Here is a 72,089-nt window from a genome sequence, read left to right on the forward strand (position 1 = left end):
AGTGCTGCAATGTCCACATTGAATCTACTGAGCTCGTTGTTAATGATGGCGGTCTTCCGAGAATCGTTGATTTGTGTAAGGTCTTCCGACAGGCCAGGACACATAGTTCTGACGTTCCAGCTTGCAAAGCGAAGGGCTGGTACCTTCTTTCCTTTTTTCATGTTGTTTGGTGCGGTGTATCATTCCACCGCTAGTGATAGCATCTAATCTAACAACCAACTGGAATATTTTACACTCTATATGAGTTATCATGCCTAATTTAACAATTAATCAGAATATTATAGCCTGTGTATTAGTAATGGCATTTAATCTAACAAGTAACTGGAACAATTTATGCTCTATATTTGTTGTCTTGCCCATTTGAGAATTAACGAGATTATATGCTGTGTAATGGTGACTGCATGTTGTTTAACAATTTGCTGGCATGTTTTACACTCTATATTAAACTGTCTATGTTGGAGGCTGTAGAGGGAAGATTTCCAGCGGAGATGAGGTCAGTGATAGTCCTGTGGATAGTAGCTTAATGTTCCGTGGTGGGGTCATGGTCCGGGGGAAATAGGAAGAAGTGTCTGGAAGTTGGCGCTGAGTCTCTGCAAGGTAGAGGTCGGTCCACTGGACAAGAACAGCTCCACCCTTATCTGCAGGTTTGGTGACAATGTCGGGGTTAGACCTGAGTGAACGGAGAGCAGCAAATTCAGAGCAGGGGCAGGTTAGAATGAGTGAGGGAGGCAGAGAAATTAAGATGGCCGACCTCTCGCTGACAGTTTTCAATGAAATATAAAGAGCAGGTAAGAGGCCAGAGGGAAGGGTCTAGGTAGAAGGAGCATGCTGAAGGCGGGTGAATGGATCTGCTCGGTGGGGGGGAGGATTCCTGGTCAAAGAAGTGAGCACGGAGGTGAAGGCAATGGAAGAAGAGCTCAATGTCAAGTGAAGCATGGAATTCATTGCGGTGGGGGTGTAAGGTGATTAAACTGAGTCCTTTGCTGAGTACTGAAAGTTCAGCGCCAGAGACGGGAAGGTCAGGGTATAGTGAATACATGGCAAGGGGTCAGATCAGAAGGAGTGGGGTCAGAGAGAAGTGAAAGGAAAGGAGGATTTGCAGGGACATTCGTCCCCATCAGCTGCTGTAACTTGCGTTCCTTAGCACATGAAAGGAAGAAAAAATTATTTTTGTTAAGGCATCGGATAAGACGAAGGATGAAATGAAACTGTGGAGTAAAACAGCTTTGAGATAAGGTGAGGCGGAGCTTCTGGAGAGAGAGGTCCAGTGTGTCCATGTGATGGTGCACGGCACTGAGTGTGGATCTCAGGTTGCGGCAAGGACAGCTGTCCGAGGAATGTTGTATTTCCCAGAGATGCTGGTGGATTCAAAAAACGAAGGATGAAACCTCAGTTGCAATCCACATGGATGAAGTCGGAGCCGGAGACAGGTACTGAGGAAGGAGATGTGGCTGTAAAACATGTTTTGGCAGACACGTTATCAACAGCAGGACGGAAATAGAAAGCAATGAAGGTGAACAAGGTAAAAGAGACAAACGAAAATCCCTTTGGAGAGAAGAGCAGAACTTCTTCAAGGTCGGCATTCCTGGAAGAGATGTGGCAGTGAATTAAACACTAAAATAAAAGCAAAATAAAGCAGATGCTGGAAATCTTAAATAATAACAAGAAATGCTGCAAATACTCAGCAGGTCTGACAGCATCTGTGGAGAGAAAAGAAGAGTTTACGTTTCAGGACAGTGACACTTCTTCAGAACTGGCAGATATTAGAAATGTTAGAGGTTTCAAGCAAGTAAAGAGGGGGTAGGGCAAGAGATAACAAAGGAGAAGGTGCTGATATGACAGGGTCAGAGAATAACTGTCGATATTGTCATGGAACAAAGGCAAACGCTATGTTAACGAAAGACAAAGCATGAGGACAGAGAGGGTTAGAATTGACTGCAAAGCAGAAAGTACTAAAAGCACTAACATTAAAAAAATTAAAAAGTAGGTAAGCACAGGAAAGAAACTGAAAAATCTGAAATAAATAACCAAATAAAGAAGGAAAAAAGAAAAATAAGAAAAAATATCTAAACACAAAAAGTGTGGTGGGGGGGCTGGGTGGTGGTCATGCTCTGAAATGATTTAACTCAATGTTCAGTCCCGCAGGCTGTTGTGTGCTTAATCGCTATATGAGATGTTGTTCCATGAGCTTGTGTTGATGTTCGCTGGAACACTGCAGCCATCTGAGGACAGAGATGTGAGCATGAAAGCAGGGGGTGGTGTGTTGAAATGGCCAGAAACCGGCAGCTCGGCATCATGCTTACGGACCGAGCGGAGGTGATCACCATGTCGAGCTGGTAGTGTGAATATGGGTCAACCAGCCTAGGATGTTGATTGGCATGCCGAGCTGGTACAGTGTGAATATGGATCAACCAGCCACGGATACTGATCACCATGCCGAGCTGGTACAGTGTGAATATGGGTCAACCAGCCCCGGATACTGATCACCATGCCGAGCTGGCACAGTGTGAATATGGGTCAACCAGCCCCGGATACTGATCACCATGCCGAGCTGGCACAGTGTGAATATGGGTCAACCAGCCCCGGATACTGATCACTCTGCCGAGCTGGTACAGTGTGAATATGGGTCAACCAGCCCCGGATTCTGATCACCATGATCAGCTGGCACAGTGTGAATATGGGTCAACCAGCCCCGGATACTGATCACTATGCCGAGCTGGTACACTGTGAATATGGGTCAAACAGCCCCGGATACTGAACAACATGCCTAGCTGGTACAGTGTGAACATGGGTCAACCAGCCCAGGATACCGATCGCCATGCTGAGCTGGTACAGTCCGAATATGGGTCAACCAACCCAGTTTATATATTGCCATGCTGAACTGGTACAGTGTGAATATAGGTCAACAATCCCAGGATACTGATCGCCATGCCGAACTGCTACAGTGAGAACATGGGTCTCCCAGCCCAGGACACGAATCACCATGCCGAGCTGGTACAGTGTGTATGTGGGACACCCAGCCCAGGATACTGATTTTCATGTCCAGCCAGTTCAGTCCGAAATAGGTCAACCAACCCAGTTTACAGATCGCCATGCCGAGCTGGTACAGTGTGCATATGGGTCAACCAGCCCAGGATACTGATCACTATGCCGAGCTGGTACAGTGTGAATATGGGTTACCAGCCCAGGATACTGATCGCCATGCGGAGCTGGTATAGTGCGAATAAGCATCAATCAGCCCAACACATCGCATTGATTTATGAACAAAGTTACCTCACCTCCTTTCCCTTTTTGCCTTTTTTATCCAGAATATCAGATGCATTGAGTTTCGTGTTCCCAGTCTTGGTCATTCTGCAACCTTGTCTCTGTCGTTGCTATCAAATCATATTCATTTATTTCTATTTGTGCGGTCAAATCAGCTATCTTGTTATAAATGCTGCGTCCATTCAGATAAAGAACTTATCTTAGACTTTTTACCATTGTTACTCATTTTGGTTCTAATTTCTGCTGCAGTATTCTGCTTATATTTTCTGCCCCTTCCTGTCACACTTTGATTACTGTTCGCCTCTTCACTACCCTGCATCTCTGATCTCGCGTTTCCTTTTGATTTTTTATAAACTTCCCTTCAATTGTACCCTCCCCCCTCTAATTAGTTCAAAGTCCTATCTACAACCCTAGTTATACGATTCGGCAGGTCACTGGTCCCAGCTTGGTTCAAATGAGGGTCGTCCCAAAGGAACACCTCTCTCCTTCCTCAGCACTGATGCCAGTGCCCCATGAATCGGAATCCATTTCTCCCACACCAATCTTTGAGCCACGCATTTACCTCCCTAATCTTATTTACCCTACACCAATTTGCACGTTGCTGAGGTCGCAATGCCGAGATTATTACCTTTGTGGTTCTGCTTTTTAATTTAGCCCCGAGCTGCTATCGTCCCTCAGCAGAACCTCTTTCCAAGTCCTACCTATGTCATTGGTACCTACGTGGACCACGGCAACTGGAACCTTCCACTCCCACTTCAAGTTCCTCTCTTGCCCAGAAGAGATCTCGTTAACCTTGGCACCAGGTAGGCAACACAGCCTTCCGGACTCCCTGTCTTTGCTGCAAAGAACAGTATCTATTCCCCAAACTATGCGATACTCTATTGCTATTACATTTTGTTTTCTGCCCTCACTTGAATGGCACTCTGACCCACGGTGCTGCGTCAGGGTTGAGGGAATTAAGTGTTGCAGATCACAGGGACATAGATCAGAGAGAGTAAAGGGGGCAGGTTTCATTTAATCACACCTGCTTCCATATTAACATAAAAGTTAACTCTTTTACTCTCTCCAATCCTCATTTTCCCTGGTTCTGTATTTGTTAAAAGTAGTTAATCTCGATCATTAAATATTTAACGTCATACATCGGTAGTGGCAAATTATTGGAGAGGATTCCGAGAGACAGGATTTATGATTATTTGGAAAAGCATAGTTAGATTAGTGACAGTCAGCTTGGCTTTGTGAGGGGCAGGTCATTGCTCACAAGCCTTATTGAATTCTTTGAAGATGTGACAAAACACGTTGATGAAGGAAGAGCAGTGGATGTGGTGTATATGGATTTTAGTAAGGCGTTTGATAAGGCTCCCCATGGTAGGCTCATTCAGAAAGTAAGGAGGCATGGGATTCGGGGAAAGTTGGCTGTCTGGATACAGAATTGGCTGGCCCATAGAAGACAGAGGGTGGTAGAAGATGGAAAGTATTCAGCCTGGAGCTCGGTGACCAGTGGTGTTCCGCAGAGATTTGCTCTGGGACCTCTGCTCTTTGTGATTTTTATAAATGACTTGGATGAGGAAGTGGAAGGCTGGGTTAGCAAGTTTGCCGATGATACGAAGATTACTGGAGTTTTGGATAGTGTAAAAGGCTGTTGTAGGTTGCAACGGGACATTCACCAGGATGCAGAGCTGGGCTGAGAAGTGCAGATGGAGTTCAACCTGAAAAAGTGTGAAGTGATTCATTTTGGAAGGTCGAATTTGAATGCAGAATGCAGGCTTAAAGACAGGATTCTTGGTAGTGTGGAGGAACAGAGGGATCTTGGGGTCCATGTCCATAGATCAGTCAACGTTGCCACCCAAGTTGATAGGGTTGTTAAGAAAGAGTATGGTGTGTTGACTTTCATTAACAGGGGGATTGAGTTTAAGACCTGAGAGGTTATGCTGCAGCTCTATAAAGCCCTTGTTAGACCACACTTGGAATATTGTGTTCAGTTCTGGTCGCCTCATTATAGGAAGGATGTGGAAGCTTTAGACAGGGTGCAGAGGAGATTTAGCAGGATGCTGCCTGGACTGGAGGGCATGTTTAACGAAGAAAGGTTGAGCGAGCTAGGGTTTTTCTCATTGGAGCGAAGAAGGATGAGAGGTGACTTGATAGAGTGTTACAAGATGATGAGAGGCATAGATAGAGTGGATAGCCAGAGACTTATTTCCAGGGCGGAAAGGGCAATCACCAGGGGGCATAATTTTAAGGTGATTGGAGGAAGGTTTCGGGGAGATTTCAGAGGTAGGTTCCTTACACAGAGAATGATGGGTGCGTGGAATGCATAGCCAGCGGTGGTAGTAGAATCAGATACGTTAGGGGCATTTAAGCGACTCTTAGATAGGTACGTGGATGATCGTAGTATGAAGGGTATGTAGGCAGTTTGATCCTGGAGTAGGTTAAAGGTTCGGCACAACATCGTGGGCCGAAGGGCCTGTACCGTGCTGTACTGTTCTATGTTCTATGTTCAATGTTCTATTTCTGAAGAAATCGCATGAACATGCAAACCTAGTTCTGTGTCTCTCTCCACAGATGATACCTGACCTGTGAAGTGTTTCCAAGCATTATATGTTTTCAATTCTAATAATGTCGCCCCCTGCTGGTGGATACGGGTGTTTCGGTAAGCCTCCCAATCAGAAAACTCACAATCTGCTGGAGAGTAGTGCATGGTGTAGTCTTCCCCTGACTGAGTAACAATTGCACTCCAGTGATGACTAACTGAAATATTAATCATTAAAGTGCAAAAACACATTAATTTCTGATCAGATTCTCCGACTGACCCGCCATACGCTCGGGGAGTGTAGCACATGAAAACCACATTGTATTGTATCTCGGAATTGGTGCATATTTAGCACTTGAACCATAATATAGGAATTAATATTGACAAAGGCACACATTCCAATTAAAACATGAAATAAATGTTTTTTAATTTTATGTTATTTCCATTGCACATCAACACTTACACGATAAACTGCAGTAATTTGTCCACATCGAGTATATCGCGGTGCAGGAAACAGTTACAATAAATGCAGATAAAAGAGACAGACCATTTATTTGTGGCCTGACGTGTTCTAAACCTTCTTTAATAAGATATGAATATAAGAAGCAGTTACAGAACGAACTTCGTATAAACTCTTTTTGAATAAGCAATGATTTTAATCTCTGTGGCAATGTTGGCAATTACATGCGGAGTATTATATCTCAGTATTTGTACAGACAGAGAAATGATCCGAAATCAATTCTCTTTTGTATTTTAATTAAACGGAACACACACACTTTCAGACAAAATGTGGAGAAAAGCCAAATCTAGTTAGTTCAACACCAAGTAATCTGGTGATTGATGAAGATAAAGTGATGTTTCAATCGTGAAGTGAAGCACATCCAGCATGTTCACACTGTTGGAAAAGTTCATGCCATTCTCTCAGAATATTTACACAGAATATTTTCCACCAGTCTGTGGTCCACCTTCAGACATCATTTGTCGGAGTTGAGGCTGACTTTTAGCTGAAAGGACAACAGACACGACTTGAGAGGGTTACAACAATGCAAACCATCAAACAAACACATCAAATACTGTATATGATCTCCTAGGAATATTCCTGTTTCTATAAGCCTCCTATTTCAAGATTAACTACACAGAATGTTCTCTCTGATACTTTAGAATTACTGACTGTTGAAAACACCACTGATTATCACATTACTATCAGAACCAGCCGGGACTGTACACATGGAACAAATCATACAGCATTGCTCTTACTGGGTTGATGTCGTCATAAAATGCTTAACCAGACAGTCACTGCCCATCGTTGGTGGAATGTCTGCTATTGTGTACCTATCACAGTGAACATCCTCATTGTCTTCAAGATTGGAGGGAACCAGTAAAGCTGGTTCAGTGTGGGTCTGAGAGCTGTATACTGTGGAGAGAAAGATGATAGATAAATGATTGGACTAAAAGCGAGTTCAGTGCAGGTCTGAGAGCTGTATACTGTGGGGAGAAGGATTATGTATTAATGATGGAACTGAAATCGAGTTCAGTTCGGGTCGTCTATCTAAGTGTCAATGAGGTGATGGGGACTGGAATTTGAATGTTTTTCAGCTCCATTCACCGTGTTGTTATTTTCCCGCTGGATGATAGCAGCTGAAGTGGATCTTCTGAGCCTGAATCAGGGTGTTCAGATTGAGCACTTGAAGGATTTCCAGTGGGAGTATTAATAAGAGAGATATTACAAAAGGAATAACATCAGGAAGTATTTTTTAAATTAAGTCAAGCATTAATTAGATAAATTTCATTTCATCACAACATGAATTTAAATCAACCAGCGGTCTATGAAAACACCGATTGGAATGAAAGTCAAAGTAGTGACAGAGAGCTGGTGACTGTGGGAGTTTAACTCACCGAGAGTGGAGAGATCACCGCTGGCACTTGTCAGTGTGAAGAGATCATCAGGACCACTTTCCAGCAACAAGTGACCATCCTGAGTGTCAATGGCTCCAGTCTGAACATCATCATAATCACCCGGAAGCAGTCCTGAGAGGAAATAATGATTTTCACAAAAATCACATGGTAAAACTGAATATTTAGAATGATATCATTAGACGTCAATCTACCCGGGCCTGCCAAGTTTGACTGTGATGTTCAGTTGTAGTGAGATTAGAGGCTGGAGAATGGTAGGACCATGTCGTGTCACGGTAGTTGAGTCTCCATAGACCCATGCTATTCTAATCGCAGCCATTAATCGATTGTAAGACAGGAGCACTGTAGGACATTGGATGGGAGGACTGACAACTGGTGTGTTTGTTAGATGGCAGCACTCAGAGCAAGGGTGGCGCTCAGGTTTTCTCATGCCACCCTGGAAGTGATCCTCCAGGCTGCAAGGTCAAGGAGGGAAGTGCTTTTCCCATTGGGATGGCTGAAGGAGGCCGGCTAGGCAGGCAGAGAGGGCCTGGCAGGAGACTGATGTGGAGGTGAGCAGACGTGAGGTGGTCCCATGTAGGAGGCTTCAGTGCAGGAACAGGATCAATGCCCGGATGTAGTATGGCAAGGTGAGTGCAGTGCCTAACATTAAGCTCACAGTCTTAAATGTCACAAAAGATGAAAATGTAATTGCAGGATGGGTGCCCCCACTCATTGGTTCAGATCCTCCTCCATCATAGTGCACAGCTCAGTGACCGCCTCCCTGGAGAGGCACAATCTTCAGTGACACTGCTGCTCTGTCATTTGCAGGAATCAGAGCCTCTGATGGTAAACCCTCTCTGGTGGGTAGCATCTTCTTCACTCAAGAAGCTGCTTGCGTGCGACTGTGCGCCCTATTCATCCACACTCTCTTCCAGCCTCATGATTCTTGTCACTCTCAAAGAGACCTCAAAACAGGAGTGGCTGACACCAATTGTAAATTGCTGCACTCACTGCTCAAGGTCTCCATTCTTTTTACTTTGTATAAGTATGTTGCCATTCGGAGTGGATGCTCATCCTGAATACCTCTGTTGTGATCGCCAAGATTGGTCAGCCTCCAGATTGCCAATATCGCGAGTCAGTATCGCTCTCCAGTACCACATGCTGTTCACAGCCAAAACTGACCTTCCCCTTGCTTACAGATGGTGAATCTGTGAAAACTGTTGTTTATTTAGATATACAGCACTGAAACAGGCCCTTCTGCCTATCAACCTGCAAGTCTTTTGGCTGTGAGAAGAAACCGGAGCACCCGGAGGAAATCCACGCAGACACAGGGAGAACTAGCAAACTCCACACAGGCAGTACCCAGAATTGAACCCGGAGTGCTGGGGTGTGAGGGTGCGGTGCTAACCACTGCGCCCCTGTGCCGCCCTTTTGACGCATCTTCACTAAATTGTTAATAGCGTGGTAAATTGCCATGCATTTCCTGTTTAAGAGGCTCAGTTACCTGCCCAGAGCCTTAAACTGCAGCCTCCACCCACCAGCTCTGCCGACACAGGGAACATCACCGAACAGTGTAAAGACGTCGAGCTTCCTTTGCACCGCTATCCAGCAGCATTTTCCCTTGCAGTCTGTGGTCACTGTGTGAGAAAATTCTGGCCTCCCTTTTAAAGTCACATGTATCCCATTGAATCACCTATCCAACATGCACACAAATTTCGCATTTCACCGCCCAGACAACAGTGTCAGAAAACATCATGAACTGAAAGTTTCATTCCATTATACGACTGGGTTAAATCGACATGATTTTGAGAAATCCAAATTATTTCTCAATTTTTAAAACTAAAATCAGTCAGCAAATCTCCATGTCTTCAGCAGCATCATTTTACAGCGAGTGAGTTCTGATATATTTCATTGTTAATTTTAGATAGCAGATTGCGTTATGGATTAAAAAACGTGATGGCAACAAGTAAAACTGCACCCACCCTCAATACTGGAGGAGTTCCCTTCAGGAATTTCTGATCCAGGATCCGTGTAACCCAAACTGTGACTGGTGTAATATTCAATCTGATTGAGGGACTCAATGGAATCAGCAACTGTTAAACACAAACATGGATGGTTATTGGAGAGATTAATTGTGACGTTCGAGTAAATAACATAATACCGTCCTCATCTGGAGACAATGTCCTGGGCTTTGTTTCTGACACGATTGTGGAACATTCATCACAAAGACTGCAGTGGTTCAAGAGCAACTAGGGATGGAGCATAAATGTTGGCTCATACAGACAGCAGTTAAAACAATAAACAGTACAGCTGGTGGGTTAGATTTCAGACATCAGAGCAGAGACAATAGTGTAAAACATAGTCGGTCAGCACAGTTTCTACATCTAGATCCTGTCCACCCTGCCCCGTCTCTTTCCCTTTCAGAGTCTCAAACGGCCGGTGGTGGCTCCAAAACCGAACCCCACCCCAGATAATGGGGCAGGAAAGAGAGCAAGGAGGCTAATAACGGATTTGTTCTAAGAGTCATAGAGTCAAAAAGCACAGAAATAGGCCCTTTGGCCCACCGCATCCATGCCGACCATAATGCCGATCTATCCTAATCCCACCTGCTTGCATTAATTCCATATCCCTTTATGCCTTGCTCATTCAATTGCCTGTCCAGATGCCTCTTAAATGTTGCTACTGTTACACCCTCCACCACCTCCGCAGGCAGTTCATTCCAGAAAGCCACTATTCTTTGAGTGAAAAATTTACCCATTTTATCTCCTTTCAACCTCCTCCCTCTCACCTTAAATCGATGCCCTCTGGTTTTTGTCACCATTAACATGGGAAACAGACTCTGGCTATCTACCTTATCTATGCCTCTCATAATTTTATATACCTCTGTCATGCCCCGTCACAGCCTCCTTCGCTCCAGGGAAAGCAGACCCAGCCTATCCAATCTCTCTTTATACCTCAAGCCCTCCAAACCAGGTAACATCCTTCTGAATCTTTTCTGCACCCTCTCGAGCTTAATCACATCTTTCCTGTCGTGCAGCGAACAGAACTGCACACAGTACAAACCAATGATATGTACAACTGTAAAATTACATCGCAACTCTTGTACTCAATGCCTCGGTTAATGTCGGCAAGCATGCCATACGCCTTCTTCACCAGCCTGCCTACCAGTGTTGCCACTTTCAGGGAACTATGTACATGCACACCAAGGTCTCTCTGCTCAACAACACTCCCCAGGGCACTGCCATTACCTATATATGGCCTGCCCTGGTTTAACTTCCCAAAATGCACCTCTTTGCAATTGTCTGCATTAATTTCCATTTGCCAATCTTTTCCTTGCCCACTTCTCCAGTTGATCTATATCCTGCTGTAACCTTAGACAACCTTCTTCACTGTCCACTATACCACCAATTTTTGTGTCATCTGCAAACTTACTAATCTTCCCCCGGACATTCTCATCCAAGTCATGAATATATATAACGAACAACAGAGGGTCCAGCACCGATCCTTGCGGCACACCCCTGGTCACCAGCCTCCAATCTGATAAACAAATCACTGCCACTACCCTCTGCCTCCAATCACCAAGCCAATTTTGTATTCAATTGGCTACCTCACCCTGGACCCCATGTGTTTGAACCTTCCCGATCAACCTACCATGCAGGACCTTGTCAAAGGCCTTGCTAAAGTCCATGCAGACAACGTCCATCGCCCTGCCCTCGTCAATCTCTTGGTCACCTCCTCAAAAACCTCAATCAAATTCATGAGACATGATTTCCCACGCACAAAGCCATGCTGACTGGCCCGAATGAGACCATGCCTTTCCAGATGCATATAAATCCTGTCTCTCAGAATCCCTTCCAATAACTTTCCCACCACTGATGTAAGGCTCACCAGCCTGCAGTTCGCTGGCATATTCCTGCTTCCGCTCTTAAATAAATGCACACATTAGCGATCCTCCTGTCTTCTGGTACCTCACCTGTGGCTAACGATGATACTAAAATTTCTGCCGGGGCCCCAGCAACATCCTGCCTTGCTTCCTATAGCATCCTAGGATACACCTGGTCAGACCCTGGAGATTTGTCCACCTTAATGAGCTTTGAAACCTCCAAAACCTTCTCCTTTTTAATGTTGATGCGCTTCAGGATATCGGTGTTTCCTCTCTTGAACTCACTACCTTCCATGACCTTCTGCATGGTAAACACAGACGAAACGTATTCATTTAAGACCTTGTCCATTTTCCGTAGCTCCATACATCAATTGCCACATTGATCCTTAAGGGGACCCACTCTCTCCCGAGTTACCATTTTATTCTCAATATACTTGTCGAATCTTTTACGATTCTCCTTTATCTAATCAGCCAGGGAAATCATCTTTGTGTGTTTTGTTGTAACCTGAGTGATTTATATCAATGGTCAAATTGCCCTCCAAATATATCTCAGGACAGAACTTATATAGGTTTGGCAGTGTTGCTGCCCCAGTATCAAGGTGCAGAGTTTGCAGATTTCATGTTAAACTTCAGAATACAAATTGTTAGAATAAGTATTTTCTAGAAACCACCAAGTTCAGGTCAGGAGTTCCTGATGAGAACGTGTTTCTGACCCAGAAATCCAGTCACATAGAGAAATAAAATTTGAGTCAATGTGACTGTCTCCTCCTGAGAGCAGTGACTATTTATGGTCTAGTTTAAATGGAATAAAAACTTTGCATACGAATATATTGTGTGATTGGTGGATGGTATTGTGCACTGGAACTCCTGTCTCCTCATCCCCAAAGAAACTGAATCCTGGTCAGGTACCAGAATCCAGTTGAGTGAAATGTAATAACTGAGGCCCACAGGAATGCTCTAGGCCTGGGTCATGGCCTGGACTACTTCAAAAGATAAATTGCAGCCCAAATTACAAACAAACAGAAATCACGTTATTTAAGCAGTAACGACGAGTGGGAATCTTCCCAAACCCATTGCTCTTCTTAGTTTACGCACAGATATAGGCACACTCGCACTGTGATAGGACTCCTTCACATGGGGATAGCGAGCGGATTTCTGACAGTGTTCAGTCAGTAAACTGACCATTAAAATGCGATGTTTAAGTGGAAGTGACATTTGTCTCGTGAAAATTCGGTATGAAATGAAAAGCACAGACCTGAACGTTGGACCTGATAGGAATCCTTGCCAGGTGGAACATTCCCAATCTCTTCATAAATTGCTTGGTACAAACCAGCCGGTGAACCCTTGCCGCTAGTGACAGAACCTGTCAGATGGAGGGTCGGGAGATTAAAGTTTAGTTGCAACCCACGAGCGTTTAACAGTAAATTATCTGCGAACACATCCAAATCGCAGATATAGTGACAGTAAAGAGACAATGCCAGGTATTGTGAATGTGGAGTAGTTTTGTTGTGCGTATTTTTGTTTATGTCTATGTGTCTATTTTTCCACATACTCATATGTTGACCTGCAGCAGACTGGGGAGAAACGTGTTCACTGAGGAAAAGTTCAATCAAGTTTGTTAGAAACGATCTCCCTCTGACAAAGCCATGCTGACTATCCCTGATTAATGCCTGCCTCTCCATGTAGAGATTAATCCTGTTCCTCCGGATGTTTTCCAATAGTCTTCCTTACTGCTGATGTTAGATTCACTGGCCAGCAATTACCTGGTATATCCCTGCTACCCCTCTTGAATAATGGTACCACATTCACTGTCCTTCAGTCCTCTGGTACATCTCCTGTGACCAGATAGGATTTGAAAATGTGTGCCAAATCCCCTGTTATCTCATCCCTTGTCTCACATAGCTGCCGGTTCACATCTCAACTGGGTCTGGAGATTTATCCAGTTTGAGCCCACTAAAATAGCTAATACTTCCTACCTTTCAATGCTAATTTGTTCAAGGACATCAGAATCACCCTCCCTGATCTTCTCACCGACATCGTCCCTCTTCATGGGGAACACAGATGAAAAGTAATCTTTTAAAACCTAATCTACGTCCTCTGGCTCCACACACAGATGGCCACTTTGGTCCCTAATCGGCCCTACTCCTCCTATTTCCCTTAATATACTTAAAACACGCCTTTCGGTGTCCATTATCTTGCTTGGCAGTGTTTTGCATGTCCCCTATTCGCTCTCCTAATTCATTTTGTAAGTATTCCCTACACTTTCTATCCTCCTCTAGGGCCTCCAGCGTTTTCAGCGCTCTGAATCTGCCATCAGCCTCCTTATCCGAATCTCTATATCCCTTGACATCCACTATATCCCTGGACTTGTTGGTCCGACCCTTCAACTTTATGGGAACATTTTGGCCCTGAGCTCTCACTACTTCCTTTTTGAAGGTAACAGACCATGGGATCCAGGGCAATTTGGCAAAGTGGATCAAAAGTTGGCTTAGTGGCAGGAGGCAGAGGGTGATGGTCGAAGGTTGCTATTGCGAGTGGAAGCCAGTGACCAGTGGTGTACTACTGGAATCGATGCTGGGACCCTTGCTAATACACTGTATCTCAATGATTTAGATGTAAATATAGGAGGTATGATCAGTAAGTTCTCAGATAACAGAAACATTGGTGGTGTCGTAAACAGTGAGGAGGAACGCATTATATTTCAGGACGAAATAGATGGGCTGGTAAGATGGGTGGGATAGTAGCAAATAGAATTTAATCCTGAGTACCGTGAGATGATGCATTTTGGGAGGACGTACAAGGCAAGGGAATATACAATGGATGGTAGAACCCGAGGGAGTTCAGAGTGTCTCAGGGACCTTGGTGGACTTGTTGTTAAATCACTGAAGTCACAGGGAGATACGGTGGTTCGGAAGGACATATGGGATACTTGCCTTTATTAGCCGAGGCATAGCATATATGAGCAGGAAGGTGATGATCAAGCTGTATAAAACGCTAGTTAGGCCACAGCTGGAGTACTGTTTACAGTTCCGGGCAACACACTATAGGAAGGATGTGATTGCACGGGAGAGGGTGCAGAGGAGATTCACCAGGATGTTGTAAGGGCTGGATTATTTCAGCTATGTCGAGAGGCTGGATAGGCTAGGGTTGTTTTCTTCAGAGCAGAAAAGGCTGAGGGGGTCCTGACTGAGGGATACAAAATTATGAAGGGCATTGATAGGACAGATAGGAAGAAACGGTTTCCATTAGCGGAGGGTTCCGTTACCGGGGGGGCATGGATTTAACATTAGGGGCAGAAAGTTTAAAGGGGATTTGAGGAAAAAAATATTCACCCAGACGATGGTTGGAGTCTGGAACACACTGCCTGAACAGATGGTAGAGGCAGGAACCCTCACAACATTTAAGGTGTTTAGATGAGCACGCAAAACACCATAGCATACAAGGCTAAGAGCCAAGTGCTGGAAAATGAGATCAGCATAGATAGGTGCTTGATTGTTGGCACAGACACCATGGGCTAGAGGGCCTGTTTATGTGCTGTATAACTCTATTACTCGATGACTCTATGACCTGATCTCGTGCTTTTTATCATTTGTAAACTACTGCTAGTCTAGTGAGGTTACAAAGCTTGATCTTATCCGCTTTAGGACTGTCTTGTTTCAGAGCCTGTTCTGGTTCGGTCCTTGGCAGAGATACCAGGCCTATGCTGTCCTAGCTACAGAATCTTTCTTCATAAGAGAGAGAGAGTGCTATTTCTATAAAAACTCTATATTATTATGAATCATCATGAAAAAACATGAATAGGATGGGAATAGAGGAGTATGGTCCTCGTAAGCGCAGAAGGTTGTAATTTAGACAGGCATCAAGATCGGCCCAGGCTTGCAGGGCTGAATGACCTGTTCCTGTGCTTTACTGTTCTTTGTTCTTTGTTGTTCCAAAAGTGTTTTTTATTAAGAGTCCCATTACTTATAATAAATCAGGAGTGAGTAGGATGGGTGAAATATGACTGGAAGCGTTGTTTTGGATGCAGAAGGTCCTATACAAGTATCACCTGTCAAAATAACAGACAGACCCGGTTAGACAGCTCGTGATTGGATGCCCACAGCCAGAATCTGAAGGGATGGAACTGCTGCCCAATGGATGAAGGAAGATTAACAGTCAAATAAATAGCTTGAATGCACAGCCCTAGAATGTCAATTAAACTTCCTGATCCATTGTTACAAGAAGTAAACTCTTCCAAAGTTTCATGTATTATGTGCTCTACTCTTCAGTGAATGTAGACACTTCAAATCACTCTCCCTTTTAAATGTCAGATTTTACTAATTCCGCAGCACATTGAATGGAGAAAGTCAGCAAAAAACAGAAAGAAATACAATGTATTTCCAAGAAGGCCACTTGACAGTCCACAGAAAGCTGCAGTGGACATAGAGTTTAGCAAGTATATGACACAATATCTGGGATTTTGTGTTGGATCCGCGGTAAGATATAAGCCTCACCTCTTCTGATTGACGTTTTCTGTATAATCACCATCAGTGAGATCAACACACAGATTAGCAGAACTCCGAAGAAGACCGCAACTAGGATGGAAGTAGTTTTATATCCCTGTTCTTAATGACAACAATACAGAAAGGTTTAACACAGACACAGTCTGGCTTGCATGATACAGTATTTACAGTACGTATTTAATAATTATATCCATTGCGTCTGGGCAATGAGTCGGGCTGAAGATTCCCCAGTATGTGTGTTGTACATTGCACAAGAGGAAGGTGTGAGCCAACCTAAATTACAGAGACAGTGCCCCCATGTTTCTGATGAGTACAGGGCAGTTCAGGTACAGCCAGAGACTGGGATTAGCGGAATTTCAAACAGACCATTTGAAATATGCGGTGAGGAAAAAAAATGTTCCGGTCAGTGAGAACGTGCTCATTGTATCTTCAGACAGTGACAACAATAGCAATTCAACGAATGCAAACCCTAACACTAGCTGGAATAGTAATAATGGTAAGTACCTGCAGATGTGGATGGGAAAGCATTTGGAGGCACATCGAGCCCTGTGGAATATATTGTACAAAACGTTCAGGAAGATGAAATTTCAGCACTTTCCATTTAAACGATAAATACTGTTCTTAATTTCCCGAATTAATGAGTCAATTTAGCCATACAAGGAACCCTAACCCCACTCTCCAAACCCTGCCACCCTCACCAGAACAAATCACACTGGCATCTTCCTTATGATCACAGTCAGATTGAGCCGGCGATGAGGAAGGACAGTCGGCCAGAGAAGATTCGCTTCCAGTGCACTTCACCTCATCCAGCCAGATAACACCGTCACCCTGGGAAAAAGTAGCCCCTATTGGCGCCAATAGAGCGTGACCACAATCCAGCTGTCTGCAGACAACATTGGCATCGGCCATGTTCCAGGAGTCATCACACACCGTGCCCCAGCTGTTATTGCACAATATCTCCACTCTCCCGGAGCAGTTGGTGTTACCTCCAAACAGGCGCAACCATTGTCCCGAATCTGTCAAAGAGAATCAATTATTATTATTGATGTAGTATAAGACAGGAGTACAAGTCAGATAGTTGGTATAATAAAGAGGAAGTAGCACCTGGTGAAAGCACACGTTTACAATCATATTCTCGAATGCAGTCCTTTGCTCTGTGGGGCTGCTCCTTAGTTATTTTTGCTTCTGTTGAGAAGAGAAACATGCTGACTGTATCAGACACAAATGTTTTAAATGACACTGGCACATTGAGAGGTTTGTTGTGTTACCTGAACAAACAATGCCAGCATCCTCCCTGTGTTCACAGTTGTGTTTACCCCACGGTTTTGTTTGACAGTGCCAAAGGAACGATTCGTGTGAAATACACTCGATTCGATCGAGCCAAATGGGTCCGGATCCTGCTCCGAATGACTGAGCGGAATAATCGATAGAACTGAGGGGACCGCACTCTAACTGTTTACAGATCACTTCTGCATCAGCTCTATCAAGTGTATCCGAGCACACTGTTCCCCAGGTGCCATTGTAGAACACTTCCACTCTCCCCTCACAGCGATGCTTCCCATTCACCAGCCGCAGCTCTTTGTGCTCTGTCAATGACACAAGAAATATCCCGTTGTTTAGATTGATAACTCGTTGTATGTTTATACTGCACAACTCAACACATGCTGCACCGGTTGTGTTCACTGATTGCCGGTACGTATTTCAGAAAAGTGACAGAAATACACCGACAGCCCATAATGTAATAAAGAATAATCAACATAGATTTCGCAACAGAAGGACAAACAAGGTTATTGAATGCTTTGAAGTAATTACAGAAAGATAATGGTGATAATTCAGTCGACGCAATATGCATGTTCTTTTTTTTTCCAAAAGGCCTCTGACAAGGTAGCATATAGTCAGATCATGACTGGAGACAGAGCATTTGGAGTCAAGAGATCTGTGGAAGAAATGGTAGAAAACTCGCTGCAAAGCACACTGTCATTGTTAAAGCTGGGAACCCAGAATGGCGGAAGGTGGGAAGTGGTGTTACACAGGGCTGGGATTATTGCTGCTTAATATTTACATGAAAGATTTGGATTTAGACAAGGGAGACATCATTTCAAAATTTAAGATGACAGCAATTTGGGGATTTAGTTAACACTAAGTAAGACAGACAAAATATGGGAATACGTTAATAAGCAGGTCGAATGGGCATACAATTGCCAAATGAGTTGAATACAGATAAGTCTAAGGTGGTCAGTGTTGATAGGAAGAATAAAGAGGCCACGTACGTCTTGTAAAATAAGAGTGAAAATTATGTAGAGCAGCAAAGAGATCTCGGGATAAGAGACACTAATCACTAGTTAACTGACAGAGATCGAAGCTAGTGATCATAAATATAGGATAATCATGAATACATCTAATAAGAAATTCAGGAGAACTTTTTTATTTTTACCCAGGGAGTGGTTTGAATTTTGAATTCCGAACACATGCAATTGTTGAGGTGATTAGCAGTGATGCCTTTCAGGTAAAGCTGTATCGGTACATGACGGAAAAAGAAGTATGTGGATATGCAAAGAGGGTTAGATGCAGTAATGTGAGAACAAAGAGAACAAAGATAATTACAGCACAGGAACAGGCCCTTCGGCCCTCCAAGCCTGCGCCGATCCAGATCCTCTCTCTAAACATGTCGCCTATTTTCTAAGGTTCTGTATCTCTTTTCTTCCTGCCCATTCATGTATCTGTCTAGATACATCTTAAAAGACTCCATCGTGCCCGCATCTACCACCTCCGCTGGCAATGCGTTCCAGGTGCCCACCACCCTCTGCGTAAAGAACTTTCCACGCATATCCCCCCTAAACTTTTCCCCTTTCACTTTGAACTCGTGTCCTCTAGTAATTGAAACCCCCACTCTGGGAAAAAGCCTCTTGCTATCCACCCTGTCTATACCTCTCATGATTTTGTACACCTCAATCAGGTCCCCCCTCAACCTCCGTCTTTCTAATGAAAATAATCCTAATATGCTCAACCTCTCTTCATAGCTAGCGCCCTTCATACCAGGCAACATCCTGGTGAACCTCCTCTGCACCCTCTCCAAAGCATCCACATCCTTTTGATAATGTGGCGACCAGAACTGTACGCAGTATTCCAAATGTGGCCGAACCAAAGTCCTATACAACTGCAACATGACCTGCCAACTCTTGTACTCAATGCCCCGTCCGATGAAGGAAAGCATGCCGTATGCCTTCTTGACCACTCTATTTACCTGCGTTGCCACCTTCAGGGAACAGTGGACCTGAACACCCAAATCTCTCTGGACATCAATTTTCCCCAGGACTTTTCCATTTACTGTATAAGTATACTGTATAATGTGGGGTGATACTCGTGGGCAACATAAACACCACATTGACCAGTTATGCCGAATGGCCAGATTCTGTGCTGTCCATTGCATGTCGTTCGATGTAATATCTTCCCTGTGAAGCCACGTGCACAACACTACGGAAAATGGGCACATGGAAGCACCGTTACCTGAACACATGATCCTCACATCTTCTTTATGAGAACAGTCGTGGTTACCCCACGATGCTGAGGGACATTCCCAGAGAAATGATTCGTTACCGGAACACTTCAGTTCTTCCAACCAAACTGGCCCTGAGCCTGGTCCACAAGATGTAGGAAGTGCCATGTCCAATGCCTTTCCACAACCCAGCTGTTTGCAAACCACGTCAGCGTCCGCCAGATCCCAGGAATCATCGCAAACTGAGCCCCATGTCCCATTGTAATAAATCTCCACTCGGCCAGTACATGGGCTTCCACCGTCAGACAGCCTTAACTGCGCGTGTTCTGTTGGACAATAGCACAGGAGGATTATACTTTCAATACACATTCACCTCATCACTCAATACAACTCATTGTACCATCACCAGCTGAAAAAAAGAACTCGTTAAATGTGCCGTTGACAGGTAAATAAAACTTTTCAACTGAATTGTTTACACTACTTCTTACATTGATTGTAAAGAACAGAAATGGTTCAGTTAACCTTCTACATCTGACTTTGACAAGTTATGGTCTCCAGTTCCCCTTTTATGTTTTAAACATTATGTGCGTTGTTGTACAGGCATTCACTCACATAATTAACAGTCAATTTATACTCATGTACTATAACTGTATCTGTTCCTGGTCCATGTATGTTGCCCTTATTTGGTACCTTGGACGGACATTTACTGCCATCTCCTACTTCCTTGATTTCGAATAACAAGTGAATTGCATTTATCTAGCGCCGTTAATGTGATAAAACATCTCAAGGCACGATACAGGAGTGATGTCAAAGACATTTTAACATGGAACACCTAAGAATATATTTAATATATATAAGATGACCAAAAGCTAAGTCAAAGAGTTAGTTTTTATGGGGCGTCTTAACGCAGGAAAGAGTGGTTGCCAGGCAGAGAGATTTAAGGAATTAATTCTACAGCGTATGACCTCCGCAGCTAGAGACACGGCCGAAGATGCTGTGCTATTAAACTCAGGAATGCTCAAGAAGCCAGAACTAAGAGCTGTCAGACTGGAACCGATGGCAAAGACAGGAGCTGTGAGGTCAAGAAGGGAATTGAAAATAGGGATGAGAATTTTAAAATCGCGCATTGCAGAACAATGTAGGTCAGTCAGCACAGGGCAGATGGCTAAGTGGCACTTGGTCGAGACAGCAGATTTTGCAGAGGTTGTAACTAGGGAAGCCAGCCAGGAGTGCATTAGAATCATCGAGCTTAGAGGGAACAAAGCAATCGACAATACTAGATAAGGGCAAAGTAGGGTGATGTTATGGAGGTGAAAATAGACAGTGTTAATCATTGTTTGGATATGTGATAGAGAACTCACCTCGGGGTCAAATATAATACAAAGGTCACAAGCAGTCTGGCTGAGTAGCACACTGTTGGTATGGAAAGGAGTTTGTGGCAAGGGAAGAGATGCGATGGGGACTGATGGCTTGTATCTTTTCAATACTGAGTTTGAGGAATTTTTTGCTAATGCAGTACTGAAAGCCAGACAGGAATTCTGACAGTGTACAGGCTGTGGAGGGATCACGAGAGTTGGATGTGAGGTCGAGTTGGATACTGTGAGCTACATGTGGAAACTGAGGCTGTGTTTGCGGATGTCACTGAAAGGCAGCATGTAAATGAGAAATGAGTTGTCGAAGGATAGATCCTTTGGTGACACGATAGGCGACTTTGCAGGAGCGGGAAGAGAAGCCATTGCAGATAAATTTCTGACTATGACCGTATAGATAAGACTGGAACCAGCTGGGTTTTAATGGAAAGGGCTTGGAGCAGAATTCCATGATCACTCATATCAAAAGCTGTATGCAAGTCAAGAATGATCAGAAGGCACCGGTTACATTTGTTACAATCACTTAGGAGGTCATTTGAGAAATTAAAACATGCAACTCCATAAAAGATGAGCATGGATTTGGGTGGCGTCAACACATTCAAAGACTTTGGCGAGGTATGAACAGTTGGAGCCGGGGCAGTAATTTGCATGGACAGGTGGTCAATGGCTCCTTTTTGAGGAGAGGTTGATGACTGCTGATTTGAAGGACATGGGGCTGAGCATGAAGAGAGAGAAAGAGAGAGAGAGAGAGCGAGAGAGCGAGAGAGAGAGAGAGAGAATCGTTAATATTGTCAGCTAACATGGGGACCAGGAAGTGAATGTGTGTGTTCGGCAGTTTAGTAGAAATAAGGTGCAGGCAGCAATATGTGGATTTCATCAACAGCACAGGTACAGAGAGAGCGTGGGGAATTCTTGGAGAGAAACAAGAAATGCCAAATCAGGGTGATGGTATGGGGTGGGGGTGGGGAATTGATAGGAAGTTAGGCCTGGTGGGTTGGGGAAGAAAGGGAAGCAGTGGAAGGCGACTGAACTGACATTTTTGAACTTTGTAACAAAAAATCCACGAGCTCCTCTCACTTACTTTTGGATTTGAGGGTGGACGAGGCAGGGGAGTGGTTCAGGAGGAAGATTTGTGATGGAGAAGATATGCTTTGCATTTTCTTTGCCTTCCTGGATGATATTTGACTAACGCGTGGTTTTAGTGAAGAACAGTTGGACCCGATGATGCTTTATGCAATTGATCCATTCAGTATTATATTACCAGATAGTTCACCAGATGTCACCGTGCCTTTCTGGTTTTTTATTTGATTCTTTCAGGGGATGTGGGTGCCACTGGCAAGGCCAGAATTTGTTTAATCCACCCTACATATTTCTTTCACTTCATACTGGAGAATGTAACGTCTACAAGTTCTACCCTTGAACATCAGCCTTACAATATGCAGTATCTTCGTGTAGAACTATGTTCTAGGGTTGCGTTGATTATAAAATTATCATAAATCAATTTAATATTAATTGCATAAAAGAATCACTTACTTTTGCAAGGATGGGAATCTGCCTTTGACAATGAAGATATTTGTGTAATTTGAGAAACGTAAACCGCATGTCTGAACAGAGAATATGCAGACCTCTCTGTCCAGACAGGCTGGTGCTATTATTTTCAATGAGCAAACAAAACTTGTGAGGCACATTAGCAATTGCTATTGTCTGTAAAAGATCAATGTACTAAACTACTAATTATGTCAATATATGACTGTTGGACCGGACCAAAGAGGATAGAAAACAAGATCTCTCTGCAAAATACTGGACAGGATCAGGAAATGTCCTCTGGACAATTGAAATCCAGATGTGTAGACCTTCTGGTTGAGCAGCAAACCAGTATTTAAACTGGCGTGGACAAAAATGATTGGACTAATTGCGTCAGGCACTTTGGAGAATAAAAATCAGCGATGTGACCCATCAGATAGAGAAGTAGAAGACAAGGAGAAGACACATGGCTTCTGTAGGTGGACATAAATGCTGGGTGGAGCTGAACATCTACCTAACTGAAGAACAAGATGAAATACTCCACTGTGTCCAGTGACTGAGTGTGTAATAACCATTCAGCACTGTAAACCTCTGACGTGAAACGCTGGAATACATTGATTTCCGCTGTGTCCGAAGCAAATACTTACTGTAAACAAACGGTATCAAATCTGAATCATTAACTGTCTCATATGTTGTAAGTTCCACTCTGTCATTGGTAAATAAATGTTCGTTGGAACCACCCCAAAGCATATGTCCATACTTACATTCAGCATAATGCAACATCCCTGGAACATATGCCCGCATTGACATGCTGCACAATGGAACTTTCAAGCATCGAGTCTGAAACATCTGTCTACTTTTATACACAGCCTAATGAAACTTACACCAGCTCAAATCCCACACAGCTACCTCCACTTATATACTGTACAATGGAACTGATTGCAAGCTCGGCGCCGGATTTGATACCAGAGCTGAGATTCCAATTCCATATTCTATTTATCACAAGGGCGTTATCTTTCACCTCTATCATCCTTCAGCTCCATTCCTGCCTCAGCCCATCTGCTGCTGAAATGCTCACCCATGCTTTGTTGCCTGCAGAACCGACTATTTTAATGTTCTCCTGGGCCATCACCCGTCCTGCACCCTCCATAAACATCAGCTCATCCGAAGCATTGTTGCCTGTCCTACATGAAGCCTCTCTCAGGAGCGCCACTGTACTCACTGATGTAGACTGGTTTCCCTGCCACCAATGCCTCGAGTTTTCAATTATGATCTTCATGTTTAGACCCTTCATGCTCTCCCCCTGCCATCAGTATAACCTCCTCCAGCCTGAATCATTTCAAGAGCTCTGCTTTTCTCCAAATCCAGCTTCTTGTCCATCACCCACTTCCATCTCCACAACTTTCAGTCTTGCCTTTAACCATCTAACCCACCAGGTCAGAATTTCCACCCGACATATCTCTGTGTCTCCGGCTCTTCAAATCCAACCTTCTGCCAAAGAATTTAGTCACTCACTCCAACATCTCTTTGTTTGGCTCTGTGTCAGTTTTCTGTCCGATTACACTCCTGATAAACTCTTTGTAATGTAGGTGTTTACTGAAAGTTCTGTCATAAAAAGTTCTTGTTGCTTAATTGTGCCCGTGTCCTCTCTCTCTCTGCACACCACCCCCATCCAGCCCCAGATCCCCCAGCGCCCACCATCCTCACCCCCACTACCTGAATGAAATTACTGGTTTGAGACACCCAGGAACAAATGACCTATATTACGAATTTTCTGAGCAGATTAGACATTTCACTTTTATGTTTTTGTAAAAACGGTGAAGAATTTGTTCACCTGCACACAGGACCCCGACATCCATACTGTCAGTCAGAGACGAATTCAATGTGAATAAGCTGCAGTTCTGGAGCTGCAATTCGTTTCCTTCACATTGGACATCATTCACCCAGACGGGTCCTTCACTCTTTCCATCCTTTGAATAGTTATAACTGGCTGTCGCTTCACCGCAGCCCAGCTGTGTACAGACCACGTTGGCATCATTCAGGGTCCAGTGTCTATCCTGCAATCTCCCCCAGCTGCCGGTGTAGTAAATCTCCACTCGCCCATCACAATGGCTTGCCCCGTTAGTCAGCCTCAGTGACCAATTTTCATCTACGATATGAAACACATTGAGAATGATGAAACTGAAGCAAAACATCTCATAACTTACTGCCACCAGAAACGTTATTAATTTGAATGGTTACTGTTTCTGTCATCATTGTTCAGACGGCTTGTCAGAAGATCTTCTTCACCATTACGTTTTCTCAGTAAATACATTTTAATGACATATCTTGCACTGACTAAATTGAGCAAAAATGGTAAAATGAACTGTGGTTGAGCGTGGCAAATACCACCTATTGATAAGTGATGAGACCGAAGGGAGGAGCAGGGGCTCTAAATGGCTCCTGACAGATGACAGTTCCTTTTCTTCCATATGGAGAGAAACAGACAAGTTTAAGTTGACATAATGCATCCGATGAAGTCTCAAATTACCTCACAAGCAATGAAACACTTTTGATTTGTAGTCACTAATGCTGACAGGTGACTGACACGAGGGACTGAAGGTCGTTCCCCTCTCCACATGTACTGATATTTCCTGCTCTCGCCCTGGACCTGAAAATATCATCAACGATTCTTCCAATTTCGCCTCCTTATCTTCACATGGTTCATCTTCAACTCTTCCATTCCCTTCCTCAACATCACTGTCTCTGATTTTGGGGATAGGCTATTAACCAGAAGAAGAGTTACTCCAGTGACCCTCACAGTTACCTTGTCTATGATTCCACACACCCCGATTCCTCTAATGACTCTATCACATTCTTCCACTTTCTCCATCTGCATTGTATCTGTCTGGTGATGCAACCGATCATACCAGTGCTTCCAGATATGTCTTCCTTTTTCCTCAAACAAGGACTCTCCTCACCTCATCATCCACCCACCATGGTTGATTGGGCCCTCAAGCACGTCCATTCCATTTTCCATACTTCTGCTTTCACCCTTTCCCCCCTCCCAGAACCATGATAGGATTCTGCTTCTCCTCACCTTCCATTCCACCAGCTTCCATACTCAATAGATGATCTTCCACCATTTCCACCACCTTGAATGTTATGCCACGAGCAAGCACATCTTCCCCTTCCCTCCACTTTTAACATTCTGAAGGGACCATTCGCTCTGTGGTACCCTGATGCACTCTTCAATCATTCTCAACACCCTTTCCCACAGGAGCATTCCATGAAAGCGCAGGAGATGCTGTCACTGCCCTGTTACCTCTACCTTTCTCACCATCCAAGCCTCCAAGCACCTCTTCCAAGTGAAACAGCGATTACTTGTACTTTCACTGCATTTACTGTATTGACAGATCATAATGCTGTCTCCTGTACATCGGGAGACCAAACACAGTTGAGTGATTACTTTGCAAAACACCTTTGTTCAGTCTGCAATCTTTACCTTCAGCTTCTGGTTGCCTGTCATTTTCATTCTTTATTCCACTCCCACTCTGAACTCTCCCTCCGCTTTCTCCTACACAATTCCAATGAAGGTTAACATAAGTTTGAGAAACAGCCCTTCATCTTCCCACGAGCTTCTTCACAGCGTTTGGATTCAACACTGTGTTCAGCAATTTCAGGTCTGATTCCCTCCCCCTTTTCCTTCTTTTGGGACGATATTTTGCCTTCCAATGTAGACCACCTCTATAAATGTGCTTTTTACTTGACCCATTCCATATCTTTTTGCCTTGCATTGTCCCTTTTGCCATTTAATCTCTCCTGTCTTATTCCATATCACAGACGGTTCCTTTCGTTCTTTCCTTGTTTTCCCCTTTCATTATAAACATGTTAAATCTCTATGTTCCGATGGAAGATCCGCAAACTGAAAGATCGATACTGTTTCTCTCAACATACATGCTGCCAGATCTGCTGAATATTTCCAGCACTTACTGTTTTTATTACCTATGTTTTAAATTGTGAAACGTGGGAGAACGTTTGTGTTGAGCAATGTCCCACGTACAGTGATCTGATAACTGAACAGATAATCTGTTATATGAGGAAGCTGATTGATGGATAAATGTAATCCTGGAAACTGGGAGAATTGTAATTTACATCAAGTTTGTTAAATAATCAAAGAAATAACACATTGGTGAAATAACGAGTTACTTCACTCACTATCATTTTATTGCACTTGGTGTAATAGAAATTCAAATTTATCTCACTACTTATCTGGAAACAAGTTCACAGTGTTTTCTATTGTACAGCTGATCTTTGCAGAGAATTCCATGATAATTCATATTTTAACTGCCAACATTAATAACAGTTTCAATGCTCGAGCAACATCTCCATTCTATGGCAGTGGTGCTGAGAGCAAATTGCTGATTCTATAGCCCTTGAATAATGCCCCAGATTTACCCGGAAAGAGATATTATATGACGAGAATTACTAACAACAGGACATTGTATGGATTCAATGTTTATTGGACTGAAACTCTTGGATTCATTTGTAATTTCTAATAAACACACAAACACGTCTTTGGATCTTAGTGTCAAAGGAAGCATGCGATCAGAAAAACTAGTGAATCAGCGACCTGTGGAAATAGTCAATGATGCTTGACAGTAGAACAGTTGGTGTATTTCAGTTCAATTGACTGAGATGACTCACCAGTACAGATGACACTGGCATCATTTTCATGTGAGCAGCTAAACTGTTCCCAGGATGAAACAGGACAGTCCCACAATCGTGTCTCGTTCCCCCGACACCTGTAATTTTCCTTCCACACTGGACCGGTTCCCTTTCCAAAGTGAGCTCCTCTCGGGATTGAGTTTACTGCCCCACACTGAAGGTGCTCACAGACCACGTTGGCGTCTTCCACATCAAAGTAAAGGTCACACAGCGTCCACCACTGGTCTCCATGTAGCACCTCCACCCGGCCAGAGCATCTGTTCATCCCATCAACCAATCGAGGTCCATATTTCCCTGTATTGGAAACAAATCCAGATCCAAGTAATTTATAAATCATTCTCCGCATAGAAACAGCAAAATAGAGAATGGGTAAAAAAGTTGAATCTTATCTACCACGATCATCTATCCATACTTTACACAAATTATCTATTGAAAACAATTAAAATTACCACAGCAGATCAAAAGCAAAATACTACGGATGTTGGAAATCTGAAATAAAACAAAAAATGCTGGAAATACTGAGCAGGGCTAGCAGTATCTGTGGAGAGAGCAAGAGAGTTATGTTTCAGGTTTGTGTCCTTTCATCGCAATACTTACTACAGGGCCTCGTGAAGAAGTTGGCTGAACACTCAACAATTAACAGGTCTTCTTGCAAACGCTAATCGATTGTTGGTCTCTATCTCTTTTGTCTTGGAATATAAAACTCAGAAGGATGTGATGTTTCTGTTGTGTCTGTTGTCGCTTTTGGGCACCGCACTTCACAAAACCATTGGCTTTGGAGGTGGTGCAGGACAGAGTCACTAGAATGACAACAATGCTTAAAGTGTTACATTCTGAAGGCAAGTTGCATAAACTTTGTTTGTCGCAGATTGAGTTTAGAAGAAGTACAGCTTATCTAGTTGATGTGTTTAGAATGTTTAAGGGGTTTGATAGATGAGCTGTAGAAGACTAGAAGAACGAATATCAAACAAGGCCATTTAGGAGCTGCTTTTCTTTATGAGGGATGTGGGCATCTCTGGCAGATGTGGCAGTTATTGCTCAACGCTATTTGCCCTTGAAACCGTTGTCAGGCCCTTCATTTTGAAATGCACTTGTCCGCATACGGAATGTTCTTCTGCAACGCTGTAAGGTAGTTAGAGTTAAGGCAAAGTGTGCAAGCATAATTTGTACCTTTAGCTGCATCTGTTGTAAACAGAGTGGAACTTTAGAATGTGGCAATTTTTGGGTAAGACTGAACTTTAGCCTTGACATTTAGAATTTAACTTGAAATTCAAAAAAAGTTGCAAGGCAGTTCACTATTAGCAGTTAACAGTGCAAGTCAGGTTGGTAGTAAGTAATCAATCTGCAGTGATTGTCCGAATGGAGATAATTACTGTGAGCTGGAAACTGTCTCTACCGTTGCAACTTGAATGTTCCTGAAAAGACCGATGAGATTAAACTTCTGGTAAGGCACAGAGAGTAACCATTGTTCACAATGTTGATTGAATTCATTAGGAACAACGTTTGGAAATTGGAATTTGCTAAGAGTAAGAATTAGGTGCAGAGGGGGAATTTTTTTTTAATTCTTTCACAGGGGATAGGGTGTTGGCTAGGCTGGCATTTACCATCCATCCCTAATTGTCGTGGCAACGATGGTGGTAAGCCGTCTTCTTCTACCTCTGCTGTCCAAGTGCTCTCGCTCCACCCACAGAAGGGAGTTCCATGATTTTGACCCAGCGACAGGGAAGGAATGGCGATATAGTTCCAAGTCAGGATGGTTTTTGCCTTGGAGGGAAACTTGCAGGTGGTGGTGTTCCCATCCACCTGCTGTCCATGTCCTCCCAGATAGTAGAGGGCCTGGGGTTGGATGGAGGTGCTTTGATTTGTCTGTTAAGCTTGAGTAAGTGAGTGGAGTCACCGATTTAAAACAGCACCACAGCCAGAAGCATGAAAGCCTATTGAAAGAGGCAGACACCAGACAAATAGAGGGGAAAACTCATTCAGTGAAGCAATTGTTCTGTCAGAGTATGACAGGGTGTGGGTAAGTTGCAAATATGTATTAAGTTAATTGGTGAGTGCTTAGTGTTTTGGCGTTAGCTAACCAGTAAAGTAGCTTTCAAGCTAAAAAGCAACTGCACATAATTTTACCTCTAAAATAAAGACAGACTAAGTTCTGGCACAGCAGTTTTTTCTCTGGATATAGGAATTTGTGGGTAACTGAACTGTCCTGAGAGAACATGTCTGTAGTAGATGTCTCCACCTAGAAACTCTCTGGCTCAGGGTCATAGAGCTGATGTGGCAATTGGAGAAAATCCAACGGGAGTAAGAGGAGTATTGGACATAAAAACAAGAAATGCTGGAATCACTCAGCAAGTCTGGCAGCATCTGTGGAAAGAGAAGCAGAGTTAACGTTTTGGGTCAGTGACCCTTCTTCGGAACTGACAAATATTAGAAAAGTCACAGATTATAAGCAAGTGAGGTGGGGGTGGGGCAAGAGATAACAAAGGAGAAGGTGTAGATTGGACCAGGCCACATAGCTGACCAAAAGGTCACGGAGCAAAGGCAAACAATATGTTAATGGTGTGTTGAAAGACAAAGTATTAGTACAGATTGTCTTTCAACACTCCATTAACATGTTGTTTGCCTTTGCTCCGTGACCTTTTGGTCAGCTATGTGGCCTGGTCCAATCTACACCTTCTCCTTTGTTATCTCTTGCCCCACCCCCACCTCACTTGCTTATAATCTGTGACTTTTCTAATATTTGTCAGTTCCGAAGAAGGGTCACTGACCCGAAACGTTAACTCTGCTTCTCTTTCCACAGATGCTGCCAGACCTGCCGAGTGATTCCAGCATTTCTTGTTTTTATTTCAGATTTCCAGCATCCGCATTATTTTGCTTTTATTATAGGAGTATTGGACAGTTTGCTGCAGATTTCAGTCACACCTTGTGGAGAGCGGTAGGATCAGAATGAGTTTGTTGCAGCTTATAGTGCACAGTAATTGAACTCCAGATGTAATGGAGAACGAGGATATGCAGAAAGTGAATCTATCCAACAGGAACAATGTACTGGCTATTTGTGAGGATAAGGATGAAGACTGTCAGAAGAACAGCCAGAATGTTGAGCATGATATATTGGGATAGGAAGCTGTTCAAAAGGAGGAGGAGTGGAGCATAATGTGATACTTTTAAGTGATTCAATAATTAGGGCATTAAGAGACCCACACAATATTTGCCCAACTTGTGCGAAGTGAGGGATATCTCAGATCAGATTGCAAGAATACAGTGGAAATATGTAGTCGTTGTGGTCCATGTAGGGGCCACCAGCATAGGAAAGAGTAGGCAAGAGGTTATTTTCAGAGAGTACCAGGAGCTGAAATATAAAAGAATATCTCAAGGATTATAATCTCTAGATTATTTTGCAAGCCGCTTGCACATTGGCATCGGAAAAGAAACGATTCGGGAGATGAACACGTAGTTGAAGGTTAGGTTGTTGGAAAGAGGTGTTACATTTCATGGGACCCTGGGACCTGTACTGGGATATTAAAGAACTGTTGTGTTGGAATGCGATTCACCTGAATCCGGTTGGGATCAGGGTCCTAGAATAAAGGATAAATAGGGTTGTTACAGGAACCTTAATCTAGTAACTGGGTGAGGGGAGGCTGGTGGGTGGCGGGGTGAGGGGGTAGAGCACAGTTGTAATTGTAGCATATCTAGGCACTACAGGGGAAGGGAATACTGAAGATGCAACATTTGAGTAAAACCAATTTACGGTTTTACGTTACGTGCATTTGCGCTGAAAACAGTTGTTGCTTTCTTGAAAAAAGAGTTGTTAGAAATACTGTCAGAAATACTGGAGAAATAATTGGAACTAGTGGAAGCTGTCGGTTTATATGTAGTGCAGAACGGAAATGTGGGCAGAATCATACCAGTGATAGGTCATTGCATGTTCCTGTTCTGGCTGTAATGGTCATTTAATTATATTCCATGATAAGACAGTGCACGCCATTGTTCTTGTCACTGATTGGTCAGCTATTGTGCATCATGGCAAGTCAATCCATACTGCTGTTCTGGTCGTGGTATGTTGGCTGCACAGTAGGTGATGGTGCGTTTCTTGAGTAGAGAAAGCCAGATATTCACTGAGGAGCAGGCCACTGTTAGAGGGACAATATGGTATTTATCGCTCTCCATAGCGTTCCTGACACAGTGAATGGGACAAGCTTGCCATCAAGCAAGCTCAACTTAAAGACCACCGCATTGAATGGTCCAATTCCAAACTCAACCTCATCTGTTATGGACTGGCATGCAAGACACAGTAACATCATAATATAAAAGAGACCACAAACATGCAAAAATGCAAAAAATAAATGCACAGATCTTCGTGAATGGCAAAGATACAAAGAATAGCAAAGGATGACAAAACAGACCGCAAGAGCTACAAAACTTTTACAATAACTTCAGAAATATATTGTCATTAAAAGCAAAGTGGTCTCATTACAATGACAGTTGTGATATTATAAATGAAAATAAGGAAATGGCAGGAATTATACATAATTACTTTGCATCAGTATTTGCATGGACACAACTTTTATTCAGGTTTTTTGTTGCCGCAGTCGGCCAAATGCTGCCCTGACATTCAGGGCAGTCACTCTCAGCTGGAATACAGCTGTATCATACATGTTTGTACAAAGGGTGTGATGAGGTCTGAAGCTGAGTGGTCTGAACAAACACAAACTGAGCAACACTGAGCAGTTTATTGGTAAGTACTGCTTGATAGCGCTGTAAACAACACCTTCCATCACTTTGTTAATGATAGCGAGCAAACTGCTGGGTCAGCAATTAGAAAATTGCAATTGTCACACTGCTATTTAAAGAAGGTTATCGAGTGAACCGAGGGAATAACAGATTGTTTCGCCTAACAGCTGTTGTCAGGAAATTGCTAGAGTGTACATTTAAAGATGGAGTATCTGATCACCTTGAAAAGTTACAGCTAATCAGAGAGAGCCAGCGTGGATTTGTAAAAGGTAGATCATGCCTGATGAACCTGATAAAATATTTTGTGGAGGTAACTAAAGTAGAGGACAGGGGAACTTCAATGGATGTTATTCAGATGAACTTCCAGAAAGCACTCAACAAAATCCCTCGTAACTGATTGTTGGCTAAAGTTGAAGCTCATAGAATTTAGGGAAAATTATTGACCTACTTAGGACGTTAGTTTCGTGACAGGAGATAAGACAGCAGGGATAATGGGCAGCTCCTCCAACTGGCAGGATGTGATGGCGCCGTCCCACAGGAACCTCAACTATTCACCATATTTATTAATGATTTAGATGACTGAATATAAATCCACACATAATTGACATACTCAATATTGCCATTGAAAGAAACCATCAGCCATTTTGTAATCATGTATATTTTAAGCATAACTTAACAAAAAAAAAAAGATTCCATGACTATTTCAATATTGGTGAGTGTGAGGTGTCCAATTTGGACTTAAAAAGATTACAGTACTTTCTAAATGGTGAAAAGCCGGACGCAGCACAGGGAAAAGAGACTTCAGGGTCATGGGCAAGTACAGGAACGGAAAGCAAAACAGCCAATGGAATGCTGTGCTTTATATCTAGTGGAATGGAATACAAGGGGCGAGAAATGATGCTACAGCTAAAAAAAACTGGTCAGGCCCCATCTGGTGCAATGTTAAGCTATGGGCAATTTGCTTTGGGAAGGATATGTTGACCAGGGAGAGTGTGCAGCATAAAAGATGCTAGAATGATTCTTTGGCTTCAAATGTTTCTGTTTTTTATTCATTCATTTGATGTAGGTGTCGCAGGCAAGGCCAGCATTCATTGTTCATGCCTCGTTACCTTTCACAACTGGGCTATGTAAGAGGACAGTCAAGAGTCAACAGCATTGCTGTAGGTCTCTGGTCACATGTCGGCCAGACCAGGTAACAATGGCAGATTTCATCCCCTAAGGATATGACTAAACAAGATTTTTTTTTAATAACAATCGACAATGGTTTTATGGTTGCCATTACTGAGACTAGTTTTTAATTCCAGATTTATTAACTGAATTTAAATTCCACGAGCTGCGATGGTGGGAATTGAACCAGCGTCCCCAGAAGTAGCCTGGAACTCTGGATTGCTAGTCCAGTGACATTAGCACCACGCCATTGCCTCCCCTCATTATGAAGAAGGATTACACAAACTGTGGCTGGGTTCCCTGAAATTTATAAGAGTCATGTCCTTTCACATTCCCAGCCTATGTCTTCCAGCTGCTGGAAAGTCTTTGGGAATTCTGCAGGTGAGCTACTTGCCACAGAATGCCGATCATCTGACCTGCTCCACTCGCCACTACATTATTGTGAATGGTCTAGTTCAGTTTCTTGTCAATGACAACACCCAGTAGGATTTGATGGTGGTAGTGAATTCACTGATTATAATAGCTAGGGGAGATGTTATTGTCTTTCTTGTTGGAAATAGTCATTAACTGACACGGAGGTGGTGAGTGTGTTACTTTCTACCTATCAGCCCAAGTCTAAATAATGTCCGGATTCTTGATGTAATTGGGCATGAACTGTTTCTTAATCCAAGGAATTGTGAATGGAACTAAAGACCATGCAATTCTCAGCAAAAAGCCCAACTTCTGACATTTTGATGGTGGGAAGGTAACTGACGAAGCACCAGAAGATAGTTGGGCCTCAAAGAACAATTAGGAAACACATTTTTCTATAAAAACAGCGGCAATCTGGAACTTTCCCTAACAACGTCCAAAGTAAAGAGCTGTGGATGTTACATCTAATCTAAATTTTCAAGACTAATATTGATAGTTTTTTGTAAGCTCGGTGTATCAAAGAATCTGGTTCAAAGCCAGGTAAAGAGACTTGAAGAACATATCAGGTATGATCGAACTGAATGATCGAACAGGCTGGTGCAACTGAAAGCTCTGTACTGATAATGTGGATATGTGTCCGATCCTGTCATATTTAGCGGGTAAAATGCACACATTCTATAAAATAACTTTGTAATCTTTCACTTCTGGCCTGATTGCACTGAGCAGTGCTAGAGTACAGCCGTTATTTTATACCCTGCCGTTCAGTTAGTGTTAACGTGGGCACAGTGGAGCAGTGGTTTGCTTCACAGCTCCAATGACCTGGGTTCAGTTCTGGGTGCTGTCTGTGCGGAGGTTGCACGTTCTCCCTGTGAGTGCGTGGGATTCTGCCGCGTTTCACCCGACAGCGAAAGACTTGCAGGTCGAAAATAAGTTGACCATTGTAAATTAAACCTACTGTGGGTAGGTGCTAGGAGAATGGTCGGTAATGTAGGATTAGCATAAATGGGTGGTTGCTGGTCGACAGGCACTCGGTGGGCCGAAGGGCCTGCTTCAGTGCTGTGTGATAAGAATAATAACGTGGGCAGGGAGGGTCAGAAGGCTATTGTAATGTCGGATCATTCGTGGTGTTCAAATTAAAGTATCGAAATAGGCCAGTGCATATTCATTTAGTCAACTCCCAACTGTTGCAGCCAATATTCAATTCTAAATATACATTCGGTGCAGTGGTAAACAAACTTGCGAAAATTCTGCTTCTTGCAGAATGAATGTTAAGATTTAGAACCATCTTGTTTACCAGTAATTGCAGGTATTTTGTACCACATTACACGAGACCTTGAGTAGTAATAGTAAACTATAATGACTAGTTTAGATATGAACCTTTCAGACAGAAACATGGGAATGCCACCTTCCTCAGTTTTCCACATATTAAGCAGGGAGTTGTCTGCCTTTCAGTAAGTCTGTACTCACCGGAACAGATCACACTGGCATCGTTCCTGTGGCTGCACTCCTGCTGTGTTCCTTGAAAAAGACGGCAGTCCAATAAACTGGATTCGTTTCCAGTGCATTCAAAGATATCAGTCCGTACGAGCCCAGTGCCCTCTCCAAAATGAGCATATCTTGGCACAGACACGGCGACTCCACACTGAAGCTGACTACAGACCACATTGGCGTCTTTCAAATCCCAGTCAAGGTCACACACTGTTCCCCAGGTTTCAACGTACTGGATCTCCAGTCTGCCTGAACATGGGGAGTCTCCGGATGTTAGTCTAGGAGATCTGTGATCTGAATAAGCGTATTATATCATAATTAGCATAATACGTTAAAAATCACAATAATACAAATATTTTTATTTCAATACGCATCTGATTAATCACAGATCTGGCAACATTCTTCTCAGATTCTGTTCAAAACTGATTATGCTGGATTTCCTGTATCACTACTGCTTATAATGTGACAGAACTGTCATGTTTAAAATGTTCCTTTATTTATTTATAACTTCCCCAGTCGCCGTCACTGTCACTGAGAAACATGCACTGTGTCAGCAGTTAGAACTAGGCAAGAAGTATTGTGTGACAAGAACTGGTGCTAGGAGTACTGTTGTTCATATTTAACATAAAAGATTTCGAGTCAGAAAAGGGACGGACAATTGTAATATTCACTAATGACATCTACTTGGAGCAATAGTTAGTACAAAGGCAGATTGTGAGAAAAATATTTTCCGTTAACGAAATTGCAAATGAATTTTAATGGGTAGGAAGACTGAGAACCCATATTCCTTGGACAATGATAATCTAAATTGCATCGAGGAGAAATGGGACTTAGGAGTACAGACATAAAAATCAATAAAATAGCAATGCAGGTTAACAAAGCTCTAGAAAATATAAAACAGATTGAGGTTTGTTTTTGAGAGATACGTTGAAAGGGGAGTCACACCCAGCACAAGGAAAGATTTGGTGTTGATTGGGAGTAGGTTCATTGGGTGCTAACTAGTCAGTGTTTCCCTACTTTAATAGGCACTGTATAACTGAGCAACTTTGCACCATATCAGTTGAATCCTAGTGCTGTAACTGCTGTAACTTTACTGGATCAGCTTGGCTCGAGTTGTCGCTAGTTCCAGAGCACTGATCTTCAGCACGACAACTGGAGTGTTAACGGGCCCTTAATTTTTGCTTTGTGCTGTGTGCTCAGCCGCTTCTTAATGTTGTGTGCTGTAATCTTCGGAATGGACTAAACAATAGAACGCATTTCCACAGCGCTAATCCATTGACATGCATTGTCACACAATACTTCTCACCTTTTGTCAGTCTGAATAACTACCTTTAACCCGCACTTTGTTGTCTGTTTTGTGGCCAGTTTTCGACAGTCTGTCATGATCACCCTTCAAAGCCCTTCGTATGCAATTCATTACCTTGAAACCACATTCACAGTTTCAAGTTTAAAAACTGGACAGACACATTGTGACCAGCAGCAGTCAGCATATAATCATAGAATGTTTATAACACAGAAGGAGGCCATTCAGCCCGTTGTGTCCATGCTGGTTATCTGAAAGAGCACCTCGCTAGTCCTATGCTTCTGCTCTTTCTCCATAGCCATGCAAAGTTTTTCTCTTCAGGTGCTTGAGGATTTCCATATTGAAAGCTACAATTGAATCTGTCTCCATCAGACTCGCAGGCAGAACATTCCAGATCCTAACCATCCTCATGTCACGGTTGGTTCATTTGCCATCCACCTTATAACAGTGTCCTCTGGTTATTGACCTTTCCACCAAGAATAACACTTCCTCTCTATCTACACTGTCTGGCCCCCTCAAAGTTTTGAACACCTCTATCAAATTTCCTCGCAGCCTTCTCTGTTCACAGGAGAGCAACCACAGCTTCTCCAATCTATCAATACAACTGAAGTCTTTCATCCCTTGAACCTTCCTTGTTCATCCTTTCTACACCTATTCTAAAGCATTCACATTCTTCTGAAGTGCCATATAAAGAATTGTATACAATACACCAGTTGAGGTGAACCCAGTGTTTCATAAAAGTTCATAATAACTTCCGAACTTTTGTCCTCGATGCCTCTATTTAAAAAGGCCAACATCCCATTGACTTATTAACCACTTTCTCAACCTGCCCTGCTACCTTCAACGATTTGATCAGAAATACTCCCAGGTCACTCTTGACTGCAGCCACTTTAGAATTGTACCCTTGAAAAGAGACCAGCAGCTAGCATTAAAATAAATCCCAAAGTTTTCTGAAGCAGAAAAGTAGTAAAAGGGTGGTAAAAGGAGGAGTGGGGACGATGAGGGATCAGAAAGGGGATTTATATATAGAGGTAGCAGGCATAGTTGAGGTATTAACTGAATTCTTTGCATTTGTCTTTACCAAGGAAGAAGATGCACCGCAGGCAATGGTTAAAGAGGAGGTCATTCAGATACTATAGGGGTTTAAAATTTATAAAGAGGATGTATTAGATATACCCTGTTATTTATGAACATACGCGTGAAGATACAAATTAGGACCAGGAGTAGGCCACTCAACCTCTCGAGCCTGCTCCACCATTCAAAACGTTCATGGTTGAACTGATGACTCCGCATTTCCACCTACTCCCGATAACCTTCCACCCTCTTGGTTATCAAGAACCTACCAACCTCTGCCTTAAAAAAAATCAAAGACGCTGCTGCCACTATCTTTTGAGGAAGAGAATTCCAAAGAGTCACGACCCTCTGAGAGAAAGAAATTCTCATCATCTCTGTCTTAAATGGGCGACCCCTTATTTTTAAACAGTGACCCCTTGTTCGAGATTCTCCCACAAGGGGAAATATCTTTTCTACAACAACCCTGTCAAGTCCCCTCAGGATTTTATTTGTTTCAATCATATCACCTCTTACTCTTCTAAATTCCAGAGGATGCAAGCCTAACCTGTCAAATCTTTCCTCGTATAGCAGGTCACCCATTCCAGATATTAGAATAGTAAACCTTCTCTGTACTGCCTCCAACGCATTTACATCATTCCTTAAATCAGGAGACTAGTACTGTACACAATATTCCAGATGTGGTCTCACCAATACCCGGTGTCGCTGAAGCATAGATTCCCTACATCTGTATTCAATTGCACTCACGGTAAATGATAACATTCTCCTCGCTTTCTTAAGTGCATGCCGTACTTGCATACTAACATTTTGCGTGTCATGCAATAGGGCACCCATATCCCTCTGTATCCCAGAGCTCTGCAATCTCTCACCATTTAGACAATATGCTTCCCTTATATTCTTGCTCCCAAAGTGGACAATTTCCCACTTTCCCACATTATACTCCATTTGCCAGTTCTTTGCCCACTCACTTAACCTATCTACATCCGTTTGCAGACTCCTTATGTCCTCTTCACAAGTTACCTATCTTTGTGTCATTAGCAAATTTAGCAAGCATGCCGTCTTTCCCTGCATCTACGTCATTTCTATAAATTGTGAAACGTTGAGGCCCCAGCACAGATCCCTATGGCACACCACTCGTTACATCTTGTCAACCAAACAAATGACCCATTTATGCCTACTCTCTGTTTCCTGTGAGCTAACCAATCTTCCATCCATGATAATATGTTACCCCCTACACCATGAGCTTTTATTTTCTGCAATAGCCTTTGATGTGGCACCTTATCAAATGCCTTCTGGAAATCTAAGTACAATACCAGTTCCCCTTTATTTACAGCACATGTAACTCCCTCAAAGAATTCCAATCAATTGGTTAAACATGATTTCTCTTTCACAAAGCCATGTTGACTATGCCTGATTACCTGGAATGTTTCTAAATGCCCTGCTGTAACATCTTTAATAAAAGCTTGCAACATTTTCCCTAAGGCATGTGTTAAACTAATTGGCCTGTAGTTTCCTGCTTGCTGTTTCCCTCCCTTTCTGACTGAAGGAGTTGCAATCGCTATTTTCCAATCTAAATGAACCTTCCCCGAATCTAGGGAATGTTGGAAAATTACAATTAACGCATCAACTACCTCACTTGCCACTTCTTTTAACACCCTAGGATGAAGTCCATCAGGTCCCGGGGACTTGTCAGCCTGCAGCTCCAACAATTTGCTCTTTACCTTTTCCCTGGTGTTTGCAATTTTCTTGAGTTCCTCCCTCCCTTCCATTTCCTGACTTACAGCTAAAACTGGGATGTTACTTTTATACTCAATAGTGAAGATCGCTGCCAAATATCTGTTCAATTCATCTGTCATCTCCTTATTTTCTATTATTAATTCCCCAGACTCACATTTTATAAGTTCAACGCTCACTTTGTTACCTCTTCATTTTTAAAATTGTATATATATATATATATATATATAAACTCTTACTACCTGTCCTTATCTATCTATCTAGCCTTCTCTCGTCCTCTAATGTTTCCTGCCTTATCAATCTTTTAGTCATCCTTTGTTTTTTAAAAAATATTCTGTCCAATCTTTTGACCTGCCTCCCAGCTTTGCGCAATTACAGGCTTTTTCTTTAAGTTTGATACGACCTTTGGCTGTTTTACTTCACCACGGATGGTGGGCCCCACTCTTGGAATGTTTCTTTCTCGTTGAAATATGAGAAATTGTGTAATCTGAAATATTCCCTGAAATGTCTGCCACTGAAACTCTATTGACCTATCCCTTCACCTGATTTGCCAGTTCACTTTAGCTAGCTCTGCGTTCATGCCCTCATCATTGCTCTTATTTAAGTTTAGAATACTAGTTTTGGACCCACTCTACTCTCCCTCAAACTGAATGTAAAATTCAATCATATCATGATCGCTGCTACCAAGGGGCGCCTTAACTGTGAGGTCATTAATTATTCCTACCTCATTGCACAATACCAGGTCCAGTATATCCTACTCTCTGGTTGGCTCGACAAGGTATTGTTCCAAGAAATTATCCCGAAAATATTCTATGCAGTCCTCATCTAGGCTATCTCTGCCCATCTCATTTTTCCAGTCTAAATGTAGGCGAAAATTCGCCCCTAATTATCACTGTACCTTTCTGACAGGCTGCCATTATTTATACATTTATACCCCGTCCCTCAGCGTGGTTATTGTTAGTTGGCCTTTTCACCACTTCTGACAAGCAACTTCTTGCCTTAATGATTTTTCATCTCTACCCGAACAGCTTCTACATCCTGGTCTCCTGAACTTAGATCATCCCTCACCATTGCGCTAATACCATAATTAATTATCAGAGCTACCCCTCCACCCATTCCTGGCTTCCTGCCCATCCGAAATACCATGTTTGCTTCAATATTCAGGTCCCAGTCAAAATATATAAATGAACTAAACCGTGGTGCACAGGGCTCAATTTCACAGTTTGCAGATGACACAAAACTTGGAAGCATATTGAATTGTGAGGAGGATAGTGCAGATCTGCAAAAGGACATAGACAAACTGGTGGAATGGGCAGACAGTTGGTGGATGATGTTCAATGCAGAAAAATGCGAAGTGGATCATTTTGGTCGGAATAACATGGAGATAAAATATAAAATGAAGGTTTCAATTCTAAAGGGGTGACAGGAGCAGAGGGACCTTGGTTTAATCGTGCAGAAGTCACTGACGGTGGCAGGCGAGGTTGACAGAGCGTTTAATACAGGGTACTCTGTCCTGGGCTTTATTAATAAGTGCATAGAGTACAAGAGCGAGGGAGTTGTGTTGCACTTGTCGAAGACACTATTTCGGCCTCAGATGGAGTATTGCATCCAGTCTGTGCGCCATACTTGACGAAAGATATGAGGGCGTGGAGAGAGTACTGAGATGTTTCATGACAATGATTCCAGGGATGAGGAATTTCAGTTATGAAGATAGATTGGAGAAGTTAGGACTGTTTTCCTTGGAGAAGAGAAGGCGGAGAGGTAATTTGATAGATTTATTCATAATAATGAGGGTTCTGGACAGTGTAGCTGGAAGGAAACTGTTTCCACCGGTGACAGGGTAGAGAATGAGAGGGCACTGAGTGAAACTATTTGGTAAAATAAGCTAAAGTGACATGAGGAAACTCTTTTTCATGCAGCGAGTGTTTCAGATCTGGAATGTTTGTCTGAGAACGTGGCAGAGGCTCGTTCAACTGCAGCATTCAAAAGGGAATTAGACAGTTATATGAAAAGGATGGACGTGCAGAATTATGGAGAGAAGGCAGGGGAATAGAACTGAGTGAATTTCTCTTTCAGAAAGCCCATGCAGACATGATGGGCCGAATAGCCCCCTTCTGCACTGTAATAGTTCAGTGATTCTGTGAAGTTGCCTCTCCACCGTGTTCCAACCAGAATGTATCAGTTCACACTTCTCTGCATGAAATTTCATCTGCCACCTGTCCGCCCATTTCACCAGCCTGGCTTTATCCTCTTGAAGTCTATCACTATCCTCCTTACTGGCCATGAATTCAGGAAAACTCGCCGCTTTTCTTCGAATAGTTCAACTGTGTTGAGTTTAATCGTTGCAAATGCTTCCTGATTTATCGAAGCTCTTTTGTTTAATATACTGTGCATTTTACTTTCTCAATATTGCCCAACATTTAAAAGGCAATGCACAGGCGGCGGTGGAATCTTACAACGCAGTTTCCTCTTGAGATACCCACAGTAACTGCAGACCCATTAGATTGGCTCCCCGAGGCTGAGAACCTTCATCCCTCCCTCCCCTGCTCCCCAGGCTCAGCTTCACAATCTGTGTAACATATCAGATCTGAGGCCAAGCTATCATTGCAGGTGGACAGCCGGGCTGACAGTGCATGCCGGGTAGTGGCTGCTGGGTTGATGAATTGCGAGTTGGATTGAGATTGCGACATTTCCAACGGTTCAGATCATTCACTGTGGCGTTAGGGAAAATCTCAATGGAAACTGCTCTGTCTGTATTGTAAATGTGCTGAGTATCAGGTATTTGCTGCATCTGGTGGAGAATGGTTCTTAAATATGAGACTAATGATATGATTTTAAATAGTGATCCGAATATTAACATTCATTCTAACCGGAGTTTACTGGAATTATTATCATCTGACTTTCCAGCTAGGGACCTTCCTGGATTATTTTACTTTCACTTCTTCCCGGATTCTATCAGCTGCGGTGGGAGATGAGAAACTGACAAAGAATTTTACCTGAGCAGATGACGCCGGCATCATAGACGTGTGACCAGGAATAGTGATCCCATTGATATGATTTGCAGTACCGCAGAGCGGCCTCGGTCCCGCTGCACTCTACATTAACCGTCACGACGGGTCCGGTCCCTTCCCCAAAGTGAGCTCCACCCGGTGCAGAGACGGCGGTCCCGCAGCCCAGCTCCCGACATACAACAGCGGCGTCCGGCAGGTCCCAGAAATTGTCATACACAGTCCCCCACTGTCCCCTGTAGTGAATCTCCACTCTCCCAGCGCACCGACTGCCCCCATTCGCCAGTCTCAGCTTCGCCGTCTCTGTAATAATCAGAAATATCATCAAGCAGTTCTAGTGTGTTAAACCCACAGGTTCCCTGTGCATGGACCCTCCCCATTCACCAGGCATGAATTGATAAGAACATCAGTCTGCACTCAGAACCCTAATAAAACCCGGAGGAAATATTACACATGAAAAAAAAGAAAGGGAAATACTAATGAATGGTGCAAAGGAGCAGGGAACCGTATATTTCCACCAACACAGCTGCTCCAAATGATCCGTATGGCGACCGGCTCAGAATATATTTAACCTGAAGAAGTGGAGGGATGGGCGTGGATGTAATGACCACATTTTTACGTGCTCAGTACTGATTGGGCGAACACAGTGAGATCCCAGAACAAGGGACGAGCAGAGGAAATTGCCACCTCAACCAGAACAGCCAATAAAGTAGGGGCTCAATGTTCATGTGATCTGGAGATCAGCGCATCTTGGTGAGGTGGACCTTTGAACCGGCAACAGTGTGAGTGGACCTGATCCTTCACACTCTGCTCTACAGAGAACGTCAGTTATTGTCCCTCCGCTTGAAGACAGCAGTCATCTCTCAGCTTGGTAACAGAGTGAGTGGAGCTGATCCTTCACACTCTGCTCAACAGAGAATGCCAGTTATTGTCCCTCCACATGATGACAGCAGCCATCTCTCAGCTAGTAACTCTATGAGGGACACACTCCCCTTCTGACTTGCAGCCGGGGAGCGGGTTAATCCATGATCAAAAAAGTACTGAGTGTGCTGTCCATGCTTAATATTTAATGGGATGGATTAGAGCAGAGAGATAGCAGATAGTGTGAAAATAAAGGGCGATTACCTGACGGGTTAGCCTGACTGTTACCAGGTCTGCCTGAAATGAGAAGTTAACAATTAGAGTTCACTGGGACAAGAAATGAATGAAAATGTCAGAAAGAAACGACACAAATACAACTAACTGCAGGGTCATTATTCCCAATGCTTTGCAGAAGAAATTGTACCCGGATCTGTGATTTCATTTCTTAAAACTGAAAATACAATTTCTGCAACAAATTAATATTGGTAATGGGCCAAGATGTATCCAGAATTGTTTTCACATAGACACACACTGACACCCGGATACACTCTGTCCTTTTGATGACGGTGGGTGGGTTCCATGTATTACCCATGTCAAGGTGCTCTGAGAAGGCGGTGGTGATGGTCCTCTCCATTATAGAATCTTACAATGAAACAGCACAGAGGGACGCCATTCGGCCCATGGTGCCTATGCTGTCTCTTTGTAAGAGCTGTCTACTTAGTCCCATTCCCTTTCCCCATCGCCCTGTAAATTTGTGCTGATGGTGCTCTGACCATTGATGACCCGTGTGTAGGTGCCCTGAGAAGAGGGTGCTGATGGACCTGCTTTTAAACCCGCTAGGGTTGGCTCTCTCAATGAATTCAGCATTCTGATCTAAAGTTCGAAAAGGAATAGGAACATTTAAATTCAATTAAAGATTTTCCGATCCTGTGGTAGATTTCGATGCCTTGTAATTTACTGCAAAGTCTTCCAAATGTAACTTTCAAAGCTTTTCTAAAGCTGTAATTGGGCCTTTCTGCCGTTCAATAAAATATATAGCTTCCTCGAAGCAAACAAATCAAAATGAACGGCCTGTCAGTCTCTTAACTCCGTGCTGACTGTTTCTTACTAAATTCCTGCTGTTCTGATTCTCTTGTAACCTGCCCTCGCCGACGTGCCCTGTTCCGAAGAAGGGTCACTGACCCGAAACGTTAACTCTGCTTCTCTTTCCACAGATGCTGCCAGACCTGCTGAGTGATTCCAGCATTTCTTGTTTTTGTTGCCCTGTTCTTTTACCCGTTAATGATGTTCCATCAATGGTCCTCCCGTTTACTGGTTAAGCGTTTCTGCTTTTTAGAAATGCAGTCTTTCCGTTGACCTGAACCCAAACTACCTGATCACAATGTGTTTAATAGATCTCGAGGTATTTTTCTATTCACAACATTATATACCACAGACGGTGTGTTGACATGGACCCAATCTCCCTGATCACAATGTGTCTCATCGATATTCATGTATTTTCTATTCTCAATTTTATATGCCACAGACGGTGTGTTGACCTGTACCCAATCCCCCGATCACAATGTGTCCCACAGATCTCCAGGTGTGCATCTATTCTCAACATGATATACTGTAGACGGTGTGTTGACCTGCTCCCAATCCCCCTGATGATAATGTGTCTCACAGATCTCCAGGTGTTTTCTATTATAAACATTATATACGACAGCTGGTGTGTCATCCTGCTTCCCACCTCCCTGGTGATGATATATCGCCCATGTATTGTTGTCTCTTTGTACACTCTGGTGATATATTATAGACAACGGGACACCAATTCTTGTGTTCAGCTGTGCTTACCGAGCAATCTTGAATGCGTTGCAGTTTCCCAACTATAATCTCACTGGTTCCTTGATGCTCCTAGTTCTGTAATATAGATAGTGTGTGACGTCTTCCCAGTCCTGGAGCCTTCGCATTGCTGACAACTTTCCCTGATATTAGTCAGTTCCCGCAAATTCCCCTTTTCCAGTGACCGAGTCGGAGGCGAAATAATCTTTCAGTATTGACTGAAAAACGGTTCCAATCTCAGTGTTTCTGCAGTGTCCGTGAATCTTCTTCAATCCACTCAGTCATTTCCCCTACTCTTCATGCATTTATCATTTCAGCCTGTAACCATCCCTGTTTTACCTGATTTCTTTTCCAGATAATCCAGTGGTTCAAGGTGAAAACACAAGAACACCTTCGTAGGGAAACGAGGGATGGACAATACATGGGTGGAGGACAACATCGCCAACATGACGACAGTGGTTCAAGAAAACTCCCCGTCTGGCTGAGTAGGGTTGTTCAGTAAATTGCGTCTAGCCAGCGAGCACAGAACCCGAAAATGAATCGAAACAACCAGTAATCGAGACTCCCATTCTTTATCTCTTACCGTCTCAGATAAATGTTCCGTTGTTCCCCTTTTTCACTCATTACTATTTTCTCATTTATCGAGACTCATATCTGCTGATTCTACCATTTTGCTCTCGTATCCTTCCTCACAATTTGTAATTGCTCTCATTGCTGCTCTTGAAACAGTTTGAATGCATTTCTTTGTGTACTGTTATCCAAATCATCTATCTATACAGACAAAATGCCCACTATTCTCACACTCTTCTGGTCGACCTCCTACCTCAGGTAAACTTCAACAGATCTAAAACTCAGCTGCTGCTGTTATTCTGGCATAGACAGTCCCGCTCACCCATTTTCCGTGCTCTCACTGACCTACGGTAACTCCCGGATCCCAACGCCTCAAATTTCAGTGGTCGCACCATTACCTACCTGATGTTGAGACTAATGACTTTGGTGCAAAACTGTTAAGTTATTTTAACATTTTATACTTATGTTAACTTGCTATTGTACCGTATTACTACAAACAGGAATATAGAATTATTAATGATAATTGACAATAAACTCAAAGGAGGTGCACTGAAAAGGGACAAACGTGGAATATTCACGGCAGAGAATTTAAACTCTTGAATGAGTTACACAACCATGTGGCTGGTTTAGGGGATACAAAATACAGTCAATACAGGGAGTTTATGAGTACATGTTTATCACGGCAGATTACTAGGTGGTCAAGAATCAAAATGATTATATCAAACAATTTTTGGTCCAATTTGAGCTACTTCCACAATTAAGTGAGTTCTTGTAGATTTCAGAAGCAAATTAATTGATGAACTTACAGTTATTGTAGCTTACACTCACAAGCAAAGCGCCTGACAGAAGCATCTCAGATCAAACAATCGGATTCTGTGCGCCCATGGCATTCTCAGTAACTTTTAACAATCTATCTCGACAGCACATGTGTTAGTGCCTGAAGAAACGTTACCCCAGTTGGAAATAACCAAACACGCACCGAACATTTACAGTATTGAGACAAATTGTTCTTGGCACTGTCTGTTAAAATTAAATATGGAAAAGAATTCTGGACTTGTTCCACTTGGCGATCAGAGTATGGGACATGTGGAAGGACATTAAAGAATTTAATAGGAGTAGGATTAGGCCATACTGCTAACCCAGCTTACGTCGCCGTACAATAAGATCATGGCTGATCTACTGCCCCAGATCCACTTTCCCACCAATCTCCAGAGATTGGGAAACGTCTCCGGATCTTACATTAAACACTGCATCGCACCATATTAAAACATATGGGACATGTGGGAAGAGATTCAGAAATACGTCAGGATATTAAATACTACATCAAATGTATGAATCATGTTGAAAGATACTGAGAAACACTGCTTCTTACACAACATCGTGCACATAGATGTATGAAATAGAAAGAATGATTTAATGTAAAAAGGTATAGTTTTGAAGATTGTGAGTGACTAAATAAAACTGTTCATACACCAAATCCCCTAAAATCAGTCTCATCATTTCTGGAGGGTGTAATTGAAAACTATTTAAGAATCAGTACAAACCAAGCAATTTTGATTCCACCCCCAGTTAATACATTATACAATATTTATTGTCCTTTCTGAACATTTAAAATGCTGTAACAACTATTTAATCTAATTCTCTGTATCAAACGGCACTTCACCGACAAATTCCGGGGACAGAAATCTCAATGTGGGATGAGTTGGCTAGATGCAGATCCCGGTATTCTGCAGTTCTGACTCGCATACACTTGATTGCAACACTGAGTACTTTCTACTCCCAGTAGTCTCAGTTTTGATGCACTCCCTGGTGTGCAGCAAGGTTAGACTCAGACCAAAGAAGTTGCATCATTCCAAGCAGAAGGGCCACCCGCGCATCAACACAAGCAGAATTTCTCACCCACAGCTGTTACAAAAATTTCTAAATTCACTTGTAACAGCCCTTCAAAACACTCCAACAAGGGATTCTGAGACCAAATGGGCCCACATCAGAGACGCCATCTATGAGTCAGCTTTGACCACCTACGGTAAAAGTGCGAAGAGAAATGCAGACTGGTTTCAATCTCATAATGAAGAGCTGGAACCTGTCATAGCCGCTAAGCGTATTGCACTGTTGAACTACAAGAAAGCCCCCAGCGGTTTAACATCCGCAGCACTGAAAGCAGCCAGAAGCACTGCACAAAGAACAGCCAGGCGCTGCGCAAACGACTACTGGCAACACCTATGCAGTCATATTCAGCTGGCCTCAGACACCGGAAAAATCAGAGGAATGTATGCTGGCATTAAAAGAGCTCTTGGGCCAAACATCAAGAAGATCGCCCCACTCAAATCTAAATCAGGGGAGATGATCACTGACCAACGCAAACAAATGGACCCCTGGGTTGAGCACTACCTAGACGTTACTAAAGGGAGAATGTTGTCACTGAGAAAGCCCTCAATGCAGCCCAGTCTCTACCAGTTATGGATGAGCTGGACATACAGCCAACCAAATTAGAACTCAGTGATGCCATTGATTCTCTAGCCAGTGGAAAATCCCCTGGGAAGGACAGCATTACCCCTGAAATAATCAAGAGTGCCAAGCCTGCTATACTCTCAGCACTACATGAACTGCTACGCCTGTGCTGGGGCGAGGGAGCAGTACCCCAGGACATGCGCGATGCCAATATCATCACCCTCCATAAAAACAAAGGTGACCGCCGTGACTGCAACAACTACCATGGAATCTCCCTGCTCAGCATAGTGGGGAAAGTCTTTGCTCGAGTCGCTCTGAACAGGCTCCAGAAGCTGGCCGAGCGCGTCTACCCTGAGGCACAGTGTGGCTTTCGTGCAGGGCGATCGACCGTTGACATGCTGTTCTCCCTTCGTCAGATACAGGAGAAATGACGTGAACAACAGATGCTACTCTACATTGCTTTCATTGATCTCACCAAAGCCTTTGACCTCGTCAGCAGACGTGGTCTCTTCAGACTACTAGAAAAGATTGGATGCCCACCAAAGCTACTCAGTATCATCACCTCATTCCATGACAATATGAAAGGAACAATTCAACATGATGGCTCCTCATCAGAACCCTTTCCTAGCCTGAGTGGCATGAAACAGGGCTGTGTTCTTCACCCACATTTTTTGGGATTTTCTCCTCCCTGCTGCTTTCACATGCGTTCAAGTCCTCTGAGGAAGGAATTTTCCTGCACACAAGATCAGGTGGCAGGTTGTTCAACCTTGCCCGTCGAACAGCGAAGTCCAAAGTATGGAAAGTCCTCATCAGGGAACTCTTCTTTGCTGATGATGCTGCTTTTACATCTCACCCTGAAGAGTGCCTGCAGAGTCTCGTAGACAGGTTTGCGGCTGATTGCAATGAATTTGGCATAACCATCAGCCTCAAGAAAACGAACATCATGGGCAGTACATCAGAAATGTTCCATCCATCAATATTGGCGACCACGCTCTGGAAGTGGTTCAAGAGTTCACCTACCTAGGCTCAACTATCACCAGTAACCTGTCTCTAGATGCAGAAATCAACAGGCGCATGGGAAAGGCTTCCACTGCTGTGTCCAGACTGGCCAAGAGACTGTGGGAAAATGGCGCACTGACACGGAACACAAAAGTCCGAGTGTATCAGGCCTGTGTCCTCAGTACCTTGTTCGATGGCAGCGAGGCCTGGACAACGTTTGCTAGCCAAGAGCGACGTCTCAATTCATTCCATGTTCGCTGCCTCTGGAGAACACTTGCCATCAGGTGGCAGGACCGTTTCTCCAACACAGAATTCCTCGACGTGGCCAACATCCCCAGCTTATACAAACTACTGAGTCAGCGGCACTTGAGATGGCATGGAAGCTGGCAAGATTCCCAAAGACACATTGTACAGCGATCTCGCCACTGGTATCAGACCCACCAGCCGTCCATGTCTCCGCTTCAAAGACGTCTGCAAACGCGACATGGAATCCTGTGACATTGATCACAAGTCATGGGAGTCAGTTGCCAGCGTTCGCCAGAACTGTCGGGCAGCCATAAAGACGGGGCTAAAGTGTGGGGGGTCGAAGAAACTTAGTAGTTGGCAAGAAAAAGACAGAGGCGCAAGGGGAGAGGCAACTGTGTAACAGCCCCGACAAACAAATTTCTCTGCAGCACATGTGGAAGGGCCTGTCACTCCAGAATTGGCTTTTATAGCCACTCCAGGCGCTGCTTCACAAACCAGGCGCTTTCATTGATCTCACCAAGATTCAGGGAATCAGCTACATTTCATACTTTCTCTCCGTTCTTTGGTTTGCAGAAAATATTCTTAAATTACCTTCAAAATCAGGATTTTACAATGCAATCCATTTTACAAAAGGAAAAGAAAATTCATCATGGAAGTATGCAATAACATTTAGGGAGTGTTTCCCTGACACGAACCAGCATTTGCTGTCGATAGACATTAACAAATGTAACCAAACCCGCACTGGAAACAGTGAGAAACTGAATCGAATGATCGACCGAAAAACTCCGCAAAAATACCGAGCAGGTGGAAGGAGACTATTCATGATATCTCATTAAACACTTCACGATGCTTTACACAAAAGGAGCATGTGGAAGGAGACTTTGTCATATTAATTATTACTTGATGATGTACATATGAATGTGCAAAATAAGGTGATTAATTTACAATACAAAGTTCTAAATTTTCAAGGTCATCATTAAGTAAATAATAATAATTGGAAAATCCTCCGGAAATTTTGGAATATCCAGTAACGTTATCTTTTGGAAAGGCACTTCACAATTACAGTAATAATTAATGCGAATTGAAATATTATTGGTTCTGCCTCTAGTTAATGTATTATACAATATTTAGAGATCATGTGCAACACTCTAACGTGGAGCAAACTATTTAAATTATTTCAGTTCCGTTCAGTATATCACACAGGGTCAGACAGCACTTCTACTGTGAAATAACTGTGAAATGCCCGTGTGGGTTCAGTCAGCAGTAGATTTAGCTTTGACTGCTGTTCTAAAATCCCTGTGTTACCATCGACCCCAGACCCAAAACCCCAAGAACTTATATAAAATCAAAATACTGCGGATGCTGGAAATCTGAAACAAAAACAAGAAATGCTGGAACCTGCTGAGTGATTCCAGCATTTCTTGCCCAAGAACCTATATTCTCGCTGTGATCACGCTTTACTGCTAGATTGCTGTGTTTAAAGAATCTGCTTAGAATTTCAACTCCAGTCAGTTGTGTCAGTACCAGAGCTGCAGAGGACCAAATAAAACAAATTGCCACGGTACTTGTTTTCAATGTTGCATTTAAATCAAAGTTTCACACATGTCCCACCTGGGAATTTAGAAGACCGTGTTAATCAGAATTAAGATATTATAAAAAACAATGTTTTCTGATGGAGAAAAAATGGATAATTCTTCCCTATTTAAGATTGATGGAATGTAAAATCAAAGCAACAGCCCAAGATTCAATGTGAATTCTACAAATGAGATAAACTATTTCAATATTCGCTCATTTGATAGCAATAACATTGGTTTTTGTCATAATGTATTCCTGCTTTTTAAAAATTATTCTCAGCAACTAGCGATTGGAGAAACGGATACAAGGATTCATGTGCACCTCATTGTTTATCTTTTCTGTGGCTTGAATAAAATGTTCTTTAAGTAATCCACAAAACAGGATTTTACCGTCTAATTAGTTGATATTCACGGAAATATAATTCGCTAAATACATAAAGAATCGGATAACACTGGGACTAAGTTGTCCTGTCAGTAAACCAATAAAGGTTTTAATGGACTGAGATTAATAAATGTAACCAAACACACAGGCGAAATAGTGAGAAACACAATGGAATCATCAATGGAATAAAACAACAAACATCGAGCCGTTGGAACAATAATAAAGAACAATATCCCTATCTCATTACACACTACATGGCACTGTGTTAAAATATGTGATTGGGAAAACTGAGCTATCTTTAGGCACTGTACATACAAATGGAGGAAATAGAATAATTAATTTAATATAAAAGATACTAAGTTTAGTTTTTAGCTTAGTTTAGAGATACAGTACTGAAACAGGCCCTTCGGCCCACCGTGTCGGTGCCGACCATCAACCACCCATTTATACTAATCCTATACTAATTCCATATCTTTACCACATCCCCACCTGTCCCTATATTTCCCTACCACCTACCTATACTAGGGGCAATTTATAATGGCCAATTTACCTATGAACCTGCAAGTCTTTGGCATGTGGGAGGAAACTGGAGCACCCGGAGGAATGCCACGCAGACACAGGGAGAACTTGCAAACTCCACACAGGCAGTATTTTGAAGATCATCACTAACTGATCAATAATACAGAGCAAATTCCCCAACGATTTAGGAACTTTCAGGAACATCATTTTTTGCAGAGTGCACTTGATATTTATACAAATAATGAAAACGAATTGAAAAATATTGGTTCCATCTCCAGTTGAGTGGTTATTATAGTGTGAATATAACACTTCAACACTGAACAAATTACTTTAAAATATTTATTTTCGTGAACTGTATCACTTGGAGAGCACGCAACACTTATTTTGAGAAGTATCTGTGACAGAAATGTGTGTGGCGATTCATGTCGGCAGTAGATGTACTTTTGACTGGAGTTCTACACTCAGTGAGATAACTTACACCCAGACTCTGATACACTCTATTCAAACAAAGACGTCGCTCTACGTCTATCAGACTCGCTTTAAATAATCAGATTAAAATTTCAAATCGAGCTGGCTGTGTGAGTGTCAGAAACGTAGGGGTGGTGGGGTGGGGCGGGTGGGGTGGGGGTGCGGGGAATAAAACAATCTCCCGCGGTCTTTGTGTTTGACACAAATTCAACTGGGAATTTAAAATACCCGTTAATTAGATATAGAATATTCCAAACTCGTTTACTGTCTCCAAAATAATATTACTATCAGCAATAGCTCAATTGCTAGCACTCCGGCCTCTGAGTCTAGAGATGGTGGGTTCAAGTCTAATTTCAGAGACATTAGCACACATTCTGGGCTGCCACTCCAGTGCAGTATTGAGGGTGTGCTGCATTGTCCAAAGTGCTTTCAATCGGAGGAGAATTTGAACCGAGGTCCCGTCGGCCTTTTCAGGTGAACTATTTGGAGAAAGAGCAGGGGAATTATCTCTAGTGCTCTGGCGAATGTTCATCCCTCAATCAATATCACACACACAAAAGAAGTACTCTGGTCATTATCACATTGCTGTTTGCAGGAACTTGCTGTGTGTAAATTGGCTGCCACGTTTCTTACATTACAGTATGGTCAACACCACAAAACAGTACCTAACTGACAGTAAAGCCCTTTGGGACGTCCTGACGTCGTGAAATGTGCTATGTAAACGCAAGACATTTATATATAAATGGAGGTTTATTCCTATTTGTAGTTAATGGAACTTAAAATGGAAACAATCAATCCAAAATTTGTATCAAATGAAACCTCTACAAATCATATAAACCATTTCAGTATCCATTTCATGCCATCCCAATGAATGACAACTGTAAATAAAATAGATCCGTTTTCGGTAAACTGATCCCAGACACTGACCGATTCTATTCTAGCAGCGAAGTGGCTCTTTTTCCAACAGACCCTGCTTAAATAGACCCATTCGATTTTCAACTCCAGTCCGCTCTGTCTGTACGAGCGGCAGGTAGAAGGCAATAAATAAGTTTCGATATTTCATTAAACTCGACACAGAAAATGAAAATGTATAAAGCATTATTTACTTTCGACATCTCCTGAATGTATTCTTTAGTAAAGACAATAATTATATTCATAATACCCATCTTGCAATAATAATCAGTGTATCAGTAAATAACAAAATGCATTCAATAATCTGTAACTCACAGTTCAAAGGCTGCAGTAGAGACAGGGTCAGGAAGAACCGCAGCATCGTTCTGGCGCCGGGTACAGCGATGTGAACAGAACATTAACTGAACGCTGTCCTCAGACACTGAGAACTCCTTCCAGCAGCTTCCAAAACTCTGGATGCTGTGGAAATTAATTCTTTGACACAAGTTTCAACACAGACCAATGTTTCCTTCCAAATAACCAATAGATTTTGACTTGTTTGAACTGTGAATTACAGTCAGGTAAAATACACCAATAAGAAGAAATGTGACCATTAATGGATAAAGTCAACCCAGGTTCCAAGTACCAGCCTATCTTGCGATGACAATGACGTGTGACAGTGTGAAAAGTAAATGAATCATTGATCTGGCGTCCAGATCATCGAATAATGGATGCACAGGAAAGGCTGTTCAGCTTCTTTAGTCTGAGTAGTCCCTTTTAAAGAGCTGTCTAATTTATTGTCAAATATGTGGCTTTTTCTCACAATCCTGCAAATCATTCCTCTGCAAGCACTTTAATTGTCTTTAATTGTCTATAGAAATTCCTCTGAAATCTGATGTCATCATTCTTTCAGGTCGTGCTTTCCAGATATTAACAAGCCTCTGTGTGAAGAACTGTCTCTTCATTCCCCCTCTAGTTATTCTGCCGGTTCTATAGAAGGTCTGGGACACAGGCGAAGAGCCGGAAGCCCAGAGAAGAGGTAGGTGAGGCGGGGGTACTAAAGTCACTTCGTAAGGCCCCGGTGAAAAGGCCTGGGCGCTGTTCTTGTGGTGTAGGGGGAGGGAGGTCCCGGCGATTGAACTGGTTCCTGGTGGGGGTGCTCTGTAGCTCACAAATTAGCCACGAAGGAGGCAACGTCCCTCCCCACCCACAAGGCCACAGAGAGAGTGCTTCATTCTACAAGTTGTCCTCTCCACGTGGTGGAGGACCTCGCGGCTGTTAAGATCCCAGCGGCGGTAGAATGATCCCCTCATTGTCCTTTAATAGGCCACTTAAGATCCTCAGACTGCCACTGGGAGAGAATGCTGTTGTTGGTCTATCCCACCCGGGGATCACTGGACGGTGGAAAGGCGATGGGATCTCCATCCTGCCACATTCCCTGCCACCCGCTGCTTTTCTCTGTCACCCCTCCCCACCACTCCTGGCTTCCAATCACGCCTCTGGGCGGCAGTAAAATCCTGGCTGTGATCTCTGATGGCAAACGTATTCATGAGAGGAAATAATTTCCTCATTCTTACTCTATTACAACACCTCAATATTTTGAGCTTTGTCAGATCTGAGATGGCGGGGCTGACGTATGAGGAGAGACTGAGTCAGTTAGGATTATATTCGTTGGACTTCGGAAGAGTGTGGGAAAATCTCACAGTATCCGATAAAATTCTAACAGGACTTGACATGGTAGATGCAGGAAGGATGTTCCCGATGCTGGGGCAGTCCAGAACCAAGGGGTCATAGTCTTAGCATACCAGGTAAACCTTTCAGGACTGAGATGAGGAGAAATGTCTTCACCCAGAGAGTGGTCAGGCCTTTGAATTCGCTACCACAGAAAGCAGTTGCGGACAAAACATTGTACGTTTTCAAGAAGGAGTTAGATATAACTCTGGGGTCTAAAGGGATCATAGGGTATGGACGAAAGTGGGAACAGGTTACTGAGTTGGCTGATCAACGCATGATCATAATGAATGGCGGAGCAGGCTCGAAGGGCCGAATGCCCTGCTCCTGCTCCTATTTTCTGTGTTTCTATTTTCTATCCAACTGAACCTTCTCTGCTCTAAGGAGAAAAATCCAAGCTCCTGCATTCTTTTTTTTTAGAATATTACAGCGCAGTACAGGCCCTTCGGCCCTCGATGTTGCGCCGATCATCTGACCTACACTATTCCATTTACATCCATATGTCTATCCAATGACCACTTAAATGCCCTTAAAGTTGGCGAGTCTACTACTGTTGCAGGCAGGGCGTTCCACGCCCCTACTACTCTCTGCGTAAAGAAACTACCTCTGACATCTGTCCTATATCTTTCACCCCTCAACTTAAAGCTATGTCCCCTCGTGTTTGCCAAGTAAATGAATTCCCTCACACGTGGTGACTTCTTGCTGATCCTCTTCTGTACCCTTTCCAGGGCCTGAACATTCTTCCAAGGTATTCGTGCCTGGAATTTCACACAAGACACCAGCTGAGTCATAAAAATTGATTTGTAAAGGATTAACTTGATTTCCTTTATATTTGTATCCAATAACCCCAATTTCAAAACAAGTAGCCCAAACAATTTCTCAAGCAGCTTCACGACTTGTCCTGCAATCCTCAAAGATTTATGAACATGCATTCACCGGATCCCTCTGTTCTTGCATCCCATGAAAATGGTAGCATTTATATTATACTGACGTGATACTTTCCCAATGAGCATCACTTCTGACTTGACCACAGTAAATTGCATCTACCATGGATCTGGCCATTTTCAGCAGACTGTCTACCCTGAAGTATGCTATTATAATATTCACAATTTACTACAGATCCATGTTCTTCACCATCCACAAATGTCAAAATTATGCATTCTAAAACCAAGTCAATGTAATTTGTATGTGGAGGAAAAAACAGTAGTCTTAAAACCATCTCCCAAGCAACCCCCACTCTCTCCTTTCAGAAGAACATCCATTCACAACTTCTCCCTGCTTCCTATCTCTTAGCCAATCGACTACTCGAGCTGACATCGTCCCTTTAATAATATGTATTCCTAGTTTCTGAATAAGTCTGTTATGAGGCACTTCGTCAACATTGGATGCCCGCATACACAAGGCCTACTTCAGTCTCTTACTTGATTGAAGAACTCAATCAGGTTAGTTACACACAATTGACCTTTAAGAAATCCGATATGTTTTTCTCATCTTACCCCATGCTTCTCAACTTTCCGACATTAGATAGATTAGCCTGTAGTCACAAGGCTTACCCTCTCTTTTTTTGAAAAGGAGTCTACCATTTGCCAATTCCAGTCCTCTGGCCCCAGTACGATATAAAAGGAGGATTGAAACATTATGGTCAGAGCTCTTGTTATCTCCAACCCAGATTTCTTTCGCAATCTAGGATGCTTCACATCTGGACCAGGGGAGTTGTCGACATTTAGTGATGTTAAAATATTTAGCACCCCCATGCCTTCTATCTTATCGTATGCAAGATCTCAGCTTCCCTCTCCTTGAATGCAAGATTAATTTCAGCCTCTTCTTTTGTGAAGGCAGTTGCAAATAACTCATTCAGTAACTCAGTCACGCCCTCTGCCTCGATAGGAGTATTTACTTCTTTCTCCAAAATCAGCCCCACCAATCCTTTAACTATCCCTTTTACTTTTCTCAGTTTTACAAGATTTGTGATCCCCTTTACTGTTAGCTGCTAATCTTTTCTATGCTCTCTCTTTGCCCTTTTTCTATTCTTTTTCTATTTGGTTTTAAATCATATTCTTGAATTGGAATTTGTAATTAATCTATTCTTTCTCTTTTCCTTGAACTGGCAATTCAATTATCATCCAGAAAGTGCAGCATTTGCTGCCCCATCTTCACATCTAGACTTGACTATTCCAATGCAGTCCTGGCCAGCCTCCTTCTTTGCATCCTCAGTTAACCTGAGGACATCCAAACCTTTTCAGCCTATGTACAACATACACCAGGTCCTGTTCATCCATCACCTCTGCACTGGCATTAACTTCTGGTCATGCACCTTAACAATATTGAAATTCTCACGCTTATTTTATAATCCCTCCATGACCTCTTCCCTCCCTATCTCTGTAATCTCTTTCAGCCCTATGAGATATTTGTGCTCCGCAAATTCAGGAATATTGATCATTCCCAAATCTAATCGCTCCACCGCTCGTTGTCTTGTTTTCATCTGCCAAGATCCTAAATTTTTGAATTCCATCCTTAAACCTCTGCCTCTCTACATCTTTTCCTCCTTTAAGATGCTGCTTAAAACTTACCACCTTGATGAAGCATTTGGTCATCTGCCATAATATCTGATAACGTTGCTCGCTATCAAATTGTCTTTGATAATATGACTTGGATATTTTAACTATGGAAGGATACTACATAAATAAGAAGTTGTTGATCTTGTTTTCCACCTTCTCCTTTACTATGGTCTGTCCCAGACTATATTAGTGTAATTGAAGGTGAAACCGTTTTTATGCTTTTAGGCAGTTCTCTGATAGAATATCTCCATAATCTAGTGCTCACTTTCAGGGGGTGTATAATAAACACTAAACTATTTAACACTCATTTTCTGAATGGATTAGTGAATAGATTCACTTGTTGAATCCCCCAGTATATTGTTCTTCTGTTGCAAACATACCCACTTCTGTCCTTATGGAGGGAAGGTTATTGATGAAACAGCTGAAGATGGTTGGGCCGAGGACACTACCCTGAGGAACTCCTGCACTGATGCCTTGACACTGAGATGATTGACCTCCAACACCCACAACCCTCTTGCTTTGTCCTCGGTATGATTTCCACCAGTGGAGAATTTTCCCTCTGATTCCCATTTAAGGCAGTTAATCCTCGTTAAAGCCTTTCGCAGTAATGGTTCATCGTGGAGTGACGATTACATTTTAAATTGACTTCTCCGAGTCAGAGAGGCGAATGTGAGATGCTTAACTACTCCGGACAGTCGATTCGCGAGTCCGTCACCATCCCCCGAGTGATCTGTTCCAGCCGGGCTTCAAATGGATGGACAATTACATTTGTATAGATCTGGAGTAGCAACTTGTCAGTTCACACATTAGAACAGCAGTTTATTTAAAATATAAACTATCGTGGTAACTATATTTTACACTTCACAATGAAATAGTCCTTCATTCCTCATAAATACTGGGATTGATATTCAATGCGCAGAATTCTATCCGTTTCTGTTGCGACTGCAAGGTGCAGCTTGATATTAGTGAGCAGACCGAGAGCCGTGCAGTCACCATATGTTTCCATGGAAACTGCATCTAATTGTTATAAATAGTTGAAGTTGCACTCTGCACACAAGTGGAAAATATCCTTCCAGCTCCTGAGTTGTGCTTTGTAGATGGCGAAATGTCTTTGTGGAGCCAGTAGATGAGTTGTTGGCTGCAGTATACCGAGCATTTGACCTACTACTGTCGCCACAGTATATAAATACCTGCTCCAGTAAAGTGTCTGGTCAATGGTAAGCCCCAGGATGTTAATGTTGTCGTATTCGGCGATGGTATTGTCGTTTGAATTCGAGAAGAGGGGGTTGGACTCTCTCCTGTTGGACAAGGCAATTGATTGGCATGTGTGTGGTGCGAATGTTAATGTCGACTTATCAGGCCTGGCTGTATCAGAAGGGCATCTTACTTGAAATGTAACGAACATTGTAAAGCAAACGGGATTATTCTTTTCCATTTAGAAGTGTGTTTTAGAATGAAGTGTATTTAGCTCATTGCCATTGTGGCTGAAAGGGCATTCGAACCTCTCAATCCCAGTTCCACTATCTTTCTTTCCATCCTTCCTTAACCATAAAGAAGTTGCCCTTACCCTCAACTTTCACTCCACCTGCCTCTCCATTCAATGAACTTTCCTCCATCACTTCTGCCAACTTCAGTGCAACGCTACCACCAGTCATCCTCCTCTCCATTTTCACCTCCTCTCTTTCAAACGTCAGGCCCACAAACAGTGATTTACTTGTACTCTTTATCTAATCCATTGTATCCATTATTAACAATTGTCCTCTGCACTGTGATGGCGAAGCACATACCGCAATTGCTTTGCTGAGTACTTCCATTAAGTCCCTTAGCTTCCATTCACTTGCCATTACAATTCCCTGTCCCACTCCCAGCTGACCCATCTGTACTCAACCTCCGACACTGTTTGAATTTTCCTGACTCAGCATCAACTTCAAAAATAAAATCACATGGGACCTACTGCCCCCCATTTGTTTTTGACAGCAGGTTCTGGTAATGATTCTGCTCTTCATTTAATCACTACTGCCTTCCACCCCATCACAATTTCTCTCTTTATCACCTTCCTCCGTTCCCCTATTCCCAGCCTCTGTGCTTACTGAAACACTGCTCCAGCACAACATTTTCCAGTTCTGAAGAAAATTCTCCAGAAGGGAAGGTTACGTCTCTTTCTCTTTTTAAAAATGCTGCCTCGCCTATTCAGTGGCTCCAACATTTTCTGTTCATATTTTAGATTTACAGCATCTGCAGTATTTTGACTTTTTAACGAAGATGATGTCATGGGGAAATGGGGTGAGGTTACAATTGAATGTAAAGACTTACAAACAATAGATAAATAACTTTGGAGAGGCTGGGAAAAGGGAATATGATGGGATCAGGAAAGTTATCTACTTCAGCACACACTTGGTCAAATGTTGCCTTGATGTCGAGGGCAGTCACCTTGATTACCATTACCACCATGATCAGCAATACAGCAGTCACTGCTTTTCTGCTCAGTTTTGCTGTATTTGCCCACTGTAGAACAGCAGAGTGTATCTGTACCATTCCTCTCAAAACTGCTGCACTCCATGCAAGGACTGTGCAGCTTTATCAGGAAACCTGCCACCTATTTGAGGAAATGTAATCACTCATTGAGACTGTCGAGAGACGGGGAACACACACAGCCACACTGACTGGCCATCATAAGTAACGAATTTTCACCATCGTTAAACTATACAGGGAGTGATGTGATGTGTTCCCTCAAAAAAAAAAGGAATCTGTTTTCTGGAAGGTGATCACTTGGAGTCAAGAACGGTTTTCCATGACTGAAATATGTAAAAAGCAGCTCACAGTCTGCAGAGCCTCAGAACAGCCACTGCGTGTTTTTCTGTTGAACTGAGAGGAAGCACCTGGCGTTGTGGTGATTTCTCTGCTTCTGTTTTTCTTGCCTGCTGCTCTGTAATGTCAAGATACTGCAGCAGCATATTAAAACTCGGAATTTGAAATTACTTTGTTTAAAATCCAAAAGGACAAAGTATTGGGGGAAGCATGTATGGGCAATATCATTAATTCATTTGAAATAGTTGACAGCTTAGCGTCTGCAAATAAACGTATCTCTGATCACAAAGACTGAATCACAGCACAGAATATCTGTAATCGGTGTACAATTTCCAAATGTATAACGCACAATATCAACAGGTCACGATAAATCACTCTGAGTCCAATCCAAGTCAGATACTCCAAAGCATCAATTCTCGCTGTGGTTTTAATTTAAAATAGAAAATCCCATGAGATGTTGAGGCTGTTTCCTGTGTAGGTTAATGAAGCAGGAATACTGTTAAGAATCAAATACAATCAGGAGGTTTGAGCCTATGTTAATGTAAAGCGTTAACTCGCTGTGATCCGATCACTGGAAATGCAGCCTCTGTCAATGTCAGTGGTTAACTTGCTGTGATTCAATTCAAAGAGGGGATCTGAAGGCAGAGGGTTGCTTCAATAATGTGCCACATTATATCACATTTAATGTCAGCCTGATTTCTTTGGGAGTGAAAGTAGATCTGGGCAATGAAAAGAGTCTCAAGAACTATAACAGATCAATAAATTTATATTTTTATTTAGAGATACAGCACTGAAACTGGCCCTTCGACCCACCGAGTCTGTGTCACCCAAATATGCTACCCTACTATATACCCAAATACCCACCTGCACTGGAGGCAATTTACAACAGCCGATTAACCTATCACCTGCAAGTCTTCGGCTGTGGGAGGAAACCGGAGCACCCGGCAAAAACCCATGCAATCACGGGGAAAACTTGCAAACTCCGCACAGGCAGGACCCAGAATCGAACCCGGGTCACTGGAGCTGTGAGGCTGCGGTGCGAACCATTGCGCCACTGGGCCGCCCCTGAGCTGCCACTATAGAGTTATCACAGGTAGAAAATTCTCAAATGATTAATTCCTCCGTATCTCACTTGGAATGAAACAGAAACTCCCCAGAAATGGACATTTAATCAATGAATTCCACAAACTGCATTTTCAATCACGACAAATATGATTTCAAACAAGGTAAAGACCGCCATAACACTGCCACAAACTGTTTGGTTTCTGTGGCTGTATCCGGTCTTTTTCCAAACTGATAGACTTGTCCCCCCAAGGTGTGTTTTGCAAATATCACAGACTGACAATTTCAGTATGAGCCATGGGTGTTGACCGCAACAGGTTGTCAGAGAAACATGAAACACACGCACAGCGTGGTGGAGATTGAAGATATGTGGGTCAATCTCTTGTATCTGTGAAGAGCTAATCAGTCCTGCAAACAGTGGCAATTACACATGAACAGATTGAAAATTGTTACACTAACCAAGGAACTTGCAGAAACCACTGATACTCAACAAAGAACAGATTTAAATTATATTACACGTGCAGGATCTGCACAGAATTTCTCAAATACTGAAGGGAATGCAGTATAAAAGTAGAGAACTGAGGATCTCTCTGCCAACACTGTCATTTTCTGATATCCCTGTTATTAATGTGTTACTCAGTCAACCTAGTGAACACTGACCATAAGTCGGAAAGTGCTGGAAATACTCAGCTGATCTGACAGCATCTGTGGAGCCATAGTTAGCATTTTCGGTCTATGACCTTTCATCAGAACTGGAAAAGGTTAGAAATGTAACAGGTTTTTATTAGAAAGTGAAAAGAAGGGGGCAAGAAGAAATAAAGTTAAGATGTGCGATAGGAGGGAGGGCAGGTGAGATTTTTTAAATTATTATTCATTCATAGGGAGTGGGCATCCCGACTAGACCAGCATTTATTGACTATCCTTGATTGTCTTTGAGGTGGTGTGAGTTGCCTTCTTTAACTGCTGCAGTCCTGAGGGTGCAGGTACACAAACAGTGCTATAAGGAAGGAAGTGCTGGAATTTTAATACTGCGGCAGTGAAGGAATGATGGTGTTGTTCTAAATCAGGATGGTGAGTGGCTTGGAGGGGAATATTACGGTGGTGCTGTTCATATGCATCTGCTGCCCTTGTTCTTCTAGGTAGTATGGGTAGCGACTTTGATATGTGCCTGGTGTGTTGCCACAGTGTACCTTGTTATTGATGCACACTGCTTCCACTGTATGTCGGTGGTGGAGGGAGTGAATGTTGAAACTGGTGAATGGGTGCCATTCAAGCGGGCTGCTTTGTCCTGGATGGTGTCGAGCTTCTTGAATGTTGTTGGAACAGCACCCATCCAGGCAAGTGTAGGTTATTCCATCATACTCCTGACATGTGCCCTGTTGATGGTGGACAGGCAGTGGGGAGACAGGATATTAGTTATTTGCGGCAGAATTCCTGGCATCTGACCTGCACCTGTAGCCACAGCGTTTACCTGGCTGCTCCAGATCAGTTTCTGGTCAACGGTCACCCACTGGATATTGATAGCGGGGAATTCAGCAATTCTAATACCAGTGAACATCAAGGGGAGATGGTTAGATTACCTCTTGTTTGAGATGGTCACTGACTAGCACTTGTCTGGTGTGAATGTTATTTGCAACTTATTAGCACAAGCCTTCATGTTCTCCATGTCATTCTGCATATGAACACAGGCTGCTTTAGCATATTATGAGTTGGTGTTGAACATTGTGCAATCATCAGCGAATATCCCCACTTCTGACCTTATAATGGAGGGAAGGTTATTGAGGAAGCAGCTGGAGATGGTTGATCCGAGCACACTACCCTGAGGAACTCCTGCACTGGTGTCCTGGGGCTGAGATAATTGACCCCCAACAACCTCAACCAACTTCGTTCGTGCTAGGTACCACTCAACCAGCGGAGAGCTTTCCCTCTGATGCCCTTTGATCCCAGTTTTGCTGGGGCTTCTTAATGCTATACTCAGTCAAATGTTGCCGTGATGTCAAGAGCTGTCACTCTCCCCTCACCTCTAGAGTTCAGCTCTTTTGCCCATATTTGGACTAAGGCTGTAATGAAATCAAGAGCTGAGTGGCCCTGGCGGAAACCAAACTGAGCGTCATTGAGCAGGTTATTGCTGAGCAAGTGCCGCTTCAAAACACGATTGATCACCCCTCCCATCACTTTGCTGATGATCGAGAGTAGACTGATAAGGCGGTAGTTGACCATGTTGGGTTTGTCCTGCTTTTTGTGCACAGGACATACCTGGGCAACTTTCCACATTGCCAGGTAGATGTCAGTGTTGTAGTCATAATTCAACAACGTGGCTCATCGTCTGGCTAGCTCTGGAACACAAGTTATCAGTGCTCTTGCCAGAATATTGTCAGGGCCCTGAGCATTTGCAGTATCCGGAGCCTTCGGCTGTTTATTGATATCAGGTAGAGTGAAGAAGATTGGCTGAAGACTGACATCTGTGATGCTGGCGCCCTCAGCAGGAGGTGCCACTCTGCACTTCTGGCTGAAAATGGATGTAAATATTGCAGCCTCGTCTTTTGCATTGATGTGCTGGGCTCCACTATTCGTGACGATGTGGATATTTGTGGAACCTCTTCCTCCTGTTGGTTGATCATTTGTCCACCAACATTCGCGACTGGATGCGACAGGACTGCAGATCTGTTTCAGTTTTATTGGACCTGCACTCATCCAGACAAGTGAGTGGGAACAGTATGAAGAATGATTTTTTAACAGTTAGCTTGTCGGTTTAAGAGTGTACACGAAGCTTGTGGGAGGGGGAAGGAGGGGTTTCATATGAACTGTGGGAAAAATGGAGTTCATCGACCAAGGTACTTGCCTGTTTTCTCTACAAGTTATTTTATCTGGTGTGTCATGTGGCTGGAAGTCTTGCCTGTTTCAACAGGCTGAATTTTTCAAGCCTTTTGGCAATAGACTGGGAGTCAGGAGGACTGGCAATATGGGTGGGGAAGGCGACGGTTTGGGAGCTAATCTGTGTGTTGTGGAATTGTTTAACTCTGTCTCTCACATGTTGCTTCCATTGTTGGGTATCCAAGTAGTCCTGTGTTGTAACCTCACCAGGCTGACACCTCGTTTCAAGGTGCTGCTCCTGGGAAGCCCTCCAACAGTCTCTTTGAACCAGGGTTGATCCCGTAGCTTGATGGTAATGGTAGAGTGGAGGATATGCCGTGCCGTGAAGTTACACATTGTGGTTGAATGTAATTCTGCTGTTGCTTATGGCCCAAAGTGCCTCATGGATACCCAGTTTTGAATTGCCAGATCTGTTTCAACCTATGCCAGTTAGCATGGTGGTATTGCCACACAGCGCAATGGTGGGTATTCATAAAATGTAAAGACAGGACTTGGTCTCCAAAGTTACTGTGCGATGGTCAATCATAGAGTCATAGAGTTATACAGCACAGAAACAGGCCTTTCAGCCCAACGTGTCTGTGCCGGCCATCAAGCACCTAACTATTGTAATCCCATTTTCCAGCACTTGGCCCGCAGCCTTCTATGCTATGGCGTTTCTAGTGTTCATCTAAATACGTTTTAAGTGTTGTGAGGGTTCCTGCCTCTACCACAGCTTCAGACAGTGCATTCCTGACTCCAACGACCCTCTGGGTTCAAATTTTTTTCCTCCAATCCCCTCGAAACGATCGCCCCTTACTTTAAATCTGTACCCTTTGGTTACTGACCCCTCCCCTAAGGAACATGTGTCTTTCAATCTAACCTACAAATGCTCCTCATAATTTTACATGCCTCAATCATGCACCGCCCCCACCGCCCCCCCCCCCCACCCACCCATAGCCTTCTCTGCTCCATGGAAAACTACCCGAGTCAGTGCCGTCTCTCTTCATAGTTGAAATTCTCCAGCCCAGGCAACATCCTGGTGAATCCCCTCTGCAACCTCTCCAGTGCAATCACATCCTTTCTCTCGTGTGGTGCCTAGAACTGTACACAGTACTCCAGCTGTGGCCTAACTTGCATTTTATACAGCTCCATCATAACCTCCCTGCTCTTACATTCTGTTCCTCAGCTAATAAGGCAAGGCCTTCCTAACAAACTTATCTACCTGTGCTGCTGCATTCAGTGATCTATGGACAAGTACACCAAGGTCTCTCTGAGCCTCTATTTCCTAGGGTCCGATATCCACATTATAGTTCATTGCCTTGTTATTCCTCCCAAAAATGCATCACCTCTCAGGATTAAACTCCATTTGGCAAAGAACCGCTCATCGTACCAAGCCATTTATATTGTCCTCTAATCTAGAACAAAGAACAAAGAACACTGCAGCACGGAATCAGGCCATTCAGCCCTACAAGCCTGCGCCGATCTTGATGCCTGCCTAAAATAAAACCTTCTGCACTTCCGGGGACCGTATCCCCTCTATTCCCATCCTTTTCGTGTATTTGTCAAGATGCCTCTTAAACGTCGCTATCGTATCTGCTTCCAACACCTCGCCCGGCAGTAGGTTCCAGGCACTCACCACCCTCTGTGTGAAGAATTTGCCTCGCACATCTCCTCTAAACCTTGCCCCTCTCAACTTAAACAATGTCCCCTAGTAACTGACTCTTCCACCCAATGTTGGGAAATAGCTTCTGACTATCCACTCTGTCCATGCCATTCATAACTTTGTAAAGCTCTATCATGTCGCCCCTCCACCTCCGTCGTTCCAGTGAAAACAATCCGAGTTTATCCAACCTCACCTCATAGCCAATACGCTCCAGACCAGGCAACATGCTGGTAAACCTCTTCTCAACCCCGTCCAAAGCCTCCACGTCCTTCTGGTAGTGTGGCGAACAGAATTGTACGCAATATTCAAAGTGTGACTGAACTAAATTTCTGTACAGCTGCAGCATGACTTGCCAATCTTTATACTCTATGCCCCGACCGATGAAGGCAAGCATGCCGTATGCCTTCTTGACTACCTTATCCACCTGCGTTGCCACTTTCAGTGACCTGTGGACCTGTACGCCAAGATCTCTCTGCCTGTTCATACTCCTAACTGTTCTGCCATTTACTGTATATTTCCCACCTGCATTAGACCTTCCAAAATACATTACTTCACATTTGCCCGGATTAAACTCCAGCTGCCCAAGTCTCCAGCTGATGCATATCCTGCCGTATCCTCTGACAATCCTCATCACTGTCCGTAACTCCTCCAGCCTTTGTGTCGTTACTAACTAGATCAGCTACATTTTCGTGCAAATCATTTATATATACGACAAACAGCAAAGTTCCCTGCACCGATCCCAGCGGAACACCGCTATTCAAAGCCCTCCATTCAGAAAAGCACCCTTCCACTGCTACCCACTGTCTTCTATGACCGAGCCAGTTCTCTATCCATGTTGCCAGCTCACTTCTGATCCCGTGTGACTTCACCTTTTGTACCAGTCTGTCATGAGGAACCTTGTCAAAGGCTTTACTGAAGTCCATATAGATAACATCCACTGCCCTTCCTTGATCTATCATCTTCGTCACTTCCTCAAGAAACAAAATCAAATTAGTGAGACACGACCTCCTCTTTACAAAACGATGCTGCCTCTCGCTAATAAGTTCGTTTGTTTGCAAATGGGAGTCAATACTGTCCCGAAGAATACTCTCTAATAATTTCCCTACCACTGACGTAAGGCTCACTGGCCTATAATTTCCTGGATTATCCATGCAACCCTTCTTAAACAAAGGAACAACATTGGCTATTCTCCAGTCCTCTGGGACCTCACCTGCAGCCAATGCGGATGCAACAATTTCTGTCAAGGCCCCAGAAATTTCTTCCCTTGCCTCCCTCAATATTCTGAGGTGGATCCCATCAGGCGCTGGGGACTTATCCACCTTAACGCTTTGCAAGACACCCAACACCTCCTCCTTTTTGATAATGAGATGACTGAGACTATCTACACCCTCTTCTCGAGGCTCATCATCCACCAAGTTCTTCTCTTTTGTCAATACTCATGAAAAGTAGTCATTTAGTACCTCACCCTTTTCCTTTGGCTCCACACATAGATTCCCTTCTATGTCCTTGAGTAGGCCAACTCTTTCCCCAGTTGCCATCTTGCTCCTTATATACGTAAAAAATGCCTTGGGATTTTCCTTAATCCTATTTGCCAATTACTTTTCTTGACGCCTTTTAGCCCTCCTGACTCCTTGCTTAAGTTCCTTCCTACTGTCTTGATATTCATCAAGGGATTCGTGTGTTCCTAGCTTTCCAGCCCTTATGAAGTCTTTCTTTTTATTTTTGACAAGGCTCACAATATCCCGCATTATCCAAGTTTCCCGAAAGCTGCCAAACCTATCCTTCCTCCTCACAGGAACATGTGGGTCCTGGATACTAATCAACTGACGTTTGAAAGATTCCCACATGTCAGATGTTGATGTCCCCTCAAACAGCCGCCCCCAATCTAAATTCTTCAGTTCCTGCCTCATGGTGTTGCAATTAGCCTTCCCCCAATTTGGCACATTTACCCGAGGACTACTCTTATCCTTCTCCACAAGTACCTTAAAACTTTTGGAATTATGGTCACTGCTCCCGAAATGCTCCCCGACTGAAACTCCGACCACCTGGCCGGGCTCATTCCCCAATACCAAGTCCAGTAAGGACCCATCCCTAGTTGGACTATCTACATATTGTTTCAAGAAGCCCTCCTCGATGCTCCTTACAAATTTTGCCCCATCTAAACCCGTAGCACTAAGTGAGTCCCAGTCAATATCGGGGAAGTTAAAATCACCCACCACTACAACCCTGTTACATTTACATCTTTCCAAAATCTGTCTACATATTTGCTCCTCTACCTCCCACTGGCTGTTGGGAGGCCTGTAGAAAACTCCCAACTTCGTGACCCTTCCCACTCCTGAGCTCCACCCATATTGCCTCGCTGTATGACCCCTCCGAGGTGTCCTCCAGCAGTACAGCTGTGATATTCTCCTTAATCAGAAATGCAACTCCTCCACCCCTTTTTCATCCCCCTCTATCCCGCCTGAAGTTTGTAAATCCTGAAACATTTATCTGCCAATCCTGTCCTTCCCTCAAGCAAGTCGCTGTAATAGCAACAATATCATAGTTCCAAGTCCTAATCCAAGCTCTGAGGTCATCTGCCTTACCTGTTATACATCTTACATTGCAACAAATGCACTACAGACCTCCAGTCCCGCTGTGCTCAGCAACATCTTCCTGCCTGCTCTTCCTCTCAGTCTTACTGGCCTTATTTGCTAGTTCCCCCTCATTTCTTCCACTTGCTGTCCTACTGCTCTGGTTCCCACCGCCCTGCCACACTAGCTTAAACCCTCCCGAGTGACGCAAGCAAACCTCGCAGCCAGGATATTTGTGCCTCTTCAGTTTAGATGCAACCTGTCCTTCTTGCACAGATCTCACCTATCCCTAAAGAGATCCCAATGGTCCAGATATCTGAAACCCTCCCTTCTACACCAGCTTTTCAGCCACGTGTTTAGCTGCTCTCTCATCCTATTTCTAGCCTCACTGGCACGTGGCACAGGGAGTAATCCCGAGATTACAACCCTTTGGGTCCTGCCTTTTAACTTTCGACCTAACTCCCTAAAATCCTCCTGCAGGACCTTTTCACCCTTCCTGCCTATGTCGTTGGAACCGATGTGTACCACAACCTCTGGCAGATCACCCTTCAACTTCAGAATGCCCCCTGTCCGTTCAGAGACATCCTTGACCCTGGCACAAGGGAGGCAACATACCCTCCTGGGGTCTCTTTAACGTCCACAGCAGCGCCTGTCTGTGCCCCTGACTATAGAGTCCCCTATAACTATAGTTCTTCTGTGCTTTGTCTCTCCCTGCTGAAAAACAGAGACATCCGTGGTGCCACTGCTCTGGCTGCTGCTGGTTTCCCCTGATAGGCCATCCCCCGCAACTGCATCCAAAACGGTATACTTGTTAGAGATGGAGATATTCACAGGGGATTTCTGTACTGACTGCCTGCCCCTTCTCGCGGTCACGCCTCTATCTGCCTGCACCTTGGGTGTAATCACTTCTCTAAAACTCCTGTCTATGACGCGTTCTGCCACCTGCATGCTCCTATGTGTCCTGCGGTCTATGAGGAGCTTCAATTGGGTACACTTCCTGCAGATGTCGTCGTCTAGAACGCTGGAAGCGTCACGGACCTCCGACATCTCACAGGTTAAGCACTTCACCCCTCTAACTGACATTTCTAGCACTAATTAATACATCAATTTAAAATAAGTAAATACTTATTAAATCCTTACTAACTTGTTGTAATTAACTATATGGTCCCTAGTGCTGGATGCTTACTATAAATATTAAATGCTAAATACAGTAATCTCCTCCCTCTGGTTTAGTTACTCTACTTATTTGTTAATTAGGCTTTTAATCAATTTTCATCAATGTTTTATTTTCAAATTCAGTAAAAATGCCCTGCCAGCCACTCAGGTCACAGCTTTCCTGTGAAGTCTCTTTCATTGTTTTTCACCAGAGGTAGATTTTTTATGCTTATCGTCACGGAAATCCGCCCTCCGAATCTTCTCCCAGTCAACTGTGCTCTTTGGAAGCTCTCGGCCCCCCTCACTCTGAGGACAGGTAGGAAATGAAAGGAGCTCCTCACTCCCTCCTTACCGAACTTCCTCAGTTACCAAACTTCCACTGTAGCACTCTAATGCAACCCAAGTGAGCACTCCAGTGCAAACAAAGTCAGCACTGTAAGATGGCTCACTTTTATACGGACTGACTCCAGCCCCTGAAAACTGATTTAAGCCAATTCTCTAATTGACATGTGAAGCTGCAAGCAGAGCCTCAGTGAACCCTGTTTAAAGCTTCTCCAACCCTAACAGCAACTGTTATGTTAATCTGCTAAATAAAATACAGATTAGATTTAAGATACAATTAACCCTTAATGATCCTCAGTTCCCAAACTTCCACTATTGCACTCTATTGCAACCCACGTCAGCACTCCAATGCGAACACACTTAGACTTGTTTGTGGTTTGCAGCAACTGAATGGCTTGCTAGACTAGCTCAGAGGACATTTTGTGAATCAACCGCATTGCTGTGGGTCTGGATTCTCCTGTAGGCCAGACCGGGTTACTGCAGCAGATTTCCTTTCGGAAAAGACTTGAGTGAACCAGATGGGTTGTATCAACAATCGACAATAGGTTCACGGTCATCATTACACTAACTTTTAATTCCAGATGTATGAAATAACAGAGATAGCACGGATTAAAAAGAAAATGGAGTGCTAAGAGTTGTAGTAGAATTACATTGTATTACTCCAGAGAGGGTGTTAATTGCAGTGAAATGATAAGCTCCATCCAAAAGCAAAAGCATGCAAAACTGACCCATGGTTAAAAATAAAATGAAATCAAATAAATAAAAAAAACTAATGGCAGTCATGATCTGAGATTGTTGAACACGATGTTGAGCCCAGAAGGCTGTCGAGTGCCTAATCAGAAGACGAGGTGCTTCCTTCGAGCTTGTGTTGAGCTTCACTGGAGCACTGCAGGAGGCCAAGGACAGAAATGTGGGTGTGAGAGCAGGGTGGGGAATTCAAATGGCAATTAATAGGAAGCTCGTAGTCAAACAGCAAAGACAATAATGTCACAAGAACTTTGATTGCTTTGTATTGAATGCTAAGAATTCTGTGTGATTTTAAATGTTTGAGCAAAAGGATTTTCTGTGAACATTGGATGCTGAAACTTGGTGTTGGAACTGAGTTCAGATGGCCGGCACCTGTTGCCAAGCAGCTCAACAGGGAAATGACAGGAAGATTTATGAATGTCACATGACTTATTGTTCGGGTTTTAGTTTCACTTTGCACTGTGAGAGATCAATGAGCTGAGCAGCATTGCAGCGAGCTGGCAGGCACCTATGTTTGCAGACAAGGGAAAAGAGTTATTATCTGAAAAAATAAGATTTTCCTCACTTGGAACAAAAAATCTTACTTTTGCGGTGTGGTTGTGATGTGCTTGGAGAGGGATAAAGAGCCCTGGAGAGAGAAAAGACCTAGGAAAAGAGGAGTTGTTACATTCTGTCGTGGAAAACTACTTTGCAGAAAGGAAGCCCTGCATTGTTAAAGGAACAGGATCATATTGTCCCCAATCTCTGAAAACTCTCTGCCTCAAGAGTGATTCCTGTTGCCTCTTATATTTTAAAAGACCCAGAAAGCTCAAGAAAGCTTATATTGCTAGACAGCTACTTCAAAATACAAGTAGGCCTGTTGCTGCACCCTTTGCTGAAAGATATGTGGGACGCCTACTGTAGACGAATTTCCATGAACGCCAAACCATCACAGACTGTTCATTAAACCCGCCTGGAGAGATTTCAAGTTGCATCCGACTATTGGTCTCTGGGACACCTCACCGACCCGGGAATATCCGACCAGAATATTATGACCAAGTTATTTTATTATTCTCAGGAAACAGTTCAAAAGAGAAAACCCTTTTTCTCCGTTTCAGCGGTGTTTGAATGTATATGTGTGTGTGCATAAGAGTTAGGAAGAGTAAGAAGTTATAAAATCTTTACATATGCAGATTTGTTTCATTATTGTTTAGGATTTAATTTATTAAAATAATTAATTCTGTTGTTTAAGAAACCTGGCTTGGTATGCTTTATTCTTGGGGCGTTCGGGGGTTGTGGGGGCTTGTGGTGCGGGAGTGGTGCAAAGAAAGTGTTTAATGTGATTATTTTTCTGGTTGCTGGAAAGCTTTACTGATATGTTGTGAACTGTGGAGCTGTGAGACTGAATTAACTCTTGGTCATAACACTATTCTAAATTGAAAGAAGTGCAACTAAATCGTTGCTTCACTTGGAAAGATTGCTTGCAGCCTTGGATGGTGAGAAGAGAGGAGGTAAAAGGTATTACACATCGTGCTATTGCGTGGGAAGGTGCCGTGGAAAAGGGAATAAGCCTGACGGGGTGATGGAGGAGTGGACCAGTGTGTCTCAGAAGGAATGGTCCCTTCGGAACGCTGACATAGAAGGGAGGGGTAGATGTGTTTGGTTGGTCACATCACGCTGGATGTGGCGGAAATTTGAGGGAAATATGATTTTGGATTGGAAGCTGCAGGCGTGGAAAGTGGGGGCTAGGACAA

General features: G+C 43.3%; 1 protein-coding gene across 1 annotated transcript; it reads right to left on the minus strand.

Annotated features, from left to right (window-relative positions):
- Window positions 1-12,471: 12,471 nt before the first annotated feature.
- LOC137360148 (deleted in malignant brain tumors 1 protein-like) lies at window positions 12,472-42,407 on the minus strand. The gene is made up of 13 exons (XM_068025696.1): window positions 42,071-42,407; window positions 34,946-35,260; window positions 27,149-27,463; window positions 24,297-24,611; window positions 19,580-19,894; window positions 17,341-17,658; window positions 17,195-17,257; window positions 16,577-16,618; window positions 16,064-16,174; window positions 15,640-15,752; window positions 13,748-13,996; window positions 13,547-13,614; window positions 12,472-12,553 (listed from the first exon to the last, which is right to left on the minus strand). Exons 1-13 carry the CDS (start codon window positions 42,405-42,407, stop codon window positions 12,472-12,474), a joined length of 2,643 nt encoding a protein of 880 aa, XP_067881797.1.
- Between the last annotated feature and the right edge of the window lie 29,682 nt (window positions 42,408-72,089).

This window comes from Heterodontus francisci, unplaced genomic scaffold (assembly GCF_036365525.1).
Source record: "Heterodontus francisci isolate sHetFra1 unplaced genomic scaffold, sHetFra1.hap1 HAP1_SCAFFOLD_216, whole genome shotgun sequence".
In the NCBI taxonomy this organism is placed as follows: Eukaryota; Metazoa; Chordata; class Chondrichthyes; order Heterodontiformes; family Heterodontidae; genus Heterodontus; species Heterodontus francisci.

Bases quoted from the DNA above. Each gene is read 5' to 3' on its own strand.
- LOC137360148 (XM_068025696.1), bottom strand. From the start codon at position 42,407: ATGATATTTCTGATTATTACAGAGACGGCGAAGCTGAGACTGGCGAAT. The intron at 24,612-27,148 runs GTGAGTCATCTC...TTCATATCGTAG, and splicing joins TGCCAGTGTCATCTGTACTG to ATGAAAATTGGTCACTGAGG. The intron at 13,997-15,639 runs GTCTGTCTGTTA...ACCTTCAAAAAG, and splicing joins ATCACGAGCTGTCTAACCGG to GAAGTAGTGAGAGCTCAGGG.